The sequence below is a fragment of the Typopeltis vanoorti genome, chromosome 2 (assembly GCF_054136105.1).
Source record: "Typopeltis vanoorti isolate ZY-2024b chromosome 2, IOZ_Tvanoo_1.0, whole genome shotgun sequence".
Lineage (NCBI taxonomy): Eukaryota > Metazoa > Arthropoda > Arachnida > Uropygi > Thelyphonidae > Typopeltis > Typopeltis vanoorti.
The window spans coordinates 55,508,973-55,563,875 of NC_143550.1; the positions used below are offsets into that span (position 1 = coordinate 55,508,973).

A 54,903-nucleotide genomic window follows, 5' to 3' on the forward strand; every position below is an offset into this window, starting at 1 on the left:
TTTCATACAAAGGAATAAAATTTTATTAATATATATTTTATTTCAATGTAAATTACATCTACTTTTCTGTGGGTAGTACAACAGAGGGAGCTGCTGTCTTTGCTTCTTGTTTTTGTTTAAATAAAATCCATGTTTTAATTTAATGTATTAATAATTATGAATTTTACATGATTATTTTAATCTATTTAATCAATAATTATTTGAAACTATTTAAATTATTAATGAGCGTAATTGATATCGATTCTTAATGATTTCAGTTTTAAATTTTACGATATTAATGTTTTTTTAATTATTCCACTATTAAGAATTAATTTTATTTTTTCATGGTTTAATTTTTATTTCAATGATTAATCGTTTTACTTAACCTTAATTCTTAGTGGTCATAACACTTAATTTTAAGTGCTTGAAACTACTTAATCCACAATCAAATAGTTTAACCAGTTAATCACTTATATCAAATGAAATCCACTGAATATAAATTAAACTCACACTTAATTCATAACCTAATTTAGAACATTTATCTTAAAATAAAATAAAATAAAATAAAATAAAATAAAATAAAATAAAATAAAGACAAAGCAATAACTGGATATTGGAACGAAGCAACCAATGCAAACACCAATTTATTTCAATGCAAGAAAGGGGCATTGTTGACAGACTTCATAGTTTCTGTTTATTCATACAAATAGGTTTTTCCTCCCCTCCCCCAAAGATTTGAATTCTATATTCTATATTTTTTAACAGTATCATGAGTAGGATTTGTTGGATAATATTTCAAAAGACATCGCTTCAAACTATATGAGATCTCTTCATCGAGTTGTTATTCTTATTGTTAATACATATGCAAAAGAATTTAAAGCGATGGATTGACAATGATTTCCACAGATGGACGTATCGAACATGTCTGAGTCATCACGCATAGTAAATAAGTTTTCTTTTTTTTGATTCTTTTTCTTTCTTAGTCTGTGAAAGGCGTTACAAAATACAGAGAAGTTCCATACTTCAAAAGTTGTATATGTAGCTCGGAATACTTTCGCTACACTACCGAAAAAGAGAGCCGAAAGGCTTCACTTCGCTGCAAAATTATTCAAATTAAGTGGATATTGAATCCAACATTATTTCAAAGCCGAATAGAGAAACTACAAGAGTTTCATGCCGAAACTATAAAAGTTTCTGTGGATCCAAGCATAAGCAAACCTTCCATGACAGGGGCAACTCGTAGTCAAGGTGGAGTAAGCTCTGATCACTATCCTTAGTATTTCCCATGATGTAAAACAAATCTCCTAGCGGACATGCATGATGTTATACATTATGGGGGTCACTACCCAGACCGGTTTCGACCTCTTTTGAGGTCTCATCAGTGGGAGCCAGACCCAGATGTAAATGTAAATACTCAGGTTGAAGTGATGCAGAACTTATACTTTACCGTACGAGTTACTAAAAAACTCTTGTAGTTTCTCTATTCGGCTTTGAAATAATGTTGGATTCAATATCCACTTAATTTGAATACTTTCGCTACATTTTATTTACGTTTACTTTCTCTCGGTGTTGTGTATTCGCCGGTATAACACCATTCCTTCAGGCCTATTGGAGGACTGAAGTGTCTTGAAAAATTACCTTGTTCTGTTTCTGGATTGCATAAAAATCATTAAAAAATATACACAAAACTTATAAAAATTAATCAAGGCAGGTTTGATACATTCTTTGATACTGTGGAGGTCATTGGCAATCCATCGTTTTAGCTTCTTTTCTCTTGCATTTTTGCTATTTTACTCATTTATAATCGGTATGTTAATTAGAATTTTGGCAATAATTCTAATCATGGATTGATCATCTGACAATTGCTGATCCTGTATATTATGCTTAGAGGGAGAGAGAGAGAGAGAGAGAGAGAGAGAGTGTCCGTTTTGTTGGAGGAAACACCAATGTTTAAGGTATAAACACCTCTGTCGTCTCTTTAAGATGAACTAATTTAGCCTCACTTAAAAGGGGCCTAAAAAGTTCTCTACCATACGAACGTCTATAAGTCAATCCTATTATGAGAACAGGAAAGAATCGATAAATCTCCGTGCGATAAATTGCTAAATTTTTACTTCAAAATTCCAATATTTCCATGTTTCCATGAAAAAATTGCACTGCAAAATGAAATTAAATAAACAAACAAAAATTAAGAAGCAGATGCTGTGATCATGAGCTTTTCAAAAAAAAAAAAAAAAAACCGAATTAAGTCAAGTGTCATGGTATAATGATTTCGTATTGTAAAGAAGAAGGTTTACTCAAAATAAATACATACTTGAAACAAAGTCGCCTTTTTCTGCTTATTTTTCACATTTTATTCATTTAAATTTAGAGAATGGCATCAATGTCTCTTCACAAAGAACACTAATATTCTTGAAACATTGCAATTTTTACAACTCTTGAAGTAATACAAATTCTTTTCAAACAGAGGAGATCTGAAGTTATCAACGTGATATAAGGACTTTTCAACTAAAGGTGAGTCAGCCAGTCTCATATGGAATTAGCAAGGCTTTTCCTTTCTGAAATTCCAGTTAAGCAACCTGCAAAATGGCGAGGACACACGTAATTACTCTGGCGTAATGTAAACCACCCAACCAAACATCGAAGAGTAAACCACAGTTTTCGGACAAAGGAGTACATCCTTCCAGAGATTGTTTATATTACCCATCATCCTTTCTTGAAAGATCTAAAACATTTAATTTATTCTTTCAAATTTAAGATCATATCACAAATGATCTCCTATAATGATATGATCTCCTATAGGAGATCATATCACAAATGATCTCCTATTCACAGAGGAAAGCGCCTCAGTGGCTCAGTCGGTGTAGACGAAGCCCTTTGGTTGGAAAGGCCTGGATTCGAATCCATCTAGGACTAACTTCCATCAGGACTTTTAAGTGAAGGTAAGATAGCCTGTCTCATACGGAGATGGCAGTTTTTTCCTCCTGAAAACTCGAGTTTTTATCCTCCAAACAGGCAAACCATCCTTGTGAACATCCAATCTACAGACAAATACTTACTGTTGACTCAGGAAGGCAATGGGAACTCACCTTGTTCTTAAATTATTACTCCTAGTGAAGTAACATCGCTACTCACAAGCCATTAGATTCGAGGAGAGACAAAGACGGAATCACGTTTTGTCTTAGTCTAATTTACTAACGATTGAAATGTCGGTGAACTGTACACTAAAATTGGCAAATTTGGTAAAATGCCAAAATTCCCTCTGTGTGGAACAAAGGGAACTTTGGTTCCTCAGATCGGTGAATGTTGCAAACAGAAATATCTTCTTCAGTAATTTGTAAAAAGTATTTTTGTGATTGGAGGATGGAGATACTATAATTAAAATCTTGGAAATACGATAAGTTATCTCGTGCACATAGTAGTATATCTAGGAATTAGTTAAACCTCTACTCCCTTCGTCCTCTTAATCAGTGTGAAATTCCAGTTGGCATGTACACAACCAATCGGGATTATTCTCCCACACATTTACAAAGTGGCAAAGTGTAAGCTTTCGGGATAAAAAGATTACGAGCTACGTACCGTACCGTGGTGGAACTAAACTGCAGGGAATTAATAGAGGTTAAGAGGTGTTGACAGAGTGTAAGTTAAATTTCAGAGGCATATCGCAAAAGTAGCTGAAACGCACATACCAGCAACTGAATGAGAACCCTTTATGCAGGTACATGGTAACGTCACTTACGCACGGTGTATATGCAAAACACTTGTTCACGTGCGTAACCACGTGTTCTAGGAAAGTCTTTATGAATGCGGCTGGTCAGTAATCGTCAATAGTCTTGATCACAATGGGAAAAACAAAGGATCTTTCGAAGTTTAATAAAGTGCTTACTGTGGGTGCCCGTCTGGCTGGAGCCACGATTTTGAAAACAGCAGAGGTGATTAGTTTCTCAAAATGTGTGATACCCCGGGTGTTTAATCAGTGGGAAAAAAAAAAAAAAAAAAAAAACACTTGCTTTTCTAACAGGCGTAGCTGTGGTCCTAAAACAGTCTGTCAAGAACGAGATCGCCGTCATCTAAGAAGGCTTGTATGGAGAAATGAACTTTCTGTGTGCTGCAATTGACCGAAGCATTTAATGAAGGCTGTTCCCGACCGATATCTCATCGAACCATGGGCAGGGAATTGAAGACGATAGGTATTGGCAGCCGCATGGCTAAACGGAAATCACTGATTTCTGGGAAGAACTGGAAAGTTCATCTACAGTGGAGTCAAAAACACTGTGACTGGACACCGAAAACTGGAAAAAAAAGTTGTGGTTTGACGAGTCAAGGTACACCTTGTTGTGTACCGACGGTAGGCAGAGAATTTAGCAGGAGCCCCATGAAATAAAGCACCCAGCTTGCTTTGTAAATACAACTCAAGGTGCTGGAGGTAGTGTCATGGTGGGGGTCATGTTCTCTTGGTATGGAACGGTTCCCCTGATTTTGCTGGAAGGTCGGGTGTCCTCCAAGGAATATCTGAACGTTGTTGCCGATCAAGTTCATCCTGCAATGTTACCTTTTTATTCAGCAGGTGACGGTTGTTTCATGGACGACAATGCTACTGTCCATTGCGCAAAAATTCTTCAGCAGTGATTCAGTAAGCATCACAGTGAGCATGAGCCACCACAAAGCCTGGATCTGAACCCCCATTGAAAATGTGTGGGACATGTTAGAAAAACAGATCTTGGAGTAAAGTTCTGTTCCGTCAAATTAAAGGGCTGTTTGTGAACGCCTGGTAATTGTAGACGCAGATGCTATCCAACACCTTATGGAGTAAGTAGAAGAAACACACGTATAAACCACAGTGAAATTTATTTAATTGTAAATATTTCATCGTAAGTATTTTAGGACATCATCAGTACAGTATTTAAACAAAAATTAGGAATAACATACAGTTAGGGCGCATAATTACAATAGAATCTCATGAAGACGTGCATAACGCGCTAAAGTAGTACAAAAAAAAAAAATAATAATAAAAAAAAGTTAATTATTTAACACACGTGTGTTTCTTCTACTTATGAACGCACCACAGGTTTCGTTATAAAAAAAAAAAAAAAAAACCTTATGGAGTGTATGCCAAACCGCACTATAATCCGGACTAAAGGAGGTCCAACACGCGTTAAATAAAATTTCTAATTTAGTGGCCGGTGTATGTAGCTGATAGAATTACCTGGTCATTGAAGAGCGCACTGACAAATAGAGATAAGGATGATTATTCCTCTTTATGAGAGTTCGATACGGTCCCATTTGGATTACTGTGCACAGATCTGGCGGCCTGGATTTTATGAGGACTGATTGAAGATTTGTGGATTATAGAAACTGGCTGTTAAGTAGAAAATAAAAGAGGGGTGGGGGGAGGAATATGAGATATATTCCTATATAGAAGTTACTAAAAAGACATAAGTTACTTAAAAGGATTTTATAGGATTGATACAAAGGAAATATTTCAGTACATGACTAGTTGGGGGGGGGGGGATAGAGCTGTCATAGCTAGAAATTGTGTGGTTAACATGGGCGTGAATTTTTAGCTTGATTTGGAAAGTGGTGAATGAGTAGAATGACTTGCCGAAACAGTTGGGAGTGTCTTGTGAATGAGTTCAAAGCGAAGTACGACAGATAATGTGTAAATGTTGGATAGGGCTTAGGGAAAAGTTAGGAGACCTCCCACGATGAGTCTGCAGACTCCATGGAGGTATATGTATAAATTTAAAATAAATTAGTCAAAAAATTATTATTATTTAAAAATAACAAAAAATATTATTATTATACATATTAAATAGTAGAGATGGATGTAACATTTAAATGAAATGTAATAAATAAACTCCGTTAATTTATTGATATTTCATATAAACGTTTCATATATAATATGTAAATGCGCTTAAAAAACAAATATTTTAAGCAGATACGTAGTTTTGTGCCTCGTGTGATGTGTTATTGTAAAAATCGACAAAATAAAGAGGCCTTTTAGTTTAAAATTTTAAAAAAAAATTTAATATGAACAACAACAATAAGATCCTCTTTTTTTAGGGGGGAGGGGACGCATTTTTGTTTAAATGATTACATCTCTAATTTCGCTTCGTCTGGAGTTAGTTGTCCCACTTGTCTCTGTTTGTCTTGGGTTACCAGAATGGCTTACATCATCCAGAAGAAAAACGATTGCAACAGCTTCTTGGAAGAGACATTACACCTACTGAAAGCGTAGTTTAATTTCAGTTCTATTTCAATATTATTCTAATTTATTTCAATGTTATGATTTTATTTCAGTATTTCAATATTATGACATTAATGAAATTAGTGCAGCAGCAAACGGAAAGCTAATTCTGTAATATGATGTAGTGCAGCACATATTATAGATAAAAAGACAGCCGATTCGTATTATTTCAGAGTGGAAAATGCAGTTTCTCTTATAAAATACTCGTTAAATAATTATAATTATATGCTGAAATGTTTGTTTACTTTGTGTCAATGCATGTAAATACAGTTTAGAACGTTTGAAAAAAAAAATTGTTTTGTAGAAACTCACAAAAAAAAAAAAAAAAAAACAGAAATTAATAGAATCGCTTGTTGTCATCTCCCAATCCTGAACATGTTTATGTAGTTCATTGCTTGAAATAAAGTCTCACTTTGTATATATACACATCATGGTATTTTTGTCCTTCGGGAACCTCGAAGTTTTTATCCGCATACGGGGAAATCGACCAGAGAACTCGCGCAATTTATATATTAAAAAAAAACACTATTAGTGGACAGTAGATGGCATAGTGTGTAGATGGAGGATTTAACACAACAGGCGGTCGGTTGTGTCGAATAATATCCTCCCGTGATGAACCTTTGGATTCCTTGGGGATGTCACGTAATAATATAGTTCGCCCACCATTTCTAGATCCCTTCTTGGCTTTGTGCCAAGAATAGTCGATTCATGCTGAAGAGGAGAAAGAAATGAAGGATGTACGAATTGGTCGCCAACATGCGAAATCACGTGCTTTCTTGTCTGTCGCTGTACTAGTACTAGCTTGATTTTTGTTGTTCTCTTTTTGCATTATTTTTTTATTATTAATTTGTATGATGGATCCAGTACAGTCAACAAGTTCTGTTGTTAAACGTTTCAGTAGCTCTTGCAAAAGAATATTGAATAATGTGCTGACATCCTGCGAAAAAGAATCGTCAGAAGGCAGTCTTCTTGTTCCCCTTTCTCAAGTCATAAAACGTGCAAGTGCAATTGCGGGCGTATCGGGGTCGACTGGTAAAAGAATTCGTAGGGAATCAAAAGGTGAAGGTAAGCCAAAATTTAAATCTCCTTAAAAAAGCGCTAGAGAAAGAAAACCATCGAAACCGTTGCTTTGAATGATTTTGATGTAGACGTTATAAGAAGAGCTATTCACGAATTTTACGTATTCGAGAAAAGAGTGCCAACTATTCTGAACTTGATTCCTGTGCTTAAAGAAAAAATTAATTTTCCTTGGAAAAGAGAAACTTTAAGGAAAATACTTCATGAAATCGGATTTTGTTTTAAAAAGTCCCAGAATAAAAGGAAACTTATCATGGAGCGAAGTGACATTGTTTTATGTAGAACGCAGTATTTGCACGTATTAACACTCTACGTACATTTTTCCAACTGTTATACAAGCAAAATAGTTACACTTTAAAAACAACAATGTTCGTAAAAGAAAAGCTAAATTTTCCGACCTGTAATAATAAACAAACTGAGTTTGTTTATTATTACATCCCAGAAGACAGACTGATTACCCTATTATCGGAATGGATTCTCCTTTTTCTGACATGCGTAGTTGTTTCGAGGGACCTCAAATCGGTGGGCGAACTATAACAACAATAATAAGTTGATACTTCGTAAAAATATCCATTCCGAAGAAACAGCTTGATAATTTGGAAGGAAATGTGACCATGCAAATATTTGGGGAAGGGGTGATTCCAAAAATTTTCTTTCCCCTGATTCCGAGGTGGGTGAGGGGAATCTCCAGGCCACATTGCCTGAAGTAACGTTGCACCTGGAATTCTTTTTCTAGGTGGTACCTGATAGTAAAAAGGCTAAGAAGCATTAATTAGAGCTATTAACTACATTCGCGTATAAAGTGACACTAATGACTTCCTAGGCACGTGCTGCAAAACGCCTAACGCCTATGAGATTCTGTTTATTTACTTATTACAGAATAGATTTTATGAAAAGAAAATTTAGTTTTATGTCTCGTATCCTTTTTTTTTTTTTTTTTCAAATTATTACGCACAGGAATTTTAATTTCCGTTTAACCTACGGAATACTTGATCCGGTAGCTGTTATTATTTTTAATAAAACAACTGACCTATGACATTTCACCTAGTTTAAATGAAACGAAACACAGCTACATCGTAACAGAATTCGTTAACTAGGCCCTGACTGTCAGGTGCCATACCAACAAAACAGTGATAGTGTTTCTATTTTGGAGCATGGATGAAGTAAACTTATCAACTGTAGTAATACTATCGCCATGGCTCCTTCCTGTTTATAAACGTGCTTAGTAGTTCACTCGGGAGCAGCCTCTTCAGCGACCTCTTTAGGGAAATATAAATGAGCCTGTCCTTGACTGAAGTTTCGCAACATTAGAATTTAGCATTGGCAGTACACCAAGTTAAACTCTTCTACTGCTAGTTGGTAACATTTATGTGTGAAATTTTCACCATGCAGTCTCTGTCTGCCGATTGCTGCCAATTGGAGGCCAAGTTCTCGAGAAACATCATCAACGCTTCAAGAGCGAGGTTTTGTGGACGCTTTCGCATTCCTGTCCTTGAAAAGGAGTGGAGAGTGGTTATATTAACAAATATAAACACTCTTGCAGTGTTTATATTTGCTGATTTGGTCGTTCAGAATTATAGGTTTCAAACAGAACCACTGTTCAGTTTCTGAAAAAGAATACATGCATGATCCACCTAGTGTTTTTTTCACTTTCCTGTAGGGAAGCCATAACTGTGACAATTATTCCGGAAGAAACCACACAAATAGAGAAATTAAATATCTCTAATATTGTTAATATTTGAAGAACTCGCGCTAAGACAAAAGCCTACATGAAATTGTTGTCTTGGTGCAAAATTAGTTAATAAAAGCCATTACATAAAATTTTATGTAGCCTTTTATCTTTGCGATTTGCTCTGAAAATGTTGCGCATAACACTTACAATAGTAAATGTTATACGCAACATTAAATATTTTTCATTCCTTTGTGTGTGACGCTTCTTCCGGTATGGTTGTCGTAGTTACAGTGTCGTCTGTTTTGTGCATTTGTTGAAGATTGTTAGTGGTCATTGAGCGAAGTGTTTGTGTATTTTTGCAAACCTTTAACTCACGAGAAGTATACAAGAAATACTTTTAAACTCTAATACAGAGTACGATTATTATTATTATAATCTATGATATTATAAAATTAAAATTAAATAAATCTATATACAGTACATAGTAACGTGTCTTCCTGTAAAGTTGTCACAGTTACAATATCGTCTGTTTTGTTTTGTGCATTAGTGTTGCGGATTGTTACTGAAAACTGAGCATAGTGCCTCTATATTTTTGCAAACTTTTAACCCACTGCAAGCATACCAGCAGAGATTTTAAACTGAAATACAAAGTAAGATTATTACTGAAATACAAAGTAAGATTATTAATGTTATTATTGTTATTATTATTATTATTATTAAAATTATAAATTATAAATCATTAAAATGTTATTATCATTTTTAATATTATGAAATTAAATTTGAAAATATCAAAATGCATTAATTTCGCACTTATTTACCATTAAATTAATTTGTTGATAAATAAGTACCAAAATTGACCATAACTTCAGAAGGAAGTTTTATATTCCCAAAATATGCCGAAAAAATACTGAAAATATGCTAATTATAAAAAGTTAAGGGAGATTGAGTATCTAAAACGTCACGAAACCGAAGACTTTTTATGAGATCATAAATACAAAACAGCGCACATATTTTTAAAATATTAAACATTATAGAATGCAAATAAATAACATTCAAATAAACATCATAATGCTAATAACCATTTGAAAATTGTTTACAGTGCAACAGTTTCGGGAACCTGCAACTTCAGGTTATGCTGCATGCACAACTTTATGTATGTATTTTTAAATTTGACGTGATGGAAGAAGGGAGGTTCTAACACTTTGTGACAAAGGGGAATATATATATATATATATATATATATATATATATATATAATTTATTATTATATTTTAAAAAATATATTTAAAATATATTTTTTAAGATTTTTTCATGCTTCTAAAATACATAGGGTGGAGAAATAATACTGTACTTTGTCAAAAAGATTTTCAGCTTCAGTTAAGTTTCCTATGTCTTTTAAGAATGTTAAAAGCCTTAAAAGGAACAGAAAAATAATATCATAAAAAATGCTTGAAGAAGATAACATAGATGAGGTCAGAGAATGCATCTCTTTGCTGCTTTTTTTTTTTTTTCCCCTGCGGCTGGGACGGTTGGAAGGCGAGCTAAAATTGTTTCAAAATTGTAATACATGTTTGGAAACAGTTAACAAAGAACCTGTCACTTAAGTACTGTAACTTGTTGTTCACACGGTAACTGCTATACATGTTACAGACAAATCGGCCAAGAGAACGCACGCAATTTACAAACCAAGCATACTATTGGTGGTAGGCGGCAGATGGCGCTGTGTCCATGATTGCGAGTTTAAGTGGTGGAGACGGTGAGTTATGCGCAATGGAGTAGTGCCCTCCCACGACGAGTCCTTGGATTCTTTGGAGGTGCACGTAATAATAATAATAATAATAATAATAATAATAATAATAATACGAATCCCATAGGTAATCTTATATTTGGCCTTAAGTTCCAGAAATAATAATTTTCCATTTAGTTTCTTTGCAAATGAAGTTCCATGCAAAGATATGTTTAAAACTTAATGATTAATATTATCATTTTAAATCCTATTTGAAGAAATTAATTAACAATTTTTAAAAGGGATTTTTCTGCACCCCCTAACTTTAGGAATAAAAGATCTAGAGGTACTCTAGATGTTTAATTTCTAAGAGGTTTTTTTTTAAAATTATTTTTAATCTGTATGTTTTTATCGAACTTTAAACATTTACTGAGATATTTATTTACCTTGATATTCACAATATTTTATTATTTATTGATAATGCTAGTAATACTGTTACTCTTAATTGTAATTAATAGCATTAAATACGCAAAAATAAATAAAGTTAAAAAAATAATATTTCTACTTTACTCTTTTTTTGTCTAAAAAAAAACTTTATTTTTTTAAACTTTGTTTAAAAAAATAAAGTTAAAAAAAATCGTATTTCTACTTTACTCTTTTTTTGTCATTCCCACTCTTTTATGAAAAAATTTCGGTATTAAGACGATTCCAATAAAATATTAAAAGTCTGCTGGTAAGAGTTATAAGTTTAGAGAATGGTACATTATTTAAGTTACAACTACTCTAATAAAAATTACGACATAGCGAAACACCACGATACAATCTAGGTCAAAAGTTACATAAAGTTTCTACGTAACTAGTTATAGCTAGCGACATCTGAGGAGAATTATAGTCTCTATTTAACTTTTTTATGGAAAGAAAGATGATTTTCACACAACACAAAGCAGTTATTAGCGTCTCATTTTTTTCATATTTCTTATGATTTATGAATATTCGGAATAAGAAAAATGAAGAAAAAGAACAATAAGATTGCTTCGTTTTGTAATGCAAAATAAAGCAATCTTTCAAAACTAAAAGAAATTATTTTTTTAGTTTTGGTCAAATTATATCACTTCGTTAACAGTAGGTTTTGAATAATCAGGAAATATGTACATTACATTACATTACTATTTTAAAAAAGGATTAGAATGTAAGATACAAAACAAAAAGTACTATTTAAACAGTATACATTATCATCTTTATTCACTCACTACGCTATTATGAACGGACATATAGGAACATAAGTGGAAAATCCTAATAATAATAATAATAAATAAATAAAGATTCCATATTACTCTTTCTGAAGGAAACAAACAAACAAACAAACAAAAATCCACGACAGGAATCTTTTAAACATATGAGTTTTGGAAATATTCCCATTAAGTGCCACCTTAATTCAACATTAGATGGGTATTTTTCGCACACACACACACACACACACACACACACACACACACACACACACACACACACACACACACACACACACACACACACACACACACACACACACACACACACACACACACACACACACACACACACACACACACACAGAGACAAACAAAGTATAACACAAGGTTTCGATTCTAGTCTACTACTAGAGGATTTTTAGGCTTTTTTTTTTTTTTTTTCAGTGTTATGTCGATCTTTATCACAGGGAAATAGTTTTTTTTTCCCAAAAACCTCAGACTTTAACCGCCAATTCATAAAAATAAGCCTTAGAACCCACCCGGTTTCAGACAATAATACAAATTAGGCTTCAAGATCATGGTATGGTGGGAACTGTCTGTCACCTGCTTTTGCTCTGATGCCATTAAAATCATCGACAGCCATGAACTCGGTTGTCGGTATCGGCTTAGGGTAAAGACTTCCTTCTACGAAAGACTTTAAATAAAATGGTTCGTTCTACTCCCTTTGGGAGATTTCTTTGAATTTCTTCTTTTTTTTTTTTTTTTTCATCCAGAATGAGCACCAGTTTCTTAACGATTCAGCCTCTTAGCAACTCACAAACGAATTGTAGCAGTTAGTCTTATGTCAAAAGGTGAGCCACCACTTGGCAGCAACTTTTCTCTTCTCCAAAATTTCAGTCAGAATTCTGAAGACATACGTGACTGAGATTTGCTATTTTCATTGTATCTTCGTCTTCGATCTGCCATCGATATGTTATCTGCAGCTGTCGATGGATTACCCTGTGCTACTGTCCACTGCACCATCTCCACAGACTTCATGTAAAGCATTACGAATCTCGGTTGTTTAAATCGCTGTGCGATATCCGACCCGATTCGTTCTGAATTGTGAAGTCTTTTTTTTTTTTTTTTTTTGAAACTGAAGAACGAGCACGCACTATTTTTAACAAAAGTCTGGCTTATAGCATGAAGGTGTAACACTATTACAGCATTCCACTGACCACGCATGCGCAAATTGAAGAATTTTTGAAATGACCTGCGTATAAATATTTTTTTAAATTTAGAGCAGGGTTTCCCAAACTAAGCATTTTTCATGAATAAATATTTTATAGTGCAAATATTCTGAGGAGAATAATATTCATGAATATGTCGAAAAGCTCAGACACAGAAAGCCTAATAACATCTGTGTAGCAAATATTAGTGACCAAGCCGTGTATTTTTAAACGTGGAAGTATTCATGAATTATCGTTAATTTTCACACCTTTCAACATTCGGGAAAGGGAATACCTCTGTTTATGACCGGCCATAAAAATTGCCTGCAAGCCGATTACAACAATGTGCGGCGTATCCTCTGTTCTCAAAACTGAAAGAAATAACATCTGTGTTGCAAATGTTAGTGACCAATCAGCAAGGAAGTCTAAAGAAAATTTTTCCACTGAAATTGAAGATCAAGGTAGTCTATCCGGTTCTTCTCAAATCTAGTAATAATGAATACTTTCTTCGCAAGTTCGTATTGTAGGGTGGAAGTTTCGAAACCGTAGTGTCGTGATTTTTTTAAAAGTAATAGGCCTGCAGATTTAAATTTTAATATGAATAAGAGACAAGGGACTTCGTTTAATTTTGGCATTAAGAAATCTCTTATTGAAGGTGTTTGTGACGCAACAGATAGTGGGTCATCCACCACCAGCCTACAAAGAGATCTCCAGGATGTACAAAAGGAGGGGAAAACTACCAGCACACAGGAGAAAGAGTCTGCATTGACTCGTAAGTACTTATAATAATATTATAAATATTTGGTGATCAGAATGGGATATATCAATGAAAATCACCACAAATATCAATTATTAATTAATAATAAAAATTAGGTAATTTAACAATTAATTGTCAATTAATACATTACAAAATAACCAAGGTGTTCCGTGAAAATTTCAGAATTTGTGAAGTGTTCCGTCGTAGGAAAGGTTTGGGGAACGCTGGTTTAGAGGATAAGTGACAATCACGGGCGGGAGGGTGGGATGGGGGGGGATTCCGATGGCAACAAAGTGAGAGAGGCAATTCACTTTGTAATACAACCTAAAAATGATTTCGGATATAATTAAGGAGTTTGGAAAAACAGTACTAAACGTTTACATATTTGACCTTTCCGTATTTAATAATAATGAAAAAAACTTTTTTTTTAAATTTTTTTATTCTGATTATTGATTTTAATAATGGCATATGGAAAAGATCATTCGTGTCCCCAGCTCAAATGAATTGCAATACACTCTTCTGGAAAAAAAAAACAAAAAAAAAAAAAAACAGGCCTTTATTTCATTGTATTTTTCATGGGATTGATGATAATAAAATTTCAAGCAATCAAGGAAAAATTAAAGATATCTTGATGACAATAAATGCTCAATGATGGCTTCCCCCAATATCAACAGTACTTTGACAAATATCATTACCCAGTGCAGCTAGCATTACCGATTTAATAATGCTTGGAAGACAGAACGTAACCTCTGGAGACACACACACATTCGACACCAATTCTAATATCAGCACCACAAACGTTTTTCATCACTGGAAGATCTTCAGTAACCACGTCAAAAATTGAATTTGAAACCAAACCTGATTTTTCATCGCGAATGATTTAGAAGCGCTTAAATAAATGCATAAATGGCGCATCCCACAAAGATCAAGTTTATTACTATACTTATTCGCCATTTAAATTCAACTGTAGTCTAGTCAGATCATTTGCGTTAATGATGTAACCAACCTACAATTCAAATCCATCGGTATGCGGAAGATATGCTACTTATATCCATACACAAAGAACCATCAATAGTCCTACATAGTTTACTGACCGACGTCAACTTAATCTTAGATTGACTCATGAATAATTCTGCCGTCTTAAACAGCTAAAAATTTCAATTAATCATTTGCAGAAAGCCCGAGGTGATATAAGACCCCTAACACATCTCACTTAGATGTCATTCGCAACCATCAAAAAAAAAAAAAAAAAAAAAAAAAAACATGCCCTTGTCCTACAATTCAGGAAGTAACAAACTTTAAATATGTAAGCATATATTTTGAACGGCACACGCAATATTTGTTTTTTACGGTGTAATTAATGCTAATACGAATTCAAGTGATCTTTGATAAACATTTTTTGTATTTTAATGTTTGTATATTATTGTTTGTACACAGTTATTTATTATGAATTAGAACATACCTAATCATAACAAGCACGATAATATTTTAATCGTCGCAAAGAAATGATCAAACTCATCATTTCTCAAGTGATATACGGATGTTACGTTATTACTAACTTCCTGTCTCTTTCGACTAAAGGTGAGTTAGCCGGTCTCATACGAAAGTAAAGGGTTTCCCAACCGGAAACTCGGGTTTTTCGTCCCTCCAGAAACGCATCTACTGTCAAAAATTGCGACAAGCAGAGTGTGTGTCGTTGGGGGAGAGGGGGGGGGGTTCCCCACATTCGCATAATCATAGCGGATAAAAGCGCTATAAAGAGGAAGAAGAAGAAAAAGAGGTGTTAGCATGTCCTGATGAACATGTGAACTGGATTTATTTGAGAGTATAACATGAACTGCACGAAGTAAACAGCTGAGACTAACATCCGAAGCTTTGATATCAGGTTTGATGCCACTTTCCTTCATAATGTACTCCATATAAAAGCAGAGATAAAGCACACCTTCGTCTCATGCCTTTTTTTGACTTCAAACTCTCTCTCTCTCTCTCTTGTACATCATTCAGCTCTAACTGCTAATTTACAAATTAAGCATAGTCCGTATATTGCTCTGTATAATGTTCCATTTACACCTTAACTGTATGGTTTCTGCACAGATTTTTTCATGCCACAGCTTTACAAAAATCAAACACAGATCCCTGTTATTATTCATGTGAACATCTGAACATATAATTATATTGTTGGGAGCATTTTTTTTTGGCACTTTGTCCTCTCCAGGTCGATAAAATTTAAATACAAATTCTTATAATATTCCACGAATCTCTCGACTATGTATCTTAAAAGTACAAATCAATATAATCGTAAAAATATTTATTTAACCCGAATTCAGCTTGTTCTTCTCCAGGTTTCTCTCCCACAGTTTTTCGTAGCCCTCCTCATGTAGTTTTGCAAAAATATTACACAAAGAACACTCAATAGAGAAATTCCTCTGTAATTTTCACATTCAGTTTTATCCCTTTTTTTTTTTTGTTCATGGATGGGTGCTATGAGAGCTCTACTCCAGTCATTTGCAATTGACCTTTTGATCCTACTTTGCACAGTGTAACTATTGTTAAAACTTTTGTACCTCAATATTTCGGCATTGGTCAAATATCATCTACTCCAGCTGTCTTTCTACTCTTCAGGTTCTGATGTTTTTTTGTTTTTTTTTTTCCTACCACATGTATCGATATGTACTCTTTATTACATTTCTTTTAAGCATGTTACACCACTGTTCTGTCACTGCTGTTTTTTTTTTTTTTTTGACAATTTTTGAAATTAATTACTAGACATCCAGAGTATCGTTCTTTTCATTTATACCGTCTTCATCTTGGTAGCTCTATAGCTACGTCGATGATACCCGCATGTAAAATTTTGGGTTCAAATCTATCTAAGACGCGACGAACTTTATAAGGGTGTTTTCAGTAACCGGACATATGCGGAGAGTTTTTTTCTCCCGGGAGTCAGTTTTTTTTTTTTTTTTCTTCATCCTACAAAGCATGCCGGTCAGGAGAACACACATACAATTTACTGCATAATTACACTGATCTAATAGGCTTAGTTGCTTCGACTGTAAATTACACCAAACAACCTCACCTTCATCACCTGTGCTTCCTTCTATGGTACTGTTTCCTAATATTTGGCATGAAGGTTGAATTGCTTAAGATATTCAGATCAGTTACCGGCATTCCTTACTGTTATTAATAATTATTTTCATAATAATTTATGTTTAGAATGGTGGTTTAAATTACTACTAAATAAAATTTCGATAACTCTTGAATGATAATCTTTGACATTAGACAATTGTCTAATGTCAAAGATTGACATTAGACAATTAGTTATGTTATGTTGTTATGTTATGTTATGTCAGTTGTTTAGCTTATTACATCGTGAGTTTCTATATACCGTTTCCCAAAACGTGTATAAAACAAAAGAAATGAATATTTTCCTCAATAGATGGCAGCACGAAACAGTGACGATTATTATTCAATTTTATTTCTTTCTACTCATGAAGGCTCGTTTTTTAAACGTCCATAATACACAGAAAAAAAACATAATGCATAGTAGTAGAAACACAGAGAAATAATCTAGTATGTAACGAAATAATTATTTCGATAATAATAAGTTTCAACAACAGAAATAATGCATCATTGATTCCCTTGCTAGAAAATTTTAATTTTGCACAGGTTAACCTTGCGCCCATAGTGATTAATATTTAAGCCGTGATCTTTCACTTTTGAATAATTTATATTTATGCACCAATTTTTCAAGTGTTAATAAATTTCACCTGTACTGTAAGTACACGTGAAACTACATGCTAATAATTTTCACGTGATTGAAACTAAAGCTTTGTTGCTGTATGGCGCCTATTTCGTTCTTGCCTGTGTAGTATTTATTAATGATGTTATAAATACATCACATGCTGAGCCACGTGCTATACGCACGTAGGCTATTATATACATATTTCAATATTGGAACACGCAAGACACGATTTATCATTAAACAAACTAATAAAATACAGTGCAAAGCGAATTTCAATTCCAGTTTGGAATTGCTTTATTTGAATGGAGGTTTATTGATGCAATTTGTTGAATTAAAACTGTATCGTACGTCGTCAAAATATGGGATAAAACATCTTATTTGTACTCGGTTAAACAGTATACAAATTTAATAATATATTTGAGAGCACAAATGATTGCAATGAGAAGTTGGTTTAGTTCTTGTTTTCAATCTTCAGTTATATATCATATAATAATAAATCGGGTTCCATTTTAATTTTATCATTAAATTGGTTTAAGTCTCATCACGTACAAAAAATAATCGATTTTATCAGTTATGTATTTATTGATAAAATATTTATTTTATAAATCATTTTATTTCATATATCTAATTGATTTTATTCAATGTTTACTGATTAAAAATTATTCATCATTTTCGCGCTGAATATTGTCTGTGGTTATTAAGAGTTTGTTTATAAGATTTTTTAAACATTTCTACTTACTACATACTTATAAGGATGCCATTCATAATAGTAATAATTATTTCACTAAAAAGAATAATGGCAATTCTAATTAGTTACTTGCTAAAATTTAGAAAATAATATTAAAACATATTAATTAAATGATTAATATGTTTTATGCGTCGCTGAACTGGAAGCCTGAACGAATATATTGTGTTTCATTAAGTTTGTATGGTATTTTGGGTGAATGTTTCTTGTTCATAGTATGTCCTTAGAGCTCTTTTCAGGCTATTGTAGTTTGTAAGGTTTCTGTATTCAAAAGGTAATTTGTTTATCATGTCTGGGATGTAGAAGTTTCGCTTGGCCTTTCCGTAGTGATTATTGTATTTATATGTGATATAATTAGTAGTCTGAGGTCTTGTTATACGGTATGTATTTTTGACTGTCCTGTAGTTGGCATCGAAATAATGTTTTAGCAAAGTTGCATAGTGACATAAATGTTTTGCTGTCAGTATTTTGTGTTCTGACATTGCAATGTATATATAAGGTCGTTATTTTATCTTTGTTCCCAAAAGATCAGTTTTATCATTTTATCATTTTATCATGTGTACTGTAGCGACATTAATCTATTTAATTTGTAGAGTGTACAGAAAGCATACGTTGTTATAGCGTATCTTAGTATATTTTGGTATAGTGCTTTCTATATTAGTGTTTTTAGGCGTATGGGAACTATGTCTTTTAACCTGTAGAGTTTGCCACTTATTGTTCAGAGTTTTGTGTAGATGGTTTATGTGGCTATTCCAGTTCATATCTGCATCGAAGTAAATTCCAAGGTATCGTATTGTTTTAACCTGAGTGATTGTAGGGTTTTGCTGTTCTGTGTGTTTTTTATGATGGAAAGTGGATGTTGGTTGGTTGGTTATATATTTGTTATCAGCTGGTTGAGTCAGTGGATTTCTGAATATCATTAATTTTGTCTTTTCTGAGTTTAGGTGTATGGAGTTTTTCGTGAGCCAGTCTATGATCAGATTTATGTCACGTTGCATATTTGTTTGGGCTATGCTTGCGTTATAATTGATGGATATTATTGCTGTATCGTCTGCATATTGGAATATCTTACCTTTGAGTGGTAGCTGATTATTATCGTGCGTGTAAATGTTGAATAGAGTTGGAGAGAGTACAGCTCCCTGTGGTACTCCACAGGTTACTGGTAGCTCTCTGCGTCGGTTTGACCCGATACGTGTGATATGCTTTCTATTTTGAAGGTAGTTATAAACCACCTGTGAAGAGTCCCGTCTATTCCAACATGCCTCAGCTTTTCTAACAAGGTTTGATGTGTAAGTGTATCGAATGCTTTAGTTAGATCAATAAAGACTACCATGGCAATTTTGTTTTTGTCTAAGTCGGTATTAATTAAGTCTGTAAAGTCTTCCAAGAGAGATGTTGTTCCCTTATTTTTCTGAAAACCATATTGTGTTTTCGAGATAATATGAAAGATCTCAGTGTATACTGTGAGTTTCTTCAGTATGATCCGCTCCATAATTTGATAGATAATTGATAATGTTGCTATGGGTCTGTAATTGCTGATTAAATTTCTTTTTCCATGTTTGTATATGGGTGTGATTATGGAGGTCTTTAGCATACTTGGTATCTGTCCTGTTTTAAATATGTTATTTATTAATTTTAGTAGGATAGGACTTAAACTAGTTGCATGTTGCTTTATATCTTTAGGTCTGATACCATCATTTCCTGGGCCTTTGTTTGGTTTGATTTGATGTATTGCAGAGAGACGTTCTGCTTCTTTTATGGTTGGGAACCATAATGTCTGTTTTGATTATGGTCCAAGTGGAGGGTCTCGTTCTGTGATTGGGGGAATATTTCTGTGCAGTTCTTGGATGGAGTTTGCAAAGTATTCGTTAAAGTCATTTGCTAGTTGTTGGATAGGTTTTGCGTCTTTCATGAAGCTACGTTTTATGGTTTCTGAGGCGGTGGTGTTGGGAACAAAATCTAGCATCTCATTGATCAGATGCCAGGTTTATTTCATGTTGTTTTGTGCAGCGGTTAGTTTGTCTCCGTAGTAGCTACTTTTTGCATTTCTGATTTGTATTGTAAGGCGATTCCTTGTTATCTTATATTCAGTTTTTAAAGCTGTGTTATTTGGATATCGCTTTAATTCTTTCCATAAAGCGTCCGTTCGGTGTATTTCTAGGATTAAGTTTTGTGTTATCCAAGGATTTTGTGTTGTTTTTGAACGAATTCTGACTTTCTTTGTAGCTTTCTTATATATTTCCTCCAATGTGAGTTTAATGTTGTTGTTGTATAAGATATATGCTGCCAGGTGTTCCCAATCTGTTTTTCTTATTTCGTGGTTGACAATTTCTTCGTCTATTATTGTTTACTGTCGCTTTTCTTCTGTGGGACGTTGCATGGATATTGTCTTGGTGTGCAGATTTAGAACGGTGAATTAACGGTCTGCTACTTTGCACTTTATAACTGATGCAGTGTAACTGTTTGGTGGTGCTCGGACGTTTATATGATCTAGGAAATACTATCCAGGCAGTGATAGTATTTCCAATATTTCTTCTCTAGTACATGATGTTATTGTTGGTATTAGGTTATACATGGATAGCGTGTCTAGGTATTGTACAGTGTTGTTCTGGTTTTCGTTTGCAATATTTATGTTTATGTCGCCGATTATCATTAGGTATTCGGTTGATCATATTTCTTGGCTTGAAAGCCAGCAATTGAGTTCGTGCAAGAATTTTATCATGTTTAGGTTTGGTGGACTATTCGGTTGATCATATTTCTTGGCTTGAAAGCCAGCAATTGAGTTCGTGCAAGAATTTTATAATGTTTAGGTTTGGTGGGCTGTAAATAGCATTTAGTATTATGGGAGGCTGTCTATTGGCAGTATTAGTGATTTCTAGGCAAAGGGTTTCAACATGCTCAAACTGATAGACTAATAATAATAATAATAATTTTTCACTAAAAAGAATAAAGGCAGCCTAATTAGTAATTTATTAACACTTCGAGAATAATAATAAAACGTTTTTAATAAAATAGTAAATTAAATAACATAATAATTTCATTGAATTATGTTATATTTCTTTTTCAAATCAACTGTGCAGATTCGCATACCTTTAGAGCTATAAGCATTTGAAAGATGTTGGTCGTTAGATTTGCCAAGAGGTATGCTGTTGTAGATGAAGTTTTAACTAAGGCGCGGCTATTGCTGTTTGAAAACTTTTACCAATACCCCGCCAAGGCGACGTGAAATACCGACGGCTTAAACAATTTTTGGAAGCTTCGTCAAGAGACGCTTACTTTTATGCAACCAAAAAAAGAGAAAAAAATGTATGTTCAGTTATTACTTTTTAATCAGCTTTAGCTTCAGTTTTCAGAAGCTGAGTTGTTCGAATGTTTCTGATTACATGGTTTAACTCTGTGTGCCTTTGGATTTAATTCATTTATGTAACTTTAATTGTGACACCATAAGTGAAACATAGAATATATAATATCATAATCTAAATAAAAAGTCATATTTAAAATACATTTAAAAACTAATTTATTTAGAGTAAAATATAGTTATTTTTTATTTTTAGAAATAATTTTATATGTTAAGTCAATCTTGATGATAAATTATTTATACACCCTTTAACAATAAACATAAGTTAACACCTAAAAACCTAACAGCTATTATCACGACCTCACTAGCAAACATGCTACAAAATTTTAGCCTATCAAACCCTACTAAAACCTCCACTAAAAGATTTCTTCGTGAAACACAGGTCATCCTCACAGCTCTCATAAATGAATAGAAACAAACTCATTCCAGCATCTCTTCAAATAGTTGCTTGGAACGCAAATGGCCTCAAAAACAAAATCCTGGAACTCCGTGCCTTCACATCTAGGTATCAGCCAGATGTTATTCTAATTAGCGAAACTCATCTAAGACCCTCTGACAATCCTACAATAAGAGGCTATCGTCTATACAGAAATGACAGACTACTCTACAGAGGCGGTGACACTGCCATCTTCATTAAAAACTACATTCAGCACCACTCTGTGAGCATTCCTTCAACCACTAACCTTGAGATCACAGGAGTGGAAGTAGTCACCAGCTCCACTGGCAAACTGAAAATCTACTCAGCTTACAACCCTCCCAAAAATCTCTACTTCACTCTGATCTAAATGCCATCTTAGGCATCAGAGGGCCCACCATTATTGCAGGGGATCTGAATTCCAAGCATCCTGCGTGGAATTGTTCAACCACAAACAAGAATGGTTGCATCCTTTTCAATTACTTAGGATCAAGCAACGCTGTTGTGGCACGCCCCACCGAACCAACTCATCTCAGTACGTTCGGCACTGCTGACATCCTGGATATAGCTATCCTGCAGGATATTAAACTTCAGTACAGTATCATATCTGTGGATGAACTATCATCCGATCACAATCCAATTCTACTACAGCTGGGAAATCATGAATTCCTGTGTCCTCCCTCTCACTCCTACATTGTATGGGAAAGACTGTCAGCCGCACTCAAGGATTATATTGGACCTGTTCCTCACATACGCACAAAAGAAGAAGTAGAAACTGCAGTTACAAATCTCACACAACAAATTAATTCTGCTATAAAGGTATCTTCCTCTTACAAATCTGCCCGCAAGCCAGATCGTTTGCCTGAAGACATCATGAACTTAATTAGAGATAAAAACAGAGCTCGAAAAAGATTCTATAACACGTGTGCACCACAAGACAAAACAAATCTAAACAGACTAAATGGGGCAGTAAGAGATGCACTGAAAGCTCATAGAGACTATGTATGGGATGAAAAGTTATCCTCCATTTCACCTAGTGATCACTCCATCTGGGGACTACTGAAAAATACCAAAAACAAAGGCAGATCCCTTCCCCCAATATTAACTGATCAGGGCCTTGCTCACACAGATGTGGACAAAGCAGAGGTTATAGCGCACAGCTTGGAAGAGCAATGCAAGCCTTCGTATGGAAACCTTGACTTTGACCACATACATAAGATTCACAGCAAGGTCAGACACTCACTCAAACTTCCTATCACCAGCACTGACCATATTGCATCAGCATCACCTGCTGAGATATATGACATTATTCAAAATTTAAAGAACAAAAAAGCTCCTGGACCAGACGGCATTACTAATCGTGTGATTAAACTTCTGCCCCGGAGGGCAGTAGCGTACCTGACCAGTATAATAAATGCAATTTTAAGATTTCTCTATTTTCCTTCCACCTGGAAACTGGCTGACGTAATTCCCATACATAAGCCAGGCAAAGACTCACACCTACCCCAAAATTATCGTCCAATCAGTCTCATCTCAAATCTGGGTAAGGTTGCAGAGAAGGTCATCCTCTCACGACTTCAGACCTCAATAAATGACCTAAACATCCTTCCAAAAGAACAGTTTGGTTTTAGGCAACGCCATAGTACTACCCAGCAAATCCACAGAATTGTTGAATACATCACAACCAGCTACAACTGGCGCCAGTGCACAGGTGCTGTTTTCCTAGACTTATCCAAAGCATTTGACAAAATCTGGCATTTTGGACTCCTGCACAAGCTTATCTCAGCCGGCATCTCACCTAAAATGGTTCATTTAATCCACTCATATCTTCAAAATAGATCAATGCAAGTAAAAATCAACGGCTCTACATCCTCCCAGCGCCACATCTTTGCTGGAGTGCCGCAGGGATCTCTACTGGCTCCATTACTGTTCTCTATATACATGTCAGACATCCCGCACAATCCGATGACTTCCATTTTGGCCCTATATGCGGACGATACGGCAATTCTAACCAGATCTCTCAGACCCCTTTTCATTACCAGAAAGCTTCAAGAAAACATTCTAAAGCTGGAGGGTTGGTTCTCTAAGTGGAGATTGGAAGTCAACCCCCAGAAAAGCTCAGCCGTTCTTTTCTCAAAAAGGCCAATGTCTCCTGTAGGAGATTTGTTACTATTCAATACTAAAATTCCCTGGCAGTCAGAAACAAATTACCTGGGTGTAATTCTCAACAAAAAGCTATCTTTCAATCAGCACACCAAGTCTGCTTGCACAAAGGCATCTAAAGCCATAGTACAGATCTATCCGCTAATTAACAGAAATAGCAAGCACAGCAACAGAATCAAATTACAACTATACCAGATGAAAATTCGTCCTATAATCACCTATGCCTCTCCGGCCTGGAGCCACACCTCTAATGCTAACATCATCAAAATACAGCGAGTGCAGAACAAGTGCCTGAGTATGATTTTGAACGCCCCGTGGTATGTTAGAAACATTGAACTCCACAGAGACAAAAATATTCCCTATATTTTCTCTTTTCTACGATCCTTAGCCACCAAGTTTTTCCTAAAGACGTCCACACATCCCAACGATTTGGTTCAACAAGCTACAGCATACGATCCAACAGACATATTCAAATATATATTCAAATATAGAAGACCAAAAGCTATACTGGCCTCCTTTAGTGATGCATAATCTCCATGCCCAAGCAGAGAGAGCATTATGCTCATAAATTTTACCTTCACTGCAAACACAACAGATAGCGGTGAATATGAAAAGCATCTTGCTTCACCCCTAAAGACATAAATGTCAATTTTCAATTGTATTACTATCTTTGCGCAGAGGCAATGCTGTTGCCAGTGAAGTTTTAACTTAGGCGCGGCTATTGCTGTTTGAAAACTTTTACCAATACCCGCCATGGCGACATGAAATACCGACGGCTTAGGCAATTTTTCGAAGCCTCGTCAAGAGGCTTACTTTTATGCAACCAAAAAAAGAGAAAAAATGAATGTTCAGTTACTTTTTTAATCAGCTTTAGCTTCAGAAACTGAGTTGTTCGGATGTTTCTGATTTCATGGATTAACTCTGTGTGCTTTCGGATTTAATTTATTCACGTAACTTTAATTGTGACACCATAAGTGAAACAACGACCATAGAATATATAATATCATAATCTAAATAAAAAGTCATATTTAAAATACATTTAAAAATTAATTTATTTAAAGTAAAATATAGTTATTTTTTATTTTAAGAATTAATTTTATATGTTATTTAGTCAATCTTGATGATAACTTATATATACATCCTTTAACATTATACATAACTTAATTAAAGAAAGCTTTCAAAAATGTGTGTTACTATCTTTGCGCAGAGGCAATGCTGTTGCCAGTGAAGTTTTAAGTGAGGCACGGCTATTGCTGTTTGAAAACTTTTACAATACCCCGCCAAGGCGTCTTGAAATACCGACGGCTAAGGCAATTTTTGGAAGCCTCGTCAAGAGGCTTACTTTTATTCAACCAAAAAAAGAGAAAAAGTGTATGTTCAGTTAATTTTTAATCAGCTTTAGCTTCAGAAGCTGAGTGGTTCGGATGTTTCTCATTACATGGTTTAACTGTGTATGCATTCGTATTTAATTAATTTACTTACATTAATTTTGACACCATAAAGGAAACAATGACTATAGAATATATAATATCATAATCTAAATAAAAAGTCATATTTAAAATAAGTTTAAAAACTAATTTCTTTAAAGTAAAATATATATTTTTTTTGAAATAATTTTATATGTTAAGTCAATCTTGATGATAACATATTCATACACCATTTAACAATAAACATAAATTAATTAAAGACAGCTCTCAAAAATGTGTAATAGTATCTTTGCGCAGAGGCAATGCTGTTGCCAGTGAAGTTTTAACTGAGGCGCGGCTATTGCTGTTTGAAAACTTTTACCAATACCCCGCCAAGGCGACGTGAAATACCGACGGCTTAGGCAATTTTTGGAAGCCTCGTCAAGAGGCTTACTTTTATTCAACCAAAAAAAGAGAAAAAATGAATGTTCAGTTACTTTTTTAATCAGCTTTAGCTTTAGAAGCTGAGTTGTTCTTATGTTTCAGATTTCATGGATTAACTCTGTGTGCTTTCGGATTTAATTTATTCACGTAACTTTAATTGTGACACCATAAGTGAAACAACGACCATAGAATATATAATATCATAATCTAAATAAAAAGTCATATTTAAAATACATTTAAAAATTAATTTATTTAAAGTAAAATATAGTTATTTTTTATTTTAAGAATTAATTTTATATGTTATTTAGTCAATCTTGATGATAACTTATATATAAATTCTTTAACATTATACATAACTTAATTAATGAAAGCTTTCAAAAATGTGTGTTACTATCTTTGTGCAGAGGCAATGCTGTTGCCAGTGAAGTTTTAAGTGAGGCACGGCTATTGCTGTTTGAAAACTTTTACCAATACCCCGCCAAGGCACCTTGAAATACCGACGGCTAAGGCAATTTTTGGAAGCCGCGTCAAGAGGCTTACTTTTATTCAACCGAAAAAAGAGAAAAAATGAATGTTCAGTTACTTTTTAATCAGCTTTAGCTTCAGAAGCTGAGTTGTTCGGATGTTTCTGATTACATGGTTTAACTGTGTATGCATTCGTATTTAATTAATTTACTTACTTTAATTTTGACACCATAAATGAAACAATGACTATAGAATATATAATATCATAATCTAAATAAAAAGTCATATTTAAAATAAATTTAAAAACTAATTTATTTAAAGTAAAATATAATTTTTTTTTTGCAATAATTTTATATGTTAAGTCAATCTTGATGATAACTTATTCATACACCATTTAACAATAAACATAAGTTAATTAAAGAAAGCTCTCAAAAATGTGTAATAGTATCTTTGCGCAGAGGCAATGCTGTTGCCAGTGAAGTTTTAACTGAGGCGCGGCTATTGCTGTTTGAAAACTTTTACCAATACCCCGCCAAGGCGACGTGAAATACCGACGGCTTAGGCAATTTTTGGAAGCCTCGTCAAGAGGCTTACTTTTATTCAACCAAAAAAAGAAAAAAAATGAATGTTCAGTTACTTTTTTAATCAGCTTTAGCTTCAGAAACTGAGTTGTTCGGATGTTTCTGATTTCATGGATTACTTTTTCGAAGTAACTCTGTGTGCTTTCGGATTTAATTTATTCACGTAACTTTAATTGTGACACCATAAGTGAAACAACGACCATAGAATATATAATATCATAATCTAAATAAAAAGTCATATTTAAAATACATTTAAAAATTAATTTATTTAAAGTAAAATATAGTTATTTTTTATTTTAAGAATTAATTTTATATGTTATTTAGTCAATCTTGATGATAACTTATATATACATCCTTTAACATTATACATAACTTAATTAATGAAAGCTTTCAAAAATGTGTGTTACTATCTTTGTGCAGAGGCAATGCTGTTGCCAGTGAAGTTTTAAGTGAGGCACGGCTATTGCTGTTTGAAAACTTTTACCAATACCCCGCCAAGGCGACGTGAAATACCGACGGCTTAGGCAATTTTTGGAAGCCTCGTCAAGAGGCTTACTTTTATTCAACGAAAAAAAGAAAAAAAATTAATGTTCAGTTACTTTTTTAATCAGCTTTAGGTTCAGAAACTGAGTTGTTCGGATATTTCTGATTTCATGGATTAACTCTGTGTGCTTTCGGATTTAATTTATTCATGTAACTTTAATTGTGACACCATAAGTGAAACAACGACCATAGAATATATAATATCATAATCTAAATAAAAAGTCATATTTAAAATACATTTAAAAATTAATTTATTTAAAGTAAAATATATTTATTTTTTATTTTAAGAATTAATTTTATATGTTATTTAGTCAATCTTGATGATAACTTATATATAAATTCTTTAACATTATACATAACTTAATTAATGAAAGCTTTCAAAAATGTGTGTTACTATCTTTGTGCAGAGGCAATGCTGTTGCCAGTGAAGTTTTAAGTGAGGCACGGCTATTGCTGTTTGAAAACTTTTACCAATACCCCGCCAAGGCACCTTGAAATACCGACGGCTAAGGCAATTTTTGGAAGCCTCGTCAAGAGGCTTACTTTTATTCAACCAAAAAAAGAGAAAAAGTGTATGTTCAGTTACTTTTTAATCAGCATTAGCTTCAGAAGCTGAGTTGTTCGGATGTTTCTGATTACATGGTTTAACTGTGTATGCATTCGTATTTAATTAAATTACTTACTTTAATTTTGACACCATAAATGAAACAATGACTATAGAATATATAATATCATAATCTAAATAAAAAGTCATATTTAAAATGAATTTAAAAACTAATTTATTTAAAGTAAAATATAATTTTTTTTTTTGCAATAATTTTATATGTTAAGTCAATCTTGATGATAACTTATTCATACACCATTTAACAATAAACATAAGTTAATTAAAGAAAGCTCTCAAAAAGTGTGTAATAGTATCTTTGCGCAGAGGCAATGCTGTTGCCAGTGAAGTTTTAACTGAGGCGCGGCTATTGCTGTTTGAAAACTTTTACCAATACCCCGCCAAGGCGACGTGAAATACCGACGGCTTAGGCAATTTTTTGGAAGCCTCGTCAAGAGGCTTACTTTTATTCAACCAAAAAAAGAGAAAAAGTGTATGTTCAGTTACTTTTTTAATCAGCTTTAGCTTAAGAAGCTGAATTGTTCGGATGTTTCTGATTACACGGATTAACATCTGTATTCATTTACGCAACTTTAATTTTGACACCATAAATGAAACAATGACTATAGAATATATAATATCGTAATCTAAATAAAAAGTCATATTTAAAATACATTTAAAAACTAATTTATTTAAAGTAAAATATAATTTTTTTTTGAAATAATTTTATGTGTTAAGTCAATCTTGATGATAACTTATTTATACATCCTTTAACAGTAAACATAACTTAATTAAAAAAAGCTCTCAAAAATGTGTGTTACACTCTTTGCTCAGAGGCAATGCTGTTGCCAGTGAAGTTTTAACTGAGGCGCGGCTATTGCTGTTTGAAAACTTTTACCAATACCCCGCCAAGGCACATTGAAATACCGACTGCTAATGCAATTTTTGGAAGCCTCGTCAAGAGGCTTACTTTTATTCAACCAAAAAAAGAGAAAAAGTGTATGTTCAGTTACTTTTTAATCAGCTTTAGCTTCAGAAGCTGAGTTGTTCGGATGTTTCTGATTACATGGTTTAACTGTGTATGCATTCGTATTTAATTAATTTACTTACTTTAATTTTGACACCATAAATGAAACAATGACTATAGAATATATAATATCATAATCTAAATAAAAAGTCATATTTAAAATAAATTTAAAAACTAATTTATTTAAAGTAAAATATAATTTTTTTGAAATAATTTTACATGTTAAGTCAATCTTGATGATAACTTATTCATACACCATTTAACAATAAACATAAGTTAATTAAAGAAAGCTCTCAAAAATGTGTAATAGTATCTTTGCACATCTTTGCACAGAGGCAATGCTGTTGCCAGTGAAGCCGGCGAAGATCATACTTCACAGGATCATTTCTGTAGTATGGTTAGCTCATTTTTGTGAACTTCCCCATAAGTGATTAGCAAATTGTTTAGCTAAGCGCAAATTATAGTATATGTTAGCTCAGTTATTATCGGCAAAGCGTCTCATAGAGACACTTGATAATAAACTACAGCAGCAAATACAGAATAAACCCCAGACTAGGGCAACAATAACACACCAGGTGGTGGGAATAGCTTAGGCCTCACCAGCATGGCTTTGCCGCTTACGCGGACCCTTGGAATCGAAGTGAAAGCTGATGTATGACCTCGATGTTTGGCCAAAGCCCTCATCGAAAGCGTCGGTGCTGAGCAGATTTTTGGGTTTACTCCCTTTGGTGGTGGCCGCTTCCAAGTAGTAGTAAGGAGTGAGCAAACAAGAGACAAACTACTTGCAGGATTCGAATGTAATGGGAAAATAATAGTTCCATTTTTGGTAGGGAGTATTACCAAATTACTTAGAATCCCCAGATTCCCTTTAGAATATATTGAAACGGATGTAAAGATCATCCACGAAATATTCGGGAAATTCGGCGTTATACACAAGGTGGAAGTCCTAAATGACGCAGAAAACCCCAAATGGAAGTCGGGTGAAGTCCACATCTCCCTCGAGACGAAAACGCCCGTTCCCAACTTCATTTTTATTGGATCCGCCAGAGTAATGATAAATTACCCTGGTGTTAAAAAACAATGTTTTAGATGTGGTGCTTTCACTCACCTTGGGGCAGACTGTCCTAGAGTGAAATGTAAAAACTGCCTCAAAGCAGGCCACAACCAAGACAACTGTGAGTCAGCTTGCCTGAAATGTGGGGTAATCGACCACAAAGTGGACACATGCCCATCCAGAACCCTTGCTGAGAGGATGGGTGGTGCAATCACGCCAGCAACTCCACCAAGCAATGGAAATGACACGCCACAGGAAGCTTCTCCTCCTCTCGAGGCTGCTCCTGATCCTGATATAACAGAAATCCATACCTCCACTTCTAAGAAAAACCGAAAGGGGAAAAAAACTTCCACAAGCAGTAAAATCCAACAAGAAGAAACAGTGGCTATTGAAACCATCAATACCGATATAGATATTAATAGAGATGAAATAGATACAGAAGAAGGAAAGATGGAGGTGAACATCAACACCTCCAAACGGCCATTAAGCCCACAGGAAGAAGAGTTGGTAACGCCCAAAACAGCAAAAGTAGCTGAGACCGCTCACCCAGAAGTTCCTCATGCAAAAGCAGAGGAGACTCTAAGCCATCTTATTAGAGGTATCCCTGGGGTGGCGGATAAATTCAAAGAAGCGATGGCAAAATTAGGAGAACCTGAACTCCTCCTTACAGGGAAGCATGGACCTGATGTTGTCAGTGCAAAATGGGGTGACCTTTTCGTGGATGACATCAGCAAAATCAGCCCTGATCAAGTAGAGGTAGCTATGGATTTAGATGAGGAGGCAGTTTCGGCGTTTTTTATAGCTCTCTGCAAACTGGACATGGTCAAGGGAAGTGAAGTAGCCAAGAGAATATTAACAGCCCACAACAAAAGAAAGACACAGTAACCACTTTGTGGGTTTACTGTACTCAGCTTCACTGGTTTTTAGCTCCCACAGGTGGGGGAGGACCTGAGAACCCGAGCGGCGAAGGCTTACAGAGAGGCGGTGCAGTTCCTTGTGAGCTGCATCACTCGGGCCAGATCCTTCCTCCACCTCTAAGTTTAGCTTTCAATTTTTGTTTTCTGTGTATTTTTTGTTTTTGTTTTGTTACATGTTTCCTTTTTAGGATTTTTCCTTTTTTTGTAAAGTGAAAAATTAACGACCGTTTTAGAAACGCCCCTGGGGGGCAAACAGCTAAAACAGGTCAACTGAGGGCTCTTTCACCTACTCTACCACTATGCACGCTATCTTTATTTCCTCTCCTACTATCTGCTGACTCTCAGCCTATCTTACTCTACAGGCCGATGATGAAGATTTGTTGAACTCACAAATTATTTTAACTGAGGCGTGGCTATTGCTGTTTGAAAACTTTTACCAAAACCCCGCCAAGGCGACGTGAAATACCGACGGCTTAGGCAATTTTTGGAAGCCTCGTCAAGAGGCTTACTTTTATTCAACGAAAAAAAGAAAAAAAATTAATGTTCAGTTACTTATTTAATCAGCTTTAGCTTCTGAAACTGAGTTGTACGGATGTTTCTGATTTCATGGATTAACTCTGTGTGCTTTCGGATTTAATTTATTCACGTAACTTTAATTGTGACACCATAAGTGAAACAACGACCATAGAATATATAATATCCTAATCTAAATAAAAAGTCATATTTAAAATACATTTAAAAATTAATTTATTTAAAGTAAAATATAGTTATTTTTTATTTTAAGAATTAATTTTATATGTTATATATGTTATTTAGTCAATCTTGATGATAACTTGTATATACTTCCTTTAACATTATACATAACTTAATTAATGAAAGCTTTCAAAAATGTGTGTTACTATCTTTGTGCAGAGGAAATGCTGTTGCCAGTGAAGTTTTAAGTGAGGCACGGCTATTGCTGTTTGAAAACATTTACCAATACCCCGCCAAGGCACCTTGAAATACCGACGGCTAAGGCAATTTTTGGAAGCCTCGTCAAGAGGCTTACTTTTATTCAACCAAAAAAAGAGAAAAAATGAATTTTCAGTTACTTTTTTAATCAGCTTTAGCTTAGAAGCTGATTTGTTCTTAGGTTTCAGATTTCATGGATTAACTCTGTGTGCTTTCGGATTTAATTTATTCACGTAACTTTAATTGTGACACCATAAGTGAAACAACGACCATAGAATATATAATATCATAATCTAAATAAAAAGTCATATTTAAAATACATTTAAAAATTAATTTATTTAAAGTAAAATATAGTTATTTTTTATTTTAAGAATTAATTTTATATGTTATTTATTCAATCTTGATGATAACTTATATATAAATTCTTTAACATTATACATAACTTAATTAATGAAAACTTTCAAAAATGTGTGTTACTATCTTTGTGCAGAGGCAATGCTGTTGCCAGTGAAGTTTTAAGTGAGGCACGGCTATTGCTGTTTGAAAACTTTTACCGATACCCCGCCAAGGCGCCTTGAAATACCGACGGCTAAGGCAATTTTTGGAAGCCTCGTCAAGAGGCTTACTTTTATTCAACCAAAAAAAGAGAAAAAGTGTATGTTCAGTTACTTTTTAATCAGCATTAGCTTCAGAAGCTGAGTTGTTCGGATGTTTCTGATTACATGGTTTAACTGTGTATGCATTCGTATTTAATTAATTTACTTACTTTAATTTTGACACCATAAATGAAACAATGACTATAGAATATATAATATCATAATCTAAATAAAAAGTCATATTTAAAATGAATTTAAAAACTAATTTATTTAAAGTAAAATATAATTTTTTTTTTGCAATAATTTTATATGTTAAGTCAATCTTGATGATAACTTATTCATACACCATTTAACAATAAACATAAGTTAATTAAAGAAAGCTCTCAAAAAGTGTGTAATAGTATCTTTGCGCAGAGGCAATGGTGTTGCCAGTGAAGTTTTAACTGAGGCGCGGCTATTGCTGTTTGAAAACTTTTACCAATATCCCGCCAAGGCGACGTGAAATACCGACGGCTTAGGCAATTTTTGGAAGCCTCGTAAAGAGGCTTACTTTTATTCAACCAAAAAAAGAAAAAAAATGAATGTTCAGTTACTTTTTTAATCAGCTTTAGCTTCAGAAACTGAGTTGTTCGGATGTTTCTGATTTCATGGATTACTTTTTCGAAGTAACTCTGTGTGCTTTCGGATTTAATTTATTCACGTAACTTTAATTGTGACACCATAAGTGAAACAACGACCATAGAATATATAATATCATAATCTAAATAAAAAGTCATATTTAAAATACATTTAAAAATTAATTTCTTTAAAGTAAAATATAGTTATTTTTTATTTTAAGAATTAATTTTATATGTTATTTAGTCAATCTTGATGATAACTTATATATAAATTCTTTAACATTATACATAACTTAATTAATGAAAGTTTTCAAAAATGTGTGTTACTATCTTTGTGCAGAGGCAATGCTGTTGCCAGTGAAGTTTTAAGTGAGGCACGGCTATTGCTGTTTGAAAACTTTTACCAATATCCCGCCAAGGAGACGTGAAATACCGACGGCTTAGGCAATTTTTGGAAGCCTCGTCAAGAGGCTTACTTTTATTCAACGAAAAAAAGAAAAAAAATTAATGTTCAGTTACTTTTTTAATCAGCTTTAGGTTCAGAAACTGAGTTGTTCGGATATTTCTGATTTCATGGATTAACTCTGTGTGCTTTCGGATTTAATTTATTCATGTAACTTTAATTGTGACACCATAAGTGAAACAACGACCATAGAATATATAATATCATAATCTAAATAAAAAGTCATATATAAAATACATTTAAAAATTAATTTATTTAAAGTAAAATATATTTATTTTTTATTTTAAGAATTAATTTTATATGTTATTTAGTCAATCTTGATGATAATTTATATATAAATTCTTTAACTTTATACATAACTTAATTAATGAAAGCTTTCAAAAATGTGTGTTACTATCTTTGTGCAGAGGCAATGCTGTTGCCAGTGAAGTTTTAAGTGAGGCACGGCTATTGCTGTTTGAAAACGTTTACCAATACCCCGCCAAGGCACCTTGAAATACCGACGGCTAAGGCAATTTTTGGAAGCCTCGTCAAGAGGCTTACTTTTATTCAACCAAAAAAAGAGAAAAAGTGTATGTTCAGTTACTTTTTAATCAGCATTAGCTTCAGAAGCTGAGTTGTTCGGATGTTTCTGATTACATGGTTTAACTGTGTATGCATTCGTATTTAATTAAATTACTTACTTTAATTTTGACACCATAAATGAAACAATGACTATAGAATATATAATATCATAATCTAAATAAAAAGTCATATTTAAAATGAATTTAAAAACTAATTTATTTAAAGTAAAATATAATTTTTTTTTTTGCAATAATTTTATATGTTAAATCAATCTTGATGATAACTTATTCATACACCATTTAACAATAAACATAAGTTAATTAAAGAAAGCTCTCAAAAAGTGTGTAAGAGTATCTTTGCGCAGAGGCAATGCTGTTGCCAGTGAAGTTTTAACTGAGGCGCAGCTATTGCTGTTTGAAAACTTTTACCAATACCCCGCCAAGGCGACGTGAAATACCGACGTCTTAGGCAATTTTTGGAAGCCTCGTCAAGAGGCTTACTTTTATTCAACCAAAAAAAGAAAAAAAATGAATGTTCAGTTACTTTTTTAATCAGCTTTAGCTTCAAAAACTGAGTTGTTCGGATGTTTCTGATTTCATGGATTACTTTTTCGAAGTAACTCTGTGTGCTTTCGGATTTAATTTATTCACGTAACTTTAATTGTGACACCATAAGTGAAACAACGACCATAGAATATATAATATCATAATCTAAATAAAAAGTCATATTTAAAATACATTTAAAAATTAATTTATTTAAAGTAAAATATAGTTATTTTTTATTTTAAGAATTAATTTTATATGTTATTATTCAATCTTGATGATAACTTATATATAAATTCTTTAACATTATACATAACTTAATTAATGAAAGCTTTCAAAAATGTGTGTTACTATCTTTGTGCAGAGGCAATGCTGTTGCCAGTGAAGTTTTAAGTGAGGCACGGCTATTGCTGTTTGAAAACTTTTACCAATACCCCGCCAAGGCGACGTGAAATACCGACGGCTTAGGCAATTTTTGGAAGCCTCGTCAAGAGGCTTACTTTTATTCAACCAAAAAAAGAGAAAAAATGAATGTTCAGTTACTTTTTTAATCAACTTTAGCTTCAGAAGCTGAGTTGTTCTTATGTTTCTGTTTACATGGTTTAACTATGTATGCATTCGTATTTAATTAACTTACTTACTTTAATTTTGACACCATAAATGAAACAATGACTATAGAATATATAATAGCATAATCTAAATAAAAAGTCATATTTAAAATAAATTTAAAAACTAATTTATTTAAAGTAAAATATAATTTTTTTTTGCAATAATTTTATATGTTAAGTCAATCTTGATGATAACTTATTCATACACCATTTAACAATAAACATAAGTTAATTAAAGAAAGCTCTCAAAAAGTGTGTAATAGTATCTTTGCGCAGAGGCAATGCTGTTGCCAGTGAAGTTTTAACTGAGGCGCGGCTATTGCTGTTTGAAAACTTTTACCAATACCCCGCCAAGGCGACGTGAAATACCGACGGCTTAGGCAATTTTTGGAAGCCTCGTCAAGAGGCTTACTGTTATGCATCCATATATAATATCATAATCTAAATAAAAATTCATATTTTAAATACATTTAAAAATTAATTTATTTAAAATAAAATATAGTTATTTTTTATTTTAAGAATTAATTTTATATATTATTTAGTCAATCTCGATGATAACTTATTTATACATTCTTTAACAGTAAACATAACTTAATTAAAGAAAGCTTTCAAAAATGTGTGTTACTATCTTTGCGCAGAGGCAATGCTGTTGCCAGTGAAGTTTTAAGTGAGGCACGGCTATTGCTGTTTGAAAACTTTTACCAATACCCCGCCAAGGCACCTTGAAATACCGACGGCTTAGGCAAATTTTGGAAGCCTCGTCAAGAGGCTTACTTTTATTCAACCAAAAAAAGAGAAAAAGTGTATGTTCAGTTACTTTTTAATCAGCTTTAGCTTAAGAAGCTGAGTTGTTCGGATGTTTCTGATTACACGGATTAACATCTGTATTCATTTACGCAACTTTAATTTTGACACCATAAATGAAACAATGACTATAGAATATATAATATCGTAATCTAAATAAAAAGTCATATTTAAAATACATTTAAAAACTAATTTATTTAAAGTAAAATATAATTTTTTTTTGAAATAATTTTATGTGTTAAGTCAATCTTGATGATAACTTATTTATACATCCTTTAACAGTAAACATAACTTAATTAAAAAAAGCTTTCAAAAATGTGTGTTACACTCTTTGCTCAGAGGCAATGCTGTTGCCAGTGAAGTTTTAACTGAGGCGCGGCTATTGCTGTTTGAAAACTTTTACCAATACCCCGCCAAGGCACATTGAAATACCTTTGGCTTAGTCAATTTTTGGAAGCCTCGTCAAGAGGCTTACTTTTATTCAACCAAAAAAAGAGAAAAAGTGTATGTTCAGTTACTTTTTAATCAGCTTTAGCTTTTTTGAAAAAAAAACGGCAGCGCATAACCGGTTCTAACTTCATAAAATTTCATTTTCGAAGGGAAATTGACTAAAATATTTTTATTTATGATTTCGTGAAAATTCTACACAGATGAGTAATGACATCTCTAATAATTGACTGAAAAAAAAACAACAGACAATAATGTGTGTTAAGGATTTTGTTTTTAACATGAAAACTTCTCTTGTGTCGGGACAATTTTTGCAACAATGCCTATACAGTTAACGGAACTTTATCTTAATTGGCAATTTTCAGATGATATCATCAACCACATAAAAAAATAAACACTCCAATTAAAAATGGCTTATTGAAAACATACTAATAATGATCAATTAATAGCAAATCTGCTTTCGAAAGGTATATATATATAAATATATATATTTTTTTTAACCAGTAGTTTCTTTTTGTTTCATATATTCCATCCCTATATATTGTAGTCTAGATTAAAAAGTTTCCATGTAAGACAGCAGGGAGTTCTTTGTGTAGATTAAGCTCGATATCGATATATCTGTAAGAAAGATTGTTGAAGCTTATTAATTTTTAGGAAATAAAATTAATATTTCATTAATTCTTAATAAATCAAATTATTTGCTTTTCTAAAGGAACTTTTTAGATTCATATACCCGTCACACAAATTCATAATTAATTACGAATGAGATGCAGCAGTTTAATTATAGCTGTTTTTATCTTTGAGTTGAGGCAGTGTATTTCAAATATTTTAAAGCTCGGCTCATACTCAGTGTTACGAATTTCTAAAATACTTTATTAGAATTAACATAAAAATAAAAACTAATAAATGCTCTTGTAAAACAATTTTTATCATTTATTGAATGTATTTTACAATTTCCTGTGATTTGTCAATACATCATTTTGCTTAACCTTGCTAACTTGTCCTTTATTTTTCCTTTGATTTTTAATTTGCATTTTATTTATCTAGCAACTGTCGTAGCTGTACTTTTATTTTCCTTGTTTATATATTTATATTTTTCTTTTCTGAATGTAATTAGTAATCTTTGTAAATGATCTTCATTTTCCTATTAAGATTATATCACCAGCATATCCAATTATTCTTAATTTTACATTTTTAATCGCTATTCCACACTTTTCCATTTTTGTTCACTTTTATTATTTCACCCATTCATGAAGTTAGACTTATTATTATTTTTTTTTTTTAAAAAAATTCAATCTGTTCTTGCTCTACATTTACTATAGAACAGTTATCTGTATATATTCTTAATTAGTTCTGAAATTTATTTTTGTATTTTTTAATCTTATCTGTATTTTATTGATGTCTCTATGATTTGTTTAATATAAATGTTACATCTGTTGTTGATCTGCAGTTCATTTTTTAAAAAATTATTGCTGTGCATCAGATAATTAATTCAATCAAATTATTTAATATCCTTTTTTGGCATAATTTTAAATGTTGTAGAAAGCAAATTTATTTCTCTTCAGATCTTTGGATTTGTCCTGCCTCCTTTTAGAAAAACTGGCATTCTTAGGCTCTTTTCGGCGGCGATTTGGTTCTTTCCTTGTGTAAATTTTAGAGCATCACAGTTCTTTTGCTAATTGTTTTCCTCCATATTTTAATAGTTTATTCTATTCCATATCTGTTCCAGCGGATTATCTGTGTTTTAATTCTTTAAACGTTTTCCAATATCTTATTCTATTTATTCTTTTCTGCGTATAGATATTGAAAAGAATCTTTCCATTTACCCAATCTGATGTTTATTTATTTTATATGCTCATTTAGTTCTTTCTTCTGATTTTGTTATTATTTTCCAGATTCTTCTCTGAGTACCATAAAAAGGATATTTTTATTTTAAAATTAATTTTACATATTTTTAAAACTGATTTTTGCACAGTTCGGTAATCGTGCTTTATAGACCAAACATGAAGCTTTTTCGAAACACTTCAAGCCTTCAAATGAGTGGTGTGGTCTTCTTTATTCTCACAAAAGAGTTATTCAACTTAAAATTAGCATATATACCTGAAGTAGTCTGCCAATTCTTGCATTTAAATCTCCAGTTATTATTATTTATTTTATCTATTACATTTTGTAGAGATTCACAAAATTCTTCTATTTCTAGTTTTGTACTCCAATAATATTTAATATTTTCTCCTTTTCTTAGCTTTAAATGTAATATCCTGCTTGATATATAATTATATTCTTGTATTTGTTCTCTTATATCTTTATGTATGATCATTCCAACTTCGTTAGTTGCTCTTTCTGTTTCTTCTCTGCTGTATAAGAATATCTAATTGCCAATTTGCTTTCTTCCTTTACCCTTTTTTTTTCGCTATCCTTATTCGGTTTCTGGTCTGTTCTGATATGACCATGCAATCTTTCAAACTTTGGTTTCTCTGACCAATGGTTTAACGTTCTCGCTCGAGTTTCTAACTGAACCAGAGAAAGTCTCTTATGTTGGCCAGCTATACTGATGGAACGTTAATACTTAAGGCAGCCCTTCTGGATGCATACACTTCCGTAATGATTCGCTTACATCATCCGTTCACTCTCTCTCACACACACACCATGATAAAGTACAGGTAGGATTAGTAGAGGTTTCCATTTAGACATCAAGTCAGCATTTCATGATGTTCTGAATACACATTATCGATGCTTATTAACCTATCCATATAACTTTACACATCATAATCATCAGTATTTTAAAAGTATTCAAAACCTTCTCGTGAATGTGAGTTCCACCTCCAATTTATTTCTCATATGCTGCTGTTCTTGTGAAGTTTTTATTTAATAAATTTGAACTTAGAAGTTCCTAAACATTCGACAAATATATCATCAAGCTATCCTACTACTAGATCCTGCATAACACACTAATTACGTTGTACAAATGGATTTTGTGGATGGTATTTTGTGCCATTCATGACTTTAGCGTTCAGAATTTGCCTAAAGCGAGCTAGAAAACAGCACATTAATATAATAAAATGTGGATGTCAAATATGTTTTGTTATTCAAAACAACCATTAGAAATAAAATGTTTAAAAGAAAAATCATAATTAATAGCAAGTATTAGAAATATTTATTTCCAATAGTCGCTAATGCTTCAACGCATTTCTCGAAAATAACAGGGACAACTTCTTCGTCATCTGAAGACCCACCAGCCATTTACCACTTGTATGAATTTTGCCAATCAATCCACAGGCCTATTTAACAAACTACCTTCTCATGGTACACTTTCTGTCCGTGTCGGTCGGAAATGGCGATCAGTTGGATCGCCATTTTCCTGCGTGGTCGCTCATTAGCCTTAGTGGTAGAGAATTGCTTCCTCTCTTCATATTTCTCCTATCATGCCAGAATGCTCTCCATCTTATACACAAATGATCTCTCACTGTCCTTGAATCCCATCTGTAGCTCTTGTTGATAACACTACACTTCATTTAACAAAATGCTAATCTGAGATGTCGTGAGTTCAATATCAACGATTAATTTTATTAAGTTTTGCTAACACGCGCCACTGGTATTATATTTATAGATCTTACATTCCGTGTGTGGGTCATAAAAAATAATAAAATTATTCATACGTTTAAATTACTTTCGAATGCCTATCTGTAAAAAAAAAAAAGGAATAATAATTAGCATAGGTGGTGGAGATTTCCATGAAAGATCATTGATTAGAGGATTTCAAGCATATACAAATACGTACATAATAGTTAGAGTTGGGAACACTGGAACTCTGATCTAGCCACACCGTAGAACTGCACCTCAATGGCCGATGAGCGGATTAATAAAAAGCGGTTTAGATCACTTTATTTTTATTTCTAGTTTTACACGCTTAAAACTGCTTTTTTTTTCTATTTTATATAAATTATATTAAATTATAAACTATAATAATGGCTTTTTTTTTCTATTTTATATATTATATTATATATATATATATATATATATATATATATATATTAAATTATGAATTAAAACTGCTTTTTTTTCTATATTATATTATATTATATATATAATATAATATATAATATAATATAATATTATATTATATATTATATATATAATATAATATAATATAATATAAAATAGAAAAAAAAGCATTTTATATATTTATATATATAAAAAAAAATATATATATATATATATATATATATATATATATTTATATATATATAAATATATATATATTATTTCATAATTCATATTAAATATATATATATAATAATATTCATAATTATATATATTATTTAATAATATATATATATTATATATTATATTAAATTATGAATTAAAACTGCTTTTTTTTTTATTTTATTAAGCCTCTTGACAGGCTTTCAAAAATTGCCTAAGCCGACGGTATTTCACGTCGCCTTGGCGGGGTATTGGTAATAGTTTTCAAACAGCAATAGCCACGCCTCAGTTAAAACTTCACTGGCAACGGCATTGCCTCTGCGCAAAGATAACAGCCCCAGCTTTTTAAGTAGCTTATATACATAAATTATGTATGTTAATAAAGGGTGTTTAAATAAATTTATTTGCATAATTGAATTATACAATTAACATAAACAATTTTATTCTTATTTTTTAAAACTAAATAATTATTTCTTCTAATTTATTTCAAAGAAATTAAGCTCTAAAGTGTTTTAGATATAAATTTTCATAACTGCTAGTTTTATTAGAATCATCTTATATTCCCCTAGTCTTAATGATATTTATGATGAGTCACTATTGTGACGTCATGGTTTAAACCTACAAGGCATACCGAGTTAATTAATCTCCAGAGGTATTTTTTTCAGAATGTAACAGCTAAACAAAAACAAACAAACAAAAAAAAAATGCTTAAAAATTATCTGAGATGCCGACATTGATGGTTTAAAAACAGAGATATGTAAAGATGCACATGCAATAACGTACTGATATAAATTCAGGCATTAATAATTCGAAAAATATCCCCAGCTTGCAAAATCTGAAAATTATTGCTGTCTCGCCAGTCTATATTGAAATCTTTACTATGACTTGGTTTAAATTCATATTGGTAACATTTTAGGTATCAGTAATTCTTATGTATTTTAGATGTAATGTTTTCTGGTCTCATTCATTTAGTTGTAATTTGCCGAAGAATTAGAATTTTCGAGACAATTTAATTACTTATCGAGATTGTGCTTGTTTAATAACAGTTGAATTTTCTTAATTGTTATGAAAATTTTCTCCCCCATAAAACTGTTATTTGGGCGTTTGGATGTAGACTTGCTATTCAAGATTTATTATTACAAAACTTCAAATTAAATTTTTATATTATTATTATTATTATTATTATTATTATTATTATTATTATTATTATTATTATTATTATTATTGGAATTTATTCCTTGTGGTTGATGATAGGTGTAAAAATTGCCAGTTAGCCATAACAAAACAGTCATATGAACAGAATTTTCTGTATAGCTACAACTGTCACTTTTTTGAAGTTATCTGGATTTGAGATTATTCAGTGCAACTACGAAATATTAAAACTTCTTATACGTTTTTATTACTGTAAGTTTTGTGTGCCTGTTTTCGAAAACTTCAAGTCTAACAAAACTTCTTGGCACTAAATAAGAGGTTACCCCTAAGGAATACGCACACGTAAATTATCCGGTAAAACTCTGTTTCCTTTCTAGATTGAGAGCGCTTAAGTTACGTGGGAGGTTTCAACATAAAACCACAGGTATCAAGCCCACTCAGTTTCCAATAACCGATATTTGCAAAGACTGCACGTTTTTCTGTAGAGCAGGCAAAAGTGCGCAGCACCACCTTCAGTTTGATTTTTATGCTACACGAATGCTATAGCCGAAGTAGCCATGGCAACAGCTTTTTACAGAATGCAATAGCTTTCTGTAAAAAGTTGTCATTACTTTATTACTATTAATTGTCTGAGCCCATCAGGAGACTTTTTTTAAAGATTCTGTTCATGCTATAATAATCTATACTTTTTTACATCGCATTTTATGCTAATATGCCAAAATTGGATTTGCTAACTAGCCAGAAAGCTAGAAACAAGGTTTATAAAACAATCCATTTGCCATGTATGGAAGTGATGAATGTCATGGATAAGAGGGACTCACATATACGGTTATATTTTTGGATTTCCTGAAGGCATTTGATAGATTGCTGCATTGCTCACAGCAGATAAAAAAAGCACTGCATTAAAATCTCTGAACAATGCTTGAAGCGTTTTAACAAGAATAAAATTGATTTTGTGCGTCCAATTACCATGGATGAAACTTGGATTCACCATTACACACCAGAATCCAAACAGCAGTCAAAACAGTGAACAGAAGCCGGTTGTTCAGCGCCAAAGAAGACAAAGTCGATTCCATCAGCAGGAAAGGTCACGACATCGGTGTTTTGGGATGTTAAAGGCATTTTTTTTTATTAATTATCTTGAAAAGGGTAAAACAATAACCAGAGAATATTATTCCCATCTTTTAACCAGACTAGATGAAAAAATTCGTGAGAAAAGACTTTTGCAGAAGAAAAAAAATCATCTTTCATCAGGACAATGCACCTGCCCACAGAGGTATTTTGGCAATGGGAAAATTAAGGGATCTGCACTATGAATTGTTGGAACATCCACTCTATTCCCCAGATTTGGCTCCCCCTGACTTCTATCTCTTCCTCGCTGGTCAGCGTTTTTCTTCCAATCAAGAGATGATTGCAGCTGTAGAGGAGTATTTTGCAGATCTTACTGAGAACCACTACAGGGACGGGATAATAGTGCTGGAGCATCGCTGGAATAAATGTATTAGTCTTAAGGGAGATTATGTTGAAAAATAAAAACAATTTTGAAATTATAAATTCGTTTTTTTCATTGTTAGGCCAAGTATCTAATCCACGAGAACCGCATCACTTTCATAATTTTTCTCTAACCCCCGTGACCTTTCTTCTTTAGACATAATGACAATAAGGTTAAGAGACTCACGTGTTCTTTTCATTTCCAGGAGACTTAATATTTAATCGCGTCTGTCACTTAGGCCTTCTATGCAAGCTTCCTTTTTTTTCCCCTGTGGTCTTCTTCTGTTTGCAACTGAAGGAGTAGGGAACATTACTGAAAGGAAGCTCACACAGCCATGGCATGTTGTGTTTTATATTTCAACTACTAATACGAAAGCCCACTTCCTAGTACCTTTATCCCATGGTTTCGTTAATGATGTATATCTCTTGCATCATTATTTTTTAACACACGTTGAAGTTTCCAAGCAATTAAGAAAAAAGAAAAAAGGTCTAAAACATGGATCGCACCAGCACTTTGGTGTATTGATCGTTTTTGTTGTCCTTCGAGAATAAGAAACATACTGAACTTCAGTGCAACTAATATACAGTCGAGTTTTGTCTCTCGCAACCAAAGATCCGTCTTCATCTATTGTAAACTTCTAATGATACCTCGATTCAGATAATAATAGTAAATAACTGTTCTTGGATAATAGTAATCACCCTTCCCCTTCCGTAATTATGTCACCTTTATAGCTACTGCATTCTCCAGGGCACTTAGTTCTTTCTTTAGCTTCAGACATCACCGTTCAGAATAGCACTTTTTTTTGGGGAGGGGAGCACAAATTCCATTCAGATTTAAGCATTCTGTCCTATATCTAGTGTTAAGCCTAAAACCCTTGAAAGGGATTTCGTTCTGCCTAATGGACGATTTCTTTCTGAATGATTTCCTATTTCTCTGTTTCTGCTTTATATATTTTCTTTATATACTTCTAAGGACACTGTTCAACTGACCTACGTCCATAATCTCTTCACTTTTCAGTAAATCTCTCCTAAATGTGACCGGCCAACTCAGATACCATTCGTATGCAGTCCAACTTGCAATTCAGCTTTCATTTTCTAATCCTGTTTTGTCTTACTCAGCAATAATTTTTCCCCCTTCTTCTCGGCCTCTAATCGATCCGGAGGTACTAGTGCACGCTGTAGGTTTTTTTACAACCGCTTATGTGCGGTATTGCTGTTAAAAACGAGAAAGAAAAAACTAAGACAGCTTCATTTCTGGAAGAATTTTGATTTTGATGTCGATGCGTGATTACATTCACGGTAACTGTGTTCCAACAGGAATTCCATCATAAGTTCAAACATACAGAAATGCAACAATATCATTTCATGCTCAAGTGTTGACGTCAGTTTATATATTCTTTTTAGCTGTGTGCGACAACTGTGATGCCTCCTTAACACACACACAAGTAAATATCCGATTTTCTTTATCTTGAAGCTTTGATTGATTTGCAATCGACCGTACTGAACAATATTGTTGTCAGTGTATAAAATATCTAATATTTTCCAGCCATATATTTTAATCTATTCAAAGAAGGAATATTAAATATCCATTATTTTTTCATAGTTGAATTCAAAAATGTAAAAAAAGTTTTGAAATTGACACGAGAGTCTATGAGATATAATCTTAGGCATTATCTTGGCCTACTGAAAGACGCTGAAAAGAGTTCGATGGCTTTTTAAGTAGTGCAATACCAAGGCAACTCTAATGCCAGTGGTAAATTTTGAATATATTTGAATATATATTTTGAATAATTTTGAATATATATATATATTAAATTTCTAGCGTTATTTGGCTATGAAAGAATAATGGAATTAAAGCCATTTTGAATCTTCCTTCAGTGCTTAGATGTTTAGAATCATCATAATCATCACGCTTTTCAAGGATTTTTAGGCCTAGATTGGCCTTCGGACCTTAGATGCCATCGTTGAATCTCTTTAGAGGACGTCCTGGTTTTCTTTTTTCTAATGGTTTGTAATTTAAGGGTTAGAAATAGAAATAAAGATTAGAAATCATTTGTCTATAAAAATGGAACCGAAGTTAGGTAATTGCTGTAGTTAAAGTCAATTTTCTTACAAAAGCATATTCCTTTTCAGATGTGCACCGAAATGAAAATGAGAAACTGATTAACAACTATATGATGTTTACATAATGCATTTTGTTCGATATGCAAGAATGTGTTTTTGAACAAAAAAAAAAAGCCACCCAATCTAAGTGTCTGAAATTTCTCTTCATATGGGAATGAAAACATACTTCAGTTTAGATTTAAAAAAAAAAAATTGATATAAGTTTTCATCAAGAGAGTTTAATGAAAATTATATATTGAAAAAGTAATTTAAATATTATATCTTGCCTGCGTAATACAAATAACACTATGACAAAAAAAATAAAATAAATAAGAATAAAATAAATAAAATAAAAACTTCGAATTCATTTCACTTTATATTCTAATACTTTCTTACAAACTGAATAACATAATTTCTTTATATAACTAAATAATTATTAAATTTCAGAATGCCCTTTATTACACATATTTTTAATGAAGCTATGAATGAAGCAATGAACGACTTTTGAAATATACAAATACTGGACAATCTTACTTAATGTAGTTATTATTAATTAATTTATTAAACTTCTGTTTCAAATATACAGCGTTTTTAAGTATTTATTCAATTAACCAATAAGTTTCTTAATAAATTTTAATTTATTGTTAAAAATAATAATGAATTAATAATATTCTCCTGTGTTTATTTGGAATTTCCAAATTATCTAATTTTTAACTTTATAATTTGATACTTCATATAAGCACCTATAAATAATTCATTTATAAAAAGAATATAATTAAATCATTATTAAATATAGTGTTCGTGGCGGTGATTGATTCATTCAATTCAATACCCTTGGAGGGTAACGGATGGCAATGCTGTAGCCAATGAAGTTCTAACTGAGGCTCGGCTATTGCTGTTACCCTCCTGCCATGATCAGAGCTTTAATAGCTTAATAACACCTTATCCCTACACTGTCTTCTACAGATAACGGGGAAGATGAAAAGCATTATTGCTTCGCCCCTTTAAGCCAGTCCTTATAAGGATAAGGATACAGTGTTTGTGCCTCTTAAGGTTCGCTCTTTTTAATCAGTGGTTAATTCTTGTGTTTTGTACTTGTACGTATGGTAAAGCATCACTCATGTTGGGATGCCTTTGTTTAAGTGGAAAACAACTTTCTATCTTACTACTGTACGTACTGTTCACTCTTCTATGTATTGACGGCATTATGTTGGCGATACTACATTTCGTATTTGGTTATTCAAATTACTGTACCTGGAATAAAGCAGATCTCACCATGCGCAGTAGATTTACTGAGCTCTGACGTCACCTGCATATATTAATATTAACAAATTAACAAATAGTTTAGCACGATGGTTTTCTGCCTTGATATTACTACAGTTGTTGACAGTAAAATGGAACCGATTGCAATATGAAACATATCTCGCTTCTCAATCTCATCTGCTTTTTTTTTAAGCAGATGAGATTGAATTTTTAAAGCATCTAAAGCCACCGAAAGCCCAAAAAAAACGTCAACATGGACTGTATCTACTGCTAAACGTCATCTTTTATTATTATTATTTTTTTTTTTCCTGAATACATGACAAAATTTGCAAAAATAGTTAACTGTTTTAAGGGTGCATGTAATTTCTTAAATTCAGTCATTTAAAAAAAAAGAGGCAAATAATTCTTTGAGAAAGTAATTTGGCTGCAGTTTAGAAGCTACCTTGGCTGATATTATTGTTTTAATTATGGAGAATGTAAATTCCCAATAATAAAAACTCTAAAATTCGAATAATAAAAATAGCATCAGGAGAATAACCATTTCTGGATATTCACCTAACTTAGATGTTTTCAGGCTTTTGTAAGTTTATCCGCATGACATCAGATCGCTCAAAGAGGGTCGAACCGAATCACTTAAACCAACACGTCTCTCACCCTGCTACCAAACTTTTTCAGTTTGTTATAGTATTTTTATTCCAACCGTTTAAGTAATATCCATTTCTAGCATTTAACTGCCACAACCACTGTGTCATATCTTTTGTCTTCCTGTCACTTCTTCTATGTCATAATGATGTCACTTCTTTCTCGTCTACTTCTACCGTAAAGATGACAACTGCTGATGCATTTGCTTTCATTTCATTATTCTGGTGCGTGTCATTAATTAAAATTACAGCAGCAGCAATATTACATGCTTATACGCTACCTATTGGTTGCAGCATCATCATCCCGATTTTGTGCAGGTTGTTTCCCAATCGCTAGCTCGCTGAGTGATGCGCTCAGCTACGCATCCAAGTCACAGACGATCTACTTCATACACGAAGTCCTAATTGATTTTTCTTAGCTGCAGGTTACTAATTTTACTCACATTTAGTGCTACGAAGCTATGTAGACGACCTTGACATCGCCAGGTCTTGTTTATTGGTAACCATAGCAACGTCCTCTGTAGCTCCGATTTTTCTGGCTCTTAATTCAACGTTAATTTAACATGCAGGAGTTCCGTTGGTGTCTTTTATTTTGAATATCGAAACCTACTGGGAACTCCCACGCCTTTTTTTTTTTTTTTTACATTAACCAGGCTTTCAAGCAAAGCTCTTGTCATTTCACAATAACTAACCAGGGTTTTACCTGTTATAGCGCTCAAGTTTGAAGGATTTTTTTTATGCACTTATCTCAGAAGATGTTCCTTTTTAATACAGTGGGATTGCCATCGTTATGCTTGTTTCGAACTGAGACGAAAATCCCCTGTTTGCTCTCAATCTTGTAAAAGGATTTTCTCATATCGATAGATCTGTGCAACGAGCTTGCTATTCTTATCGAAGCAATATTTTTATTTATTTATTTATTTTTCGTGCACGCTCTTGAGGAATTAATTCTTATCATGGATCGATTGTTCTCTTTGGCTGTATATCGACTTTAATATCATAAAAAAAAATCTGTGAAATGGAACACGGAAAGAAAAAAATAAATTCGATTTAAAGATTTTTTTGAATGCAATATTGAAAGTAACAGGTGTGTGCATGAAGAAGAAAAATGAACAGCATGGTCGTATTCTGCTGGAAGAAAATAAGATGCTGGAATGGGGTTCAACATGAAATACTTCCAGTATAAATATTACCTGTAGGCCTCTTCGAATATACTGCATCTTGAAAAGTGCTGGGACTTGCAGAATTTGTTCACTCTTATTACACACTAAAATTGCTTTTTTCTGTGCAGATTATTACTTAGGAGCTAACCTGGAATATTCAACACTGGCAATCAAATGATATTAGCCAAACCCTGCAATTTTTTCTCCACAGATGGAAGGAGGTAATAATCATTCCTCTGGAAACACGATCCGTTTCGTCCTACAAATCAATCGTAAAAAACTCATACTTTTCAAGAATTGATACTAAATGCCTTAGCTGTACTTTCTAAACCAAATGAATCCCAGTACTCAGCTGATTGTCTAAGATGATCGGCTTTACTACAAAATATGGTGTTTGGTTTTAGCGGTTGGAGGAGCTATATAAGAGTGACTTTTTAATATACTCGTATATTATGCTTTTAAATAATCGCTATTTACTTGATAGGTGCGTGGACCATTTATGCGTACTCTCCTAATCAATAATTTCAAATTAACGTAAGGTGAGCTAAAAAATGCTTCTTTTTACGGATGTATATGAGCTCGTCCCCTTTTGTGCTGAATTTCGAATTTTTTTCGGCAATAAGAAATGTTTGTACTGATAAGTAATTGCAGCAGATGTTTGCAGTAGCCAAGGATCTGAGCAAAAGGATCTGAGATCCATGGAACCCTGCATTTTTTTTTTATTGCTAATAATGTCTCTTTTCTTTTTTATGTCAGTCTCACTCACGAAAGGTTGAAAATAGCAAACCAAACATGATCGTTCAAGTCACTTCAGTTCTCCAATAAATGGATTGGGATTATCGTCATGTGCGCAACTTAAGCCTCCATTATCCCGTATTTCTTATACAAAGGACGAAGGATTTTTATTTTTATTTTATTTTATTTTATTTTTCTTGCTAGAAATTCCGGATTTTATTTTCAGAAGCATTTTCTTCTTAGTTCAGTCGCAAGGATAACGTTATGTTTGCCTTCCGGTTGGAAAGTCTTGAGTTTGAATATCTTCGAGGAGGTGAGGAACATCTATAAAGGTTTCTAGCTTGTGGCTGGTTGGTCTTTGTACGGGAGGGGATGACAGGGATTTTCCTTCCCGCAAAACAAGCACATTGGACAGAAAACACACACAATACAGTGATCTCATAGATTTAGTTGCGTTGCTTGTATTTCTTGCCAATACCAACACCCTCCGGAAAAAATCACAATACATTTTTATAATAGGCACACAGGTAGAAAACACTAGTTGCTCTACGTAGTTCCAATCACTCCCCGAATAAGTCCCTGAGATCTTTGATATATCCTGAAGAATCCGGTAGTCTAGAGTGTTCGACTTCCTACCAGTTCTAAATTTACTACTTCCCTATAGAAACAATTCTTTTGTTTATTTCTTCAGTGACGTCTCCTTAAATTTTCGCTGTTTAATTTCTCCATTGAGTCCATTCATTGTATTTATTTCCCTGTTTCTCATCGAGCTATATCTTTCGGAACACCAATTGTCTCATCTAGTGATGCCAACTTTTTTCCCCCTTCTATAATAAAGACAAAGGAACTAAAGGATGCTTAATATTTTCGCATTTTTATTACGATTGTGTATCTGCAAACAGTACTTTGCTTCAGAAATATTTCACGAAAGTGCTCTGTTGTCTAGTATTGGAATTCTTCCTTTCCCCTGTTGTTGTAACGGAAAATCCTTGGAGAAATAATCTTTCATCAAAACTCGGTTTACTTTACTTTTTTTTCCCCCCTTTTAGATATAACTCGAATCTAAAAATGAATCTTCGATGTTTGTCTTTTAGTTGTCTTCATATTTGTTTACAGAGTTTGGATTTTCATCATACGGAGCATTAAATTATAAACGAGAAATCCTGACGTACAATATTGTGTGTGTGTGTGTGTGTGTGTGTGTGTGTGTGTGTGTGTGTGTGTGTGTGTGTGTGTGTGTGTGTGTGTGTGTGTGTGTTACTTTATTGTTTCTCGTAGCAATGTGATGCAAACAAAGAGTGAAAGTGTGGGTAGCTTCATCCTCTTTTCGAATGCGAGTATCTGTAGTATTTATGCTACACTGTGTTTTAGGATTTGTTTCTTTTCATTTTTTTTAATGATCCAAAAACGTGTGATGTTTAATTTATAGAATATCCAGGATGAGTGTGTGAACGGGTGGGTTAGAAATTCTCTAACTTAGAATTAACCGAAGTAATTATAAAGTCAGTGAGTTTTGCTGGATTAAAAACCTTAATTTTATGAAGAAATAACCCTGCCATTTCTGTATGAATTTGGCTTACTTCCCGTCAGTTGAAAAGTACTTATAAAAGTTCTTTGCGTCAAAGATCGGGATTCGAACTTTGGTGTTTCCAATACTATTGGAAAGTTATGGAAAGATAATATTTGAGATCAGAAAGAAATAAAGAAGGAACTTATTAATAGATTTTAGTTAAATACTACAATTGACTGTTAGTATTTAACTATAATTAGAGGATGCATATGAAGGCTATTTCTTTCTTTTACTTATGTCTTTTAGGGTACATATCAGGAAATGGTAGATACGATAATATTGGAGTGCTGACAAGTAATTGACTAATTTGGGAGGAAAATTGTTGATAGGAGATTATTAATATTGTAATCTTAATCAAATAGTGCTGTCATAATAACCTGAACCCCCCCCCCCCCCTTGAGGGTGCATATCAGGGAATTGAAGTCACGATGTTCAGGAAAAATACGATGAGGATAAAAAAAATATTCCATGAATTTGGAGTACACTATTAATAGATAATAGCTAAGAAGACATTTCCCGTCGCAATTCTGATGATAACGATTGCAGAAACTTGTAGAAGCAGGAAAAACAGACCCTCCTTAGCTCAGTTAGGTTCGAATCCCGTATAGAACGCAAAGGGGGGGGGTGTCAACTGAAGGTGACTTAGCTGTTTCGTATAAAGGTGGAAGGTTTTTCCCTCCTGGAAGCTCGGATTTTTTTTATCTCGAAAAATAGACGAAACGATTCATAAGAACTCATTCAATTAATAGAAATAAACCTCATAGCCTTAGTTATTTCGGTCGTAATTCAAAACAATCCAACCCAGTCTTCATAAGTAAGCCGTGAAAATTGCTTTATTCATAATAAGCATTTTTTTTTGTATCTAAGAAGGTTTTAAATATGGACGAAGTAAAAATAATAATACATTTGTAGTTTGGCATTATGAATCCACTAGTGATAAGCGAATTTGGATACCTTGGAATATTTAAAGTTCTCTCTCTCTCTCTCGATTTTTTTCGGATAAAACGGGAACAAATGAGGAAAAAAAACTGGATAATTAGAGTGGCAAACTTTATTGACCGTATTTCCAGAAAAACAAACTTCCATCAATGCATTACTTTAATTCCATTCGCGAGTTTTTACTGCTAATAAAGAAATCTTACTCTGCCACTAGATCAATCATTGTGTCCATTTGCAGACGGAGTTAACTCGAATAAATCACTTTGAATTTTATGCAAATTAAGAATAAACAAAATGTAAAACTTTAGGTGAAAAATAAGGAGAGTGTGACGATTTTGGATGTTTGGCAGAGGAAATGCTTTGATTTTATTTTGATAAAATAAAACAGAACTACGACGTCTGAGTGTTTGTACAAGCGCAGACAAATGAGATTTCTTCTTTTTAACTAGACGAGATGGAACAAGTGCTGTTCCAGGAAGCATTATTCTTACAAATGTTCCCAATTCTATTGCACGGAAGAGACACATTTATCTTAACTTCTTTTGTGCCATCTTTTTGAAGTCAAAATAATATGAATATTTGAAAAACTGCACGCTGACTTGACATCGGTAAGAATTACAGAAATGATGACTTGTGGGCACTCACTTGCACGTAATAAAAAAATAAAAATTACAACTTCGAGATGTATTTTTTCGCAGCACTTTTTCGTGACAAGAAATTATTTTAGAATGTTTGAATCCCCCCCCCCCTCTGTGTGTGTGTGTGTGTGTGTGCGTAAGAGAGAGAGAGAGGGGGGGGATGCATTATATGTTAGTGAGTATTCATAACTGAATATTAAAAGGAGAATAACAGAGTGGATTTATAATACTGCAGTCCCCCTTTATCAGCGGGTTCGCTATCCGCGGTCAACCCCGCTCCGAAAATATTAAATGGAAAATTCCAGAAATAAACAATTTACAATTACATCGGCAAAATGGATCTTGGATCCAACATGATTTCAAAGCCGAATGTTTGTAAAAACTATGAAAGTTTCGTAAGTTGACCTAAGAGCTTACAAGAATACAATCATCGGTATCCCCGAGTTGCATTACATACTTGACTTAAGTAGCTAAGGCAACTCTGGGATGCCGAAGATTATATTCTCGTAACCTCTCAGGTCATCTTACAAAACTTTCATAGTTTCTACAAATATTCGGCTTTGAAATCATGTTGGATCTAAGATCCACTTTACCGATGTAATTTTATATCGCGGAAATTAAGCTGTATGGCTCTTTCTTTTAGTAATAGACAATTCGGATGATAGCAGAGGTAGTCCAACACCCTGGCAACTCGTTGTAAAGGTGGAGAAAGCTACACGCATACTGAGGTTGCTAAGATTCCATTCACATTCAGATAACTTTTATTACAGTATGTTGTCATAATTGTTCTATTTTATTATTAGTCATTGTTGTTAATCTCTTACTATACCTAATTTATAAATTAAATTTTATCATAGGTATGTATGTATAGGAAAAAACATTGCATATATATATAGGGTTTGGTACTATCTGCGGAGTTTCTTGGAACGTATTCCCCGCGGATAAGGGGGAGGACGACTCTACTTCGAAAATATATTTGTTTTATTTCGGTATTGCTGTTAATAATCCACTGTATACTACAGAAGATTATATATTATTTAGCATGTTTACATAAAATTCAATGTTTGTTAATGTTAATAATTCAGTGTATATTACAGAAATGTAGGAGCGAATTCCACTTACTCCTAAAAGCTTTTATTTATTTATTATCAGTTCGAGAGGTCTCAAGACCTATAATAGATTTGTACTGTGTGTTGACAAATGGTGAGAGAGAGAGAGAGAGAAGAAAATAAATCTCTTAATATATTTCTTCAATCTTTAATGTGTTTACAAGAATCGCAAGATCCACATATGCTCGAGGTACGCCTTCTAAGAAAATTTTTAATTCAAATCATTAATCTGTAAACGTAAGCCGGTAAACATCGTAAACGATGTCCGTTGATTCTTTTCCGAGCAGTACACACACACACACACACACTGCTCGGAAAGGAATCAACGGACATCCCAATGAGAAAGGTGCATCGTGCCATGTACCGAGTCACGTGTTTGTAGTCGGTGTAATTTGGAAGAATGTGATCCTCCCAAGTCAATGCAACTGTGTCTGGGTGAAATGACTGCGACAAAGGAACTGACGGAGTTTGAAATAAGCGCAGTGATAACATGCCATGTTGCAAACCTATCTTTCGGAAAACTTCAAAAATTTGGCCATCCCAGATCAACAGTCAGTGATACCATACTGAGATGGAATTGTAGGGAGTCATCTGCAAAAGTTACCCACCACACTCGCCGAACGTTACCGTAGGATTCTACGAAGGATACTGTGTAAAAACCGCCATTCGTCGGCCAACACGTTGCGGAGTTCCGGACATCGATTGAAATACAAATCTGCACAAAAACATTCCGAACCGAAGCTCACAACATGGGTTTCCACGGCAGAACTGTAACACGCAAGCCTGATATCACCCGAACCAGTATGCATCATTGTCTTCAGTGGTCCAAAGAGCATGTATAGTGGGACGTGGGAGCTTGGAAAGCTGTGTTGTGGAGTACGAACCACGCTACACCCGCTACCGAGCAGATGTGAGTGTGGCTGATGCTGGGTGAAAGTCTCTTATTAG

At 33.3% G+C, this 54,903-nt stretch overlaps 21 non-coding genes and 1 pseudogene across 21 annotated transcripts; 21 read left to right on the forward strand and 1 right to left on the reverse strand.

The window, feature by feature from the left end:
- Positions 1-21,509: 21,509 nt before the first annotated feature.
- On the forward strand, positions 21,510-21,650 carry LOC150109026 (U4 spliceosomal RNA). The gene has a single exon (XR_016550562.1). It is a non-coding gene; the product is annotated as a U4 spliceosomal RNA (small nuclear RNA).
- A 3,334-nt stretch (positions 21,651-24,984) lies between these two features.
- LOC150109027 (U4 spliceosomal RNA) lies at positions 24,985-25,126 on the forward strand. The gene has a single exon (XR_016550537.1). It is a non-coding gene; the product is annotated as a U4 spliceosomal RNA (small nuclear RNA).
- Positions 25,127-25,513: 387 nt separating this feature from the next.
- Positions 25,514-25,655, forward strand: LOC150109028 (U4 spliceosomal RNA). The gene has a single exon (XR_016550535.1). It is a non-coding gene; the product is annotated as a U4 spliceosomal RNA (small nuclear RNA).
- Positions 25,656-26,030: 375 nt separating this feature from the next.
- LOC150109029 (U4 spliceosomal RNA) lies at positions 26,031-26,173 on the forward strand. The gene has a single exon (XR_016550524.1). It is a non-coding gene; the product is annotated as a U4 spliceosomal RNA (small nuclear RNA).
- A 387-nt stretch (positions 26,174-26,560) lies between these two features.
- On the forward strand, positions 26,561-26,703 carry LOC150109030 (U4 spliceosomal RNA). The gene has a single exon (XR_016550560.1). It is a non-coding gene; the product is annotated as a U4 spliceosomal RNA (small nuclear RNA).
- A 376-nt stretch (positions 26,704-27,079) lies between these two features.
- Positions 27,080-27,222, forward strand: LOC150109031 (U4 spliceosomal RNA). The gene has a single exon (XR_016550525.1). It is a non-coding gene; the product is annotated as a U4 spliceosomal RNA (small nuclear RNA).
- A 400-nt stretch (positions 27,223-27,622) lies between these two features.
- Positions 27,623-27,765, forward strand: LOC150109032 (U4 spliceosomal RNA). Its single transcript, XR_016550532.1, has one exon. It is a non-coding gene; the product is annotated as a U4 spliceosomal RNA (small nuclear RNA).
- Positions 27,766-28,152: 387 nt separating this feature from the next.
- Positions 28,153-28,295, forward strand: LOC150109033 (U4 spliceosomal RNA). Its single transcript, XR_016550541.1, has one exon. It is a non-coding gene; the product is annotated as a U4 spliceosomal RNA (small nuclear RNA).
- A 378-nt stretch (positions 28,296-28,673) lies between these two features.
- LOC150109034 (U4 spliceosomal RNA) lies at positions 28,674-28,817 on the forward strand. The gene has a single exon (XR_016550530.1). It is a non-coding gene; the product is annotated as a U4 spliceosomal RNA (small nuclear RNA).
- A 363-nt stretch (positions 28,818-29,180) lies between these two features.
- Positions 29,181-29,323, forward strand: LOC150109035 (U4 spliceosomal RNA). Its single transcript, XR_016550561.1, has one exon. It is a non-coding gene; the product is annotated as a U4 spliceosomal RNA (small nuclear RNA).
- A 2,381-nt stretch (positions 29,324-31,704) lies between these two features.
- LOC150109036 (U4 spliceosomal RNA) lies at positions 31,705-31,860 on the forward strand (annotated as a pseudogene).
- A 396-nt stretch (positions 31,861-32,256) lies between these two features.
- LOC150109037 (U4 spliceosomal RNA) lies at positions 32,257-32,399 on the forward strand. The gene has a single exon (XR_016550559.1). It is a non-coding gene; the product is annotated as a U4 spliceosomal RNA (small nuclear RNA).
- A 386-nt stretch (positions 32,400-32,785) lies between these two features.
- LOC150109038 (U4 spliceosomal RNA) lies at positions 32,786-32,928 on the forward strand. Its single transcript, XR_016550540.1, has one exon. It is a non-coding gene; the product is annotated as a U4 spliceosomal RNA (small nuclear RNA).
- Positions 32,929-33,305: 377 nt separating this feature from the next.
- On the forward strand, positions 33,306-33,448 carry LOC150109039 (U4 spliceosomal RNA). Its single transcript, XR_016550529.1, has one exon. It is a non-coding gene; the product is annotated as a U4 spliceosomal RNA (small nuclear RNA).
- Positions 33,449-33,848: 400 nt separating this feature from the next.
- Positions 33,849-33,991, forward strand: LOC150109040 (U4 spliceosomal RNA). The gene has a single exon (XR_016550534.1). It is a non-coding gene; the product is annotated as a U4 spliceosomal RNA (small nuclear RNA).
- Positions 33,992-34,378: 387 nt separating this feature from the next.
- On the forward strand, positions 34,379-34,521 carry LOC150109041 (U4 spliceosomal RNA). The gene has a single exon (XR_016550558.1). It is a non-coding gene; the product is annotated as a U4 spliceosomal RNA (small nuclear RNA).
- A 378-nt stretch (positions 34,522-34,899) lies between these two features.
- LOC150109042 (U4 spliceosomal RNA) lies at positions 34,900-35,042 on the forward strand. Its single transcript, XR_016550522.1, has one exon. It is a non-coding gene; the product is annotated as a U4 spliceosomal RNA (small nuclear RNA).
- A 399-nt stretch (positions 35,043-35,441) lies between these two features.
- Positions 35,442-35,584, forward strand: LOC150109043 (U4 spliceosomal RNA). Its single transcript, XR_016550533.1, has one exon. It is a non-coding gene; the product is annotated as a U4 spliceosomal RNA (small nuclear RNA).
- Positions 35,585-35,961: 377 nt separating this feature from the next.
- Positions 35,962-36,104, forward strand: LOC150109044 (U4 spliceosomal RNA). Its single transcript, XR_016550528.1, has one exon. It is a non-coding gene; the product is annotated as a U4 spliceosomal RNA (small nuclear RNA).
- Positions 36,105-36,323: 219 nt separating this feature from the next.
- Positions 36,324-36,466, forward strand: LOC150109045 (U4 spliceosomal RNA). The gene has a single exon (XR_016550547.1). It is a non-coding gene; the product is annotated as a U4 spliceosomal RNA (small nuclear RNA).
- A 362-nt stretch (positions 36,467-36,828) lies between these two features.
- LOC150109046 (U4 spliceosomal RNA) lies at positions 36,829-36,971 on the forward strand. The gene has a single exon (XR_016550555.1). It is a non-coding gene; the product is annotated as a U4 spliceosomal RNA (small nuclear RNA).
- Positions 36,972-41,339: 4,368 nt separating this feature from the next.
- LOC150109047 (U4 spliceosomal RNA) lies at positions 41,340-41,481 on the reverse strand. The gene has a single exon (XR_016550521.1). It is a non-coding gene; the product is annotated as a U4 spliceosomal RNA (small nuclear RNA).
- Between the last annotated feature and the right edge of the window lie 13,422 nt (positions 41,482-54,903).